This window comes from Tenrec ecaudatus, chromosome 14, assembly GCF_050624435.1.
Source record: "Tenrec ecaudatus isolate mTenEca1 chromosome 14, mTenEca1.hap1, whole genome shotgun sequence".
Taxonomy (NCBI): Eukaryota; Metazoa; Chordata; class Mammalia; order Afrosoricida; family Tenrecidae; genus Tenrec; species Tenrec ecaudatus.
Window position 1 is genome coordinate 71,009,455 of NC_134543.1, and position 60,948 is coordinate 71,070,402.

At 44.7% G+C, this 60,948-nt stretch overlaps 1 protein-coding gene, 1 long non-coding RNA gene and 2 other non-coding genes across 5 annotated transcripts; 3 read left to right on the top strand and 1 right to left on the bottom strand.

Moving 5' to 3' along the window:
* Positions 1 to 1,841: 1,841 nt before the first annotated feature.
* Positions 1,842 to 5,747, top strand: CFL2 (cofilin 2). 2 transcript variants are annotated; one of them, XM_075530496.1, is made up of 5 exons: positions 1,847 to 2,000; positions 2,648 to 2,894; positions 3,003 to 3,310; positions 3,428 to 3,504; positions 3,609 to 5,747. In XM_075530496.1, exons 2-5 carry the CDS (start codon positions 2,892 to 2,894, stop codon positions 3,719 to 3,721), a joined length of 501 nt encoding a protein of 166 aa, XP_075386611.1. In that variant the 5' UTR covers positions 1,847 to 2,000; positions 2,648 to 2,891; the 3' UTR covers positions 3,722 to 5,747. The 2 variants fall into 2 exon arrangements, with proteins under 2 accessions (XP_075386610.1, XP_075386611.1); XM_075530495.1 differs by lacking the exon at positions 2,648 to 2,894 and having other exon boundaries at positions 1,842 to 2,000.
* A 20,017-nt stretch (positions 5,748 to 25,764) lies between these two features.
* On the top strand, positions 25,765 to 36,573 carry LOC142426146 (uncharacterized). The gene is made up of 3 exons (XR_012779727.1): positions 25,765 to 26,016; positions 35,055 to 35,726; positions 35,909 to 36,573. It is a non-coding gene; the product is annotated as an uncharacterized LOC142426146 (long non-coding RNA).
* Positions 32,876 to 33,060, bottom strand: LOC142426940 (U2 spliceosomal RNA). Its single transcript, XR_012779805.1, has one exon. It is a non-coding gene; the product is annotated as a U2 spliceosomal RNA (small nuclear RNA).
* Positions 36,574 to 55,260: 18,687 nt separating the features above from the next.
* Positions 55,261 to 55,422, top strand: LOC142427213 (U1 spliceosomal RNA). The gene has a single exon (XR_012780024.1). It is a non-coding gene; the product is annotated as a U1 spliceosomal RNA (small nuclear RNA).
* Positions 55,423 to 60,948: the final 5,526 nt, after the last annotated feature.

The window sequence follows — 60,948 nt, forward strand, 5'->3', positions numbered from 1 at the left end:
AGTTTTATCAAACGTGCAAAACAGCGATTGGGTTTGCCTAAGGGTTGAGGGGAACTCATCAATTCCCACTACAGAAATCTGGGAAGGAAAAGTAGGGCCCGAGTGAGAGGGGATCACAGAATAGGTAGTCCCCGTATCCAGCAAGTAAGAGATGGACTCACCCGCTACCTGGAGCCGGACCCTGGGCTCAGCGAGGGTTACTGGAGTCGAGGAGCTAGGGCCTGTTCAGTCCATGAATCCCAGCAACACCATACCTTGTAGCTCTGTGTCTGGAACTTCCTGGATCTCGGCGCCCCGGCTTTGCGGAGCCAGGGGCAGAGCCAGGGTCGGGCCGTTTACGGGCTTAAATCAAACACACCTTGGGGTTGGGGAACCTCACCACTACCCAGTCAAGTCCCACTCATAGTGACCCTACAGAGCTGGGTAGAAGTCATCCTGTGAGTTCCTGAACTTTGTGGAGTAGAAAGCCTCATCTTTCTCCAGTGGAGCGGCTTGTGGTTTCGAACTTCTAGCCTAATGGTTACCGTATCAATGCAGGACCCACTACATCTGAAGGTGAGGTATTACGTGATGGGCTGCTAAATGCAAGGACAGCAGTTTGAATGTACCAGCTACTCCGAGGGAGAAAGGTGAGACTTCTACTCCCTTAAAGAGTGACAGTCTCAGAGACCCACGGGAGCAGTCCTACCCCTGTCCTATAGGGACACTCAGAATGAGTCTGAAGGGACTCAGTGGCAGCGAGGCACACCTTAAAAGATCTATTTGATGCCGGCTCTCATAGCTAGGACTTCATTTAGAGTCTACTAGCAGAGAGTATAATCAAATTTCCTGTAAGACCTAAAACATAAAGGGATACTAGCAAAGATTGTAACCACTCGCTTTTAAAACACGTTACAATAAGTCTCTGGGTTATGGGAGTCTGACTTATAAACACTTATGTGCCCCGTATTGTTACGTACATTTTAAAAGAATTGAACCAACCCCCTAAAAATATCCATGGTCGGGAAGTGGAATTTCCAACTCCGAAGCATAGTGAGCCTGGCGCTCGCCTCGTTGCCCTTCGCCGCATGATTCTATCCGGTAGAGAAGAACCGCCCGGGAGACGGACAAATCTGTATATCGTCAGCCTACTGCGACACCCTTCTCCCCAGGCCTGGCTGATGAGTTCTAGGGCTGACCTTTCGGTTAGCAGCTGCGGGCTTAACCCGTGCACCGCCGAGCCCCTTTTCCTCCACTAAAACCCGCTGCCCGGCAGTCGACTCCCATGAATAATCAAGGGAGTGTTTCGAGGGCGGCCGTCCACCGTGACGCCCTCCTGGAAGCTGAGAGCGCGACACCTGCTCCGGCCGTCGCGCCCGCGTTCCGCAGCCCGAAGCGGGAGCTCCTGCCCGCAGGGGCGGCTCCGCGCGTGCCAGGGTCAGGCCGAGGACGCGGGAGGGGGCGGGGCTGCGACGTGGAGGGGCGGGCGGGCGGCGCGCGGGGCGGGGCGGGGCGGGGCTGCGACATGAAGGGCGGGCGGGCGGTGCGCGGGGCGGGGAGGGGGCGGAGCTACGACGTGGAAGGGCGGGAGGGCGGGCGGTGCGCGGGGCGGGGCGGGGCGGGGCTGCGACATGAAGGGCGGGCGGGCGGCGCGCGGGGCGGGGAGGGGGCGGAGCTACGACGTGGAAGGGCGGGAGGGCGGGCGGTGCGCGGGGCGGGGCGGGGCGGGGCTGCGACATGAAGGGCGGGCGGGCGGCGCGCGGGGCGGGGCGGAGGCGGAGCTACAACGTGGAGGGGCGGGCGGCGCGCGGGGCGGGGCGGGGCCGGCGCCGGCGGGACGTGCCCACGTGACTGCCCGGCCCGCAGTCTTCAGCTGGCCGAGCCGCCGCCGCTCTCTCTGGCCGCAGCGCCCGGCGTGCCCCGCACTCGCTGCTGCCTACGCCCCTCCTCCTCCCGCTCCTCGCCAGTGTCCCGGAGCCGCGGCCCGAACCGCCGTCGCAGCCACAGCGCCCGGCACTATGGTAAGGCGGGCGCCCGGGCCAGAGACCGGGGGCTCGGCGAGCAAAGCCCCCCGTGTGGCCCTGAGAGGCTCGGGAAGCGAGGCGGCCATTTTAACCTGGCTTTGGCCTGCGGGGTGGGCGCCCCTGCGCCGCGGCCCCGCTCTCGGCCGGCGGCTGGACGGCCGGCTGCTCGGGGGCCGCCGGGGGCCGCAGGGTCCCGGGGCGGGCGGGGCGCGGCGGGGGCCGGGGCCGGGGCCGAGAGGCTGCGGCGGGAGGGGCCGGGGTCGCTGAGGGGCCGCCGAGCGCAGCCTGGCTCTCGCCTGGCTGCCCTTCGCTGCCCGCTCCCATGTCACAGGCGCCCCCCGGATTGCGAGGCGCCCTGAGCCCCTTGCTGAAGGCCCTCGGCGGGAGGTGATGGTCTGTAGTAGGTCCTGTACGGAGAGACTGAAGAGGGGAAAACCGCGCTACAACGTGCTTTCTCGAGGGAGACCGGACGCGTCCAGCGGCCCGTGCGGTCTCAAGTGTCTGGGCTTCAGCCGGTAGCCGGGGGCGGTTCGGAGCTGACGCCCGATTCTCTTTCCTTATGAGGAAACAGCACTGCCGAGCCTGACTTTAAGGGAGAAAAAATCCCAGACGCATTAACTGAAATCCAAAAGTGTTTTTTTAAGGCCCGCAGGGTTGACACAATACAGAAGGTATTTTTGCCGCTGCTCCTGAAGCACTGACATCACGCAGTGAAATAGGAAACACTTCAGGGATGAGGCAGCTCGCGTTTGTCCCATTCACTCGACTTTCCATTTCCTTCAACCCCCTTTAAGAAGAATGAATGGGGCAGGATGACTTAGAATCCTTCCAGGTGGCTCATGTACTGGTGCTTACAGTGGGATTCGTCTGGTGGGACGCCTTGGATGGATGGTATGATGGAGTTTTTTGGGTGCCTAAAGAGAACTCCTGGGCAAACAGTAATTTCGGCGACAAGCAAAAATACTGTCGCTGAATGGCTGCTCTTGGTTTTGTTTTCAGGCCTCTGGCGTGACAGTGAATGACGAAGTCATCAAAGTTTTTAATGATATGAAAGTAAGAAAATCTTCTACACACGAGGAAATCAAAAAAAGAAAGAAAGCCGTCCTCTTCTGTTTAAGCGATGACAAAAGACAAATAATTGTAGAGGAAGCAAAGCAGATCTTGGTGGGTGACATTGGTGATACTGTAGAAGACCCCTACACATCTTTTGTGAAGTTGCTACCTCTGAATGATTGCCGATATGCTTTGTACGATGCCACATACGAAACAAAAGAGTCTAAGAAAGAAGACCTAGTATTTATATTCTGGTGTGTAAAAACAAAAGAAACGAGAACTTTTAAAATGCAAGGATTACTATTACACAGTCAGTTTTGCCTCTGTTTTACTTGTAATTAGGATTCAACATTTTTTCTTCCTCCCTCTAGGGCTCCTGAAAGTGCACCTTTAAAAAGCAAGATGATTTATGCTAGCTCTAAAGATGCCATTAAAAAGAAGTTTACAGGTACAAGCATTGAATATTTTGTGAGATGACGTGTTCTTTTCTTATTTTTAAAAAAAAAAAAAGGTAATGAGATAAATTCTCTCTCTCTTTCTTTGTGTTTTTAGGCATTAAACATGAGTGGCAAGTTAATGGCTTGGATGATATTAAGGACCGCTCAACCCTTGGAGAGAAGTTGGGAGGCAATGTAGTAGTTTCACTTGAAGGAAAACCCTTATAAAATGACAGTCACGTGCCATATGGATCTTAAGGAGCTTTCATTTCTCCAGTCCAGGCCATTGGAATAGTATTAGGGTTCTTTGGGTTTTTTCTCCCCTTCCCCCCTGGTCCTTTCAACACATGAATGAAGGAGAGATCATTCATTTAAGCAGCCTATCAGTGATTGCCATTAGACTGTTACAACGGTTACTTTTATGTAGAACTCAAGGAATGCCTTTCTTTCGCCAAATAACGGTTACATGCCTCCCCTGCAGCAAGTACCACAGCTAATGTGATTGTCAATGTGAATAGCTTAGAGTACTGTAAAGAGTAAGCTAATTGAATGCCTTGAAAAGTGTGATCCACTAGTCAGATGGTAGACTTTATTCATTATTTTTAATAGTTGCACTTGGTTGCAGTTCTGTGAAACTCAAGCATTCATACACCTCACCTGCCTTGGCAAGCCTATTTTTGCAGAATGGCAGCACAGATAAAACACTATGCATTGAACACACTTTTTTTTGTAATGCCTTTAATCCTCCACTCCAAAAGGAATGCCAATTAAGTTGCAGATACTGTGTCATCAACTTGTCCTAGTACCTCAGTGTTCATTCCTGTCCCCTGCATTGCATATCTTTGTAAAAGAAATAGCTGTGAATGCCTTTTGGTTTTCTATTCAGTGTACACTACTGAGTAAGTTTAGAAGTTTTATGTTTACCATGTGATGTTACAACACTAAAGAATATTTTGAATATCAGTCATGATGGCAATTTCTGTATAAAAGAGCCTTAAATGGAACGTTGTTTTTGAGTTCAACTCCTCACCTCACAAAAATGGCCACGTTGCAATAAAAATTGTGGCATATTACAGAACGTCGCCTTGTTTTCCTTGGGATTTTTGAAAAATGTTATGCAAAACAACTTCTAGGGTAAACAGCTATTAATCTCTGCATTGGTCATTAGAGACTTTTTGTACAATATTCATGCATGATATTTTCCTAATTTGATTTATTTTGTTTAAAATTACTCATTCTAAAGCCAAGTAATTTAAAAATACCATTGTTATGGAGTAGTACTTTTATAATCAATTTATTTCATTATATTTTAATATGGAGAACAACTTATTTTTTGCATTTTGACATTAAGTATTCTTCAGTACCTCGTTTGTTCTCTGGATAAATTAGGGTAGTTGTTTTTTTATTACCTGTTCACATTTCTAAGTGGTTGAGTTGTAGAAGCTGGAAGCTCTTAGTGGGATATAATGAAAATAATTTGGAAAATGTCCTTCAAAAGAATATTTCTGAGGTTTGAGAACTTTATTTTCTGCTATTACCCCTTAAGACACAGGGGCTTCAAAAAGTGACGGGGGGAGAGGGAGATGAGTGTTTCCACAAACTTTTTGAAGTCCTTTCATATATTTTGCACATTTAATTGAGAACAGAGAATTGATCATCTTAAACATTAAAAGTAGGATTTGGCTGTGTTCCAAAGACTGCTCTCCTTATAGAGAATTTGATCTGCTCAGTGTGAGAAGTTTGCTGTTAGCCAGAGCTATTTATGGCAAACACATGCTTTTGTATCTCGTCATAGTTATCCACAAATGGCAAAACTGGATTTGATTCTACTGGTATGCAAAACCAGCATGCTAGTAAGTAGTCAATCATGGCTCAATTTAACCCATAGCTCTGAAGAATGTTTTATCAGAACATAAAACAGATAAAAAAAAAAATCGTGTGGAAGTACGTTTGAGTATAATTAGGTTTTTTTTTTCCCGAATTGAATTATCTTCCACCTGGAAGATAGGGGTTAAGTGTCTTAAGTTTCCCTTTTAAATTATATGAATGACTTGGGATCTTTTGCGCTGAACAGTTTTATTTCTGGCTTTCAGCTGTCCCTGTGAGCTATCCTGGAAGTTTCTATGGCTTTTCAGTTAGACCAAGCTCTAGTAAGCAAAGCAGAATACTGACATGTACTAAACTATATGTGTAACTGATCTTGCATGGTAGAAATTTTCATTGACACATCTCATTTTTCTAAAAAAAAAAATAAGGGATTATAAATTAGCTCTGAAGTATCTTTTGTTTTTATAGCAGATTCTTTAATTTTACATATATGCCTTTTTAATTGCTAATTTCTGAGATTATGGCTTTATACTAGAATACTTTGATTTGTTACATTGACATACACTTAATTGGTAGTTAAATTCTTTATTGAAATCTTTGTGCATAAAGCCAAAAATAATGGTAAAAATTAATGGTTCATGTGTTGTTTATAAGCCTAAGTTGGCATTTGAATTGATCATTTTATTTTACAATCATTTATAATGAAACAGTGTTCCAGTTAGCTTTAAAAAGTACATGGTGCTAATAAATAAACTATTAAGGACAATATTTTACTGCTAGCTTGCAAAATTATTAAGTGTTTAAAAAATAAAATATATGAAAATACATAAAGCTTGTTGAGATGTGTTTACTTAAGCTTTGGAACATTAAAATTCTACAAGCTAATATTGCAGACTAAAAGAATACTATTTACTCCGAGTCTTAAGACATTAGTTGACATATTTTCTTTATTTAGAGATAAGTTCTCTTTGAAAACAATGTTATTGCAATTTTAGTGTTTCAGACAAATGGAAACTTTCGGCATCTGTCCCAAGTTGGCTGTCAGCTGTTGTTTTCCATCATTATCTGAGTGTGGCCAGCATTGTGTATGCGAAATAAAAACTTCTTGTTAGGTTTGAGTTTCTCTGCTACTGATCTTTTAAGCAACTAATTTATGGAGTCTATCAGATGAACTTTGGGAGAAAATTATTTGAAATATTTCTTGTTAAAAAATAACCCTGGTGATGATACATCAGAGAAAGATTAGGAACTGAGCCCTTTTCACTAAGTTTGCCCCTCTGAAAATCCTAAGTCTTGTTCTGCTACACATAGGTAATTATTTTTGTTTGCAAATTTAATAGTTTGTGACCCAAAAAAATAGGTATTTCTTTTTCTGTAAATAAGAAAGCCAACTAGACTCCATTGAGTCTTGCTTTTACAACAGCACGAGTTAATAGATGTTCTATGACTTGGCTAGTGAAATAAGAGGTTTCTCCTTTGCTCTGGACATCCAAATAATTTTTGTGTTGGGCAAGTTAATCTCCCTTAGCTTCGGGTGGGAATGATATTATTTACCTACCATACCTAGGATAAATTTTGCTTTTGACAACCGGAAAATGCTACATAAATTAATGATTTGTTTAAATCATTCAATCTGAGTAAGTGGTTGCGCAAAGAACCATATAAAAGGTTTATTATAACTAATGTAATTCATAAATTTGTTTTGAGGACTAATTGACATGTAGGATCTGTTTTCTAGAAGTATAAAAAATATACCAATACTGTAGCCTTCTTGGTTGCTGTTCATGACTGCTTTTCATTTTAATGGAATAGTTTTTGTTTTCATGTCAAACACTGGACCCTTCATCCCCAGATAATTTTGAGGTTAAAAAAATGAGGAAATAGACTATTAAAGCTTTAACATATTTAAAGGTATTTTTATTGTAAATATGTATAGCATCTGCCAATTCAATTTTTTCATGTGTACTGTTTATGATAACAATTACATTAATAATTTTATGTAACCCTCACCAACAATCATTTCATTAGATTTTTCCATTATAATAGTAACTCTCCTTGTTTCCTCCCACCCTGCTAACCACTTATAAACTTGTCTCCATATATTTGTCTATTCTAAATATTTCACATAAGTGAGGCCATATACTATTTGTCCTTTTGTGATTGACTTAGCTTCACTCAGCATCATGGTCTCAAGGTTTAAGTTGTAGTATGTATTAGGATTTATTTTCTTTTGTAACTGAATAATTATATATAATTATATATATAGTATATATACACGCACGCACCACATTTTGTTTATCCATTCATGTCTTGATGGACATTGAGTTTATTTGCACCTTTCGTTGGCTGTTGTGAATAATGCTGCAGTGAACACTGGTGTCTTTGCTTTGATGCAAGTCTTGGATACATTCCCGGGAGTAGAATGCTGGTAGTTAGTTCTAGGAGGCTTGGGGCGTCGTGGTTTATGCGTTGAGCTGCTAATGGCAAGATCAGCAGTTTGAACCCACCAGCTACTCTAAGAGAAAGATGAGGTTTTCTGATCCCAGAAAGATTTATGGGAACCCTTCGAGGTGGTTCTACTCTGTCCTATATGGTCGCTGTGAGTCAGAATCAACTTGTTAGGCTTAATCAAGTTGTTATGTTTAACTTTCTGAGGAATTGCCAAACTTCCAAAAGAGCTGTGCCATTTTTCCTTCCCATCTGCAGTGGTCGCAGAAGCACTAAATTCCATCTGATCACCTTTGATTCTTTTACTAACTTTTTCTCTGCTACACTTAAGAAACCAAGTTGGGTGAGTTTAAGGAACCACTCCAAATAATTGAGCAGCAAAACAAAGCTCAGCCCCATACCCTTCACCACCTTCCATTTACATTATAATGTATAATGAGTCACTTTAGTTTTGAAAGACAAAAACTGGTATTTTGAGCAGTTATTAGTAATTAGTATATTTTTAAGGTAGCAACTTTTAAGCATCTTTGAACAATATAGTCTTGGAATTTTGTTTTCTAAAAGCCTTAGATTCATAAAATTCTCAAATTTAGGTATTGAGGACATTGTTAGATGTTCCAGTATTATAAATTTGTGGAATGTTAGTTGTTAGTAAACATAAGACTTATATAGACATTTTTCCAGAAAGCTTGTATTTCTTAATCTTTTTCCAAAAATTTTATATGGAATAACCATTTTTTCCCCTTTTCTCGCCTGTCTTAAGAAGTACTATTCCACAGTAAGTCAAAAAGTATTGCCACAAAACCATAGAAGTCTTTGTGAAACAACAATATCAACACATGAAGCTATTGTTCTTTGACATATCTCGCATCTATATCTATATACTCATGAAGGTGGTATTTCCAGCAGTTAAAGTATCCATGAGAGACGCCAGTGATGCTTCTTTTAAGTGTTCTCTGAACAAAAGGAACTTTGGCAAAATAGGGCCTGTAAGGTGGGTAAGATAAGTTACACAATAAGTTTTTTATAGGACAGTCCTTGTTCACCTTGAAGAACAAACAAGTGGATGCAGTGATGGGGAAAACATACTTCCTCATTGCAACTTCCCTGGTCTTTTTTCACCAAGGCAGTTTTCCTTTATCTTAAAACTCAGAGCCTTCCCTGTTCTTTGAGAGAATCTATCAAGATTGTCCCTTTGGAATCTCAAAGAACAATTGCCATAACCACCTGTGCAAACCTCTCTGCCTTGAACTGAACTGGCCCAGCAGTTCCTCCTGGATACCTCTTTCTTTGATTGAACCTTTTGGGGAAGGTACCCTAGTGAGACTAAGACAAGTCTATATCGAGAGAAGCTGTCTGTAGTCCCCTTATTGCAGAGAATGTTAAACACGTGCAGTACAAACCTGTGCACGTATGAACTGGAACCCTAGTAGCAGTAGTTTTGTATGACTGTAATGTGCTTGCATGAAAACTTAAATCTTCAGTAGTGTTATTTCTAAATCATCAACCACAGAAGGGTCAACTGACTTTAAAAATACACTTACCTTCACTTTCCTACTCGTATGATGTCATTTTATCAGTATGTTTTGCTAAAAGAATTCATAATGATTGCTTCTCGTTTGTGGATCTGGACGGCCAGGCTTCTTAGAAATTGTATATAAGAAACGGTAATCAGGATAGCCGAGCAGTAGGTAAAGGAAGCGCTACCCTTTCTTACGCATGTAAATGCTAAGCTTTAGAATCATGTCTGTCTTTGCACTTATATTATTAAAGGCGTATTTGAATATTCCCGTTGTTGAGAGAAAACTTTAGTCAACCTTTTTAGGTAATTGAAACAAGTATGAAAGCTTCAAAAGTCTATGGAAAATGGAATTAAAGGATAATGGAATTTCCCACAAACTTTTGAAGCTCCTTTGCACCTACGAGGCTGTGGCAACAAGTTTTGGACGCCAACTGATTCACTGAACATTTTACATGTTACCTGTGGTAATGGCTTTGTATACGCATCACCTACATACGTAGTACCATTCATCTACTCTGGTCCCAGGTAGCTTGATTATGCATATATATTTATAACATTTTAGTAGCTTATTTCGTATAAAGATTTGGAACAGATTTTTGTTCACTTGAATAATCATTTTTCCATAGAGATGGTAATTACTTTTTGAAGTACTTTTTCCTAGTCTAATTTTTCTTTTTATACAAGGAGGCTTCAAAAAGTTCATGAAAAAAATTCCATTCTCTCAATAACATTTTTCCACAATTTTTTTAAGTCCCCTCACATTCTTAATTAGTGGAATTTCAAGTATTTTAAGTTGGGTGGTTAATAGTTACTGGATGAATCACAAAATTCCTGGGCATATGGCTTAAAGCCTACTTAATGTATTCCTGTGAGCTGATGGGACCTTTTGATGAACTAAATCACCAGATAACAAACCACCAGTTCCATAATTGACATCATTAGATTTATAAAGGTAAAGATGGAAACCTTTTTTTGTTCTAGAAATCATAAAAACTTAAGAAACATAAAAGAGAGAGATTTTCTGGAATAAAAGGTTTTCTGTGAGGATGTTTACATAAAACTTATTGTGGCAAACAGATCAAACCTGCTCAGTGACATCCAGTTAGGTTGCTGTCCTGAATCTTGGGTGTGCCCATATTGTCATGTGTGTACCCCAAGCCCTCCCCTTCCCATTGCGTGTATACCCTTACATCGTCCCCTCTCATTACTGTATTTCCTATAGTGCAAACCCTCCTGTGATGTACGTCTTTACTTGTGATCAGGGGCTTGCACACCCCCAAAAGATACATAAGGCTTGGTTAGAAATAAATTGCTTGCTCTCCTGATTTCCCATTTTCCACATCCCCACGTGCTGCCTGTCTATAAGGAAAAAATATAGGACTGGTTGAAGTGTCAATGTCATTGCTGCTGCAACAAAGAAGTTTCCTTCTCAGAGCTGGGTGTTTTATTTCAGCCAGATTTTTCTCTTTGCAAATTAAGTGAACTTTACGTTAAAAGAAAAACATCTAATGACATTCTCATTGGAAAACTCCCCCAAAATGAGCTATGCTAGTATGGCTGAGGGTATTATGAGTAACTCAAAAAGTCACATATTTCAAAAAATACATGTGGAATGTGAAGCTCTGGAAAGTACAAAAGATTTAATTGTGGAATAAGAAATTTTATAGACAGGTTACTCAAGGCTAATAGAGAAATTCCATAAGTAAAACACAGCCTGTGTGCTGATAGGATGTGAGAGGAGGCATTATCCTTGTAAGAGGGGCTTCAATAAATGTGGGAAAACGGAATTTTAAAACAAAAAATTTCCATGAACTTTTAAAAGCCTTCCTGTATTATTTGTGCAGGCTTATTATTTTTCCTCTAAGAAGGAGAACCTTGTTATGACAATAGATTTTGATCTTTAAAAATTTCCGTTGTACCTGGATGTATTATGCTACATGTCTTAGTGCCGTCTACCTACCATAAATACTTGAAGCCACAAAGTTTTTCTGTATTTCTTTTGCCACGTAAGTGTGTTCCTTTGGAATTTGGGAAAAGGTATTACTTCACAAAACAAGTAGTTTCCAATATACTGGGACTCTGCTTTTCTCTTGGTTTTAGTTTAATAGATGCTGGTGCACAGTGTAAATAATCTATCCTAATTTGTGCACTGTTAAAAGACAGAGTCAAGTATAACATGTTTTGTACTAACAACTGTTTCTGTTTGATGAAAAAGTGATGTCGTCTCATTGAACTCAAACTCTGCAGAGCAAATTTTACTGCCTCCTAGATAGTTCATCTAATTTTAGAGTTTTTAGGTTTTGTGCTATTCATAGAAGTTCTGCTAATCGTCATGATTAAAGAAACAAGATTAATTTTTGTTTTGTAGAAACATGATCATCCTGGCCACTATGAGTCATTCTGGAAACATCCCATCTGTTTCCCAATTACTCATTTCATTAGAGCAAATCCAGTTCAGTTCAACAAACAGGCAGTATCCTCCTTGTATAGATAATATGTGTGCATATATATGTGAAATAAAAATTTTGTGATAACAATATACATTTAAAAAATTAAATCACTATTGGGGACTCTTACAACTCATCACAATCCATACATAATTGTATCAAGCATATTTGTACATATGCTCCCATCATCATTTAAAAAATATTTTCTGTTTTGAGCCCTTGGTATCAGCGCCGCCTTTTTAACCCTCTCTACCCCACCCTCCCACTCTCATGAACTCCTGACAGATTATAAATTATTATTTTCATATTTTATACTGCTTGATGTCTCTTCATCCACGTTATTGTTGCTAGTCCCCTGGAAATGGGGGAGGGGTGGAATTGTGCATCATTGTAGTCAGTCCCCTTCTCCCCCCACCTTCCTCCTACCCTCGTGGTTTCGCTATTCCCATAGCTGTTCCTGAGGGGGTTAATCTGCCCTGGATTTGAGAGCTCTTAATCTGTACCAGTGGACATGTTCCTGTGTAGCTGGATTTGTAAGGTGGAACTGGGGTCATGATAGTGCTGCACTGCACCCTGGTTGTCTTGTTTTTTCCTTATGACCCTTCTGTGAGGGGATGTCCAATTATCTACAGATGGGCTTTGGGTCTCTACTCTGATCCCCAATCATTTGCATTGATATATTTGTTTGGGGTCTTCTGATGCCTAATACCTTAGACTGCTGACACCTCATGATCACACAGGCTGGTGTGCTTCTTCCATGTGGGCTTTTTTGCTTCCCTGCTAGATGGCTGCTTGTTTAGCTTCAATCCTTTATGATCCCAGATGCTATATTTTTTATTATCTGGGCACCATCGGCTTAATTCACGTTTGCTTATGCACACATTTTGTCTTCAGTGATCATGTTGGGAAGGTGAGCATCACAGAATGCCAGGATATTAAAACAAAGTGTTTTTGCATTGAGGGAGTACTGGAATACAAACCCAATATCAGTCTGCTACCTAAATGTTTAACATTTAAATATTTGTACATAGACCTATATCCCTATCGTTATAAATGGATTTACATATTGCATACCTAAATTTATGCCACTATAAATGTCTTTGGCCTCCTAGTTCTGTCCTCTATTTTTTACTTTCCTCCCCCCTCCCCCACGATCATGTTCGATTTTTATTCAACTCAGTACTTTCACTCGGCTGCATTGCACTTGATCACACCAATCAGGCATTCGACGCCCTCCTTGCCATCAATTTTAGATCTTTATTGTTCCCTTGTTCCTGGGTCTGTTGACTCCCCTCCGTTTCTCCTGCCTCCTCTTTCCTGGGCCCCCAACTTGTTGACCCCATTGTCTTCTCCTTGGGATCGATTATGCTACCTATCCTATATGGATAGACATGAGAAAAAGGAAGAAAAAAAAAACAAAAAACAACCCACCAAAAAACCCAATCCTATAAATATTTACAGGTCTGTCTTCTGACCCTTCTGAATGTTCTCCAATCCAGTCTGGTGAAGTGTCACGCCTGCCCACGGATTCCGAGGTCTATTTTCGGGATTCCTCAGGTACTTAGCTGTTTTGCTCCCCTTGTTCTGCTGCTGCGCTCTCTTCGTGTTGTGAAGGGGAGCGGTGTTAGACTGGTAACAATTCCCACTCTGTCTCCAGTGCTGTCCCCTGTATCCCTGTGGATCAGTGAGGAGGCGTCATGTCTCCTGGTGGGGCCAGCCCCACAGTCCTTTCTGCGCATTGGCTGCTCCACGCAGGAATGTTGTCCTTGAGGCTTGGTGGGCCAGGTTGCCGTTCCCTGTCTCTCTCTCTCTCTCTCTCTCTCTCTCTCTCTCTCTCTCTCTCTCTCTCTCTCTCTCTCTCTCTTAATTTGCTCTTTTGTGGTTTGGGCAGACCCAACATTCTCCCCAGGCTGTCTTCAGTGCTGTCCAATATGTATTTCCTACTGTGATATAGTAAAGCAGGCATATAATTAATTATAACTGATGGTGTATATTACAACATTTTAAAGAAGTGCTTAGCTTTGAAATTCAAATGGGCTTTGAGAAGGCCATGTCGAGGAGGAGAGTTGATCTGGGTCATGGAGGATAATTATGCTTACCAAAAAGCTATCTCAAAGGATCGTCGTGGAGAAAGTTTGCAGAGGTCCGTCCCATCAATAGTTTATCACAGCAGATCAGTCAAAAGTATAACTGATGAGAGAGGTGGTACATGAAACGAGCCAATGCAGATTTCAGCAGAGGAGTGGCATGATCTTTTTGAAACATCTCATCATTTTATGACCCTAGAGGCTGTGCAGAAAGATGAGTAGTTTGGTAATTAAAAACGAAAAACCAAACCTATTGCCATCGAGGCTGTTAGGAAGCCAAAGTAAGGCAAAGTCAAGTGCATGTTGTATTTGAGCGAGAACAGGAGCCCTGGTAGGACCTAATTGATTTGTTAATTAAAGGGTATAAGGGTTTTAATCATTTGGAATGATTAAATGATTATTTTAGAATGGTTGACATTTAAGATTGATTAAGCAGAAAAATAATAGGAAATATTCAAAGGCTTTATAGAAAGATATTAAAGACTTTTTTAAATGAAGGTATTACTCAGCATAAAATAAGTCACTGGCTAAAAAGATACAGCCCCAGTGTTTATAATCTAGACTTCTAAGCTTCAATGGTAGCAATTTTAATATAATATTTCAAACTACCATAGCTATAAAAAAATCTCACTGCCATCAAATTGGTGCCCACTCATAGTGGTCCTCTGACAGGATCGAGCTGCTGTGAGTTTCTGAGACTGTAACTTCACTGGAAGAGAAAGCCTGGCCTTTCTCCTTTCCTCCCTTTGGGATCGCGGCCCAAGGTGTAACCACTATGCCGCCATAGCTATGACATCTTTGAAGTGGAATATTCTGTGGATTTAAGATATTAGCATTCTATTTTGTAAACTCGTCTCAGAAAACAGATACCGCTTGGTCATGTTGAGTGCTTGTTCACAGATGTCAGAAATGATTTAATTTAGCATTATTTTTATCACATAACAGGAACTCTGGTGGCACAGTAGTTATGTGTTACACTGTTGACTGTGAGGTTAGCAGTTCAAAACCACCAGCCAGCTTGGCCGGAGAAAAACAGAGCTTTGTGTTTCCATAAAGCGTTCTGACCTCAGACTCACAGCGGTGCTTCTGCCCTGTCTTTGAGTCAGTGTCATCTCGATGGCAGCGAGGTGTGCGAGGTGTGTGCGTGATACAATCTCGTTAGAGAACGTCTGGCCACTAACTCTGCTATTGACAGAAAATCGAATGTGCAGTTCATCTGAAAAACTGCTTTCTATTCACATTGTAAACCCTTCGTAATAAATAAAAGCTATTTACAAATACACGGTCTCAAATTTGTCTCATAAATACTGTCCAAAATCAAAAGTTACTCTTCTGTCATTGGTTTTTAGTTTTGCGTTTATAGTCAATAAATTCATTGTGCTGAAAGGCCTTATGCCAGTCGTTTATTAAATGTCTATTTGTAGAACACTATTCTGGTCATGTTGTTTAATAAATTTCTCAAGTGCTTTTATAATCCACTTGGAGAGACAAAATAGATCTGTGAGCTAATAACTTCACTAAGCATTGAGGGGATGCAGAAATAAAAGGGATTAAACCAAACAAACAAACATCTTTCCTAGAAGTGAATTTTAAACACCATTTAGAAAGAAGATAAACACATAAAAATCTTGGGATTTTCCCATTAAATATAGAATTATTTACAATTAAGTTCCAACTAAATATTTTATCATTGAGGGTATTTCCTTAAAACAAAAGAACAAGAATGGGATTTTCTGTCGTCACTTCAATTAAATCATTTTGGAGAGGTACTATGCCACAGCTCTTCCTTTGGGAGTTCTGTGTCCCACGTGGGTAGTTTACATGAAACCCTGAGTTTCCACAGATGTTTGTAAACCTTTTTTTGTGACCATGGAACTCTTTGGAAGTGTGTTTAAACCTATCCTTTGAATAAGATTTTCAAGTTAATATATTAAGGAATGTATATATATAAAAAAATTTTACACATCACTTAGCAAAGGTCTGGCATGGCAAGAAATTGTTTCTGTTATGGGTTTTGATCTGATAAAATGTTTTTGTTTTTAATCAATTTTGGGGGGCTCTTAAAAATCTTATAACAATCCATCATTCAATTGTACACTTGTACATATGTTGCCATGATCATTTCCAAAACATTTCCTTTCTACTTGAGCCCTGGTATCAGTGTCTTTTTTTCCCCTCCCTCCCCTCCCGTCCCACCTTTGTGAATCCTTGATCAATTATATATTATAGTTGTTATTTCGTGTCTTACACTGCCCTTTGTCTCCCTTCATCCACATTTCTGTTATTTGTCCCCCTGGGGGGTGGGCTATATATTCAACCTTGTGATTGGTTCCCCTCTCACCCCTCCTCCCACTCCCACAATTCTCCTACCCTCAAAAGATTGCTATTCCCACTATTCCTGAGGGGATTATCTGTCCTGAATTCCATGTGTGGAGAGCTCTTATCTGTATCAGTGTGTGTAGTCCGGTGTAGGTCTAGACAGATTTGAAAGGTAGAACTGGGTAGTAGTTAGGGGGTTGGGTTGGGGTGTCGGAGAAAGCATTCAGGAACTAGAGTAAAAGTTGTTTCTTAAGCCCTGCGCTACCACCTTGGGGGGAAAAGAAAACAAAGTCCATGTTGGGTTTCTATTATATTTTCAAAACAAAGATAAAATTAATTTAAAGTCATACTTAGATTGATGAAAAAGTGCAGGCCTAATGAATCTAGAGGATCATCAAGGTAATTTAAGGAAACGATACTTTAAATTCAAGAAATTAATTCCTGAGTCATTGTCTTAGTTATTTAATGTTGCTATAACAGAAACATATGCCTATCTAGTACTATAATAAGTAGAAATGTATTCTCTCATAATTTAAGGAGCTAGAAGTCCCAATTCAGGACGTTAGCTGTGCAGAAATGCTTTCTTTACCAGTTCTGAGGAAGGTCCTTGCCGCCCTCGTTTGTGGCCTAGGTGTCCCTTGGCGACTCGTGTGTCTTGACATCAGGCTGCCCTGGGTCTGAAAGTTGTCGGCACCACATCTGACCACCTCCAACTGGCTGCACAGGCAGAAGGAGAACCCAACTCCACCTCTGTTCAGAAATTCCCATGGGGCAGAAATCCAACTTGCCTCCACTCTTCAACCTGTTTTTTTTTTTTTTAACATTTTATTAGGGGCTCAGACAACTCTTATCACAATCCTTACATACATCAATTGTGTAAAGCCCATCTGTACATTCTTTGCCCTCATCATTTTCAGAGCATTTGCTCTCCCCTTAAGCCCTTTGCATCAGGTCCTCTTTTTTTCCCCTTCCTCCCCGCTCTCCGCTCCCTCATGAGCCCTTGATAATTTATAGATGGTTATTTTGTTCTTCAACCTTCTTTGCCCTGTTCTACGACCAACTACCCCTCCCACGGTATTCTGCTTCTCTGCTGGCTCCAATAATTCATTGCAGTGGCTACACACAACTTGCAGACAATATGAAACTCATAATTACGGGCTTTACTAAGATAGCTAATATATGACATGTCAAAAATCAGACATGGCAAGGATACAGTTCTTTGGTTCTCAACACCTTTTCGCAGCCAGGCTGGCAGGCTTGTCTCTCACTGGTGCTTGGACTCCGCTCCTTGGCCTCTGCCCTGTGCAGCAAGCTTTGCAAAGCTTCCAAAGGGCACCCCACTTGGCAGGCGGCCCCTGTCCGAAGGCACTCAGGTTTACTCATTTCATGGCTTGGAAGCCCACCACCCCATTTGGTGGTCTTTACTGCTGCTGCCCCCTCTTCTCCGCATAGGGATCTAGAATTCACTCCTCTCCATAAATTTTCTTTCTTGGTGGGCATGGAATTCTCTGTTCCTGCTTCTAAGAAGGTTTGCTGTTAACCAGTGGTACGACCAAACTGACCAATACCATGGAGTCCCATATGCCTCACTACATGCTCCCACCCAGCCATGTAGTGGGAGTTACAGCCTGGGAGTAGATTCGCCATAGACCCAGCCATCCAATGCACCGCTCCAACCTCGCATCCCCAGGGGGCAGGGGGCTGGGTGGAGGTGGGGAAATAGAACAAGACACTTTGATCTATGAGAGTTACTTTAAAAAGTTTAAAAAGGTGAAAAAGCAAACATTAAATTGATCTAATTGATTCCTATTCCCTCAGAAGTGCAGCTGCTTCAGGAGTGCCCCTCAGTAGCTTTTAGTGCAGTGAGGGGGAGCAGGGAATAATTTAATCAAACAGTCTAACTTGTGTCAAAAAACACAGTAGAATCCCAGATAACCAACCCTCTGCTCCATAGACACAGACCCAGAGCATCTCAACCTCTCTACAATGCATTGACAAATTTGACAATTTGCAAATTATCCTAGATTTTCATTTCACACTCTAGAAGGGCAGTAAGGAGTCGGTAACTTTGTTAATGATTAGATTTTTCTCTAATGGAAAGCACTGACGAATTTAACCACTCTCAAGTGTCATGTTATCATCCATACATGGGGATGAGAATTTCTACCTCCTCAGGAAGTTGTGCTCATGGGGTGAGATGATGGACGTGAAAGCCTAGAACAGAGACTGACAGCTGGCCGGACCAGTGTGTTTCTTGCCCTCTCCCAGGTGGGTGTACATGCTTGTATCTGAGCATGACCAAGCAGTTACTTGAGTGAGAGCTGCCAGCCCATTTCCTTCATGAGACTTATGCCCAGTAAGTGGGGCCCCATGCCAGGAGGTGGAGGTGTTCAGAGAGAAGGCTGACACCCTCCTGCCTCCAGGAAGCAGCATTACTAAGCAGCCCTCCGCACTTTGTGACAATCCCAAGTGTTCATGGAGGTTTTAAATAGACAATGATCATATCTGCTTTCTTGAATGACTATACCTCTGGAGTTTCTAAATATAAACGTCCACCATCATTCTTCCTGCACACATCTACACAAACACTGCCCTTTCAGCAGAAGAGGCTCTCCACCTGCCACAGCCTTTTCTGTTTGAAAAAAAAAATTCAAACAGAAACGTCGCAAGTAGTACAACCTATATCCATAAACTATTCACTTCCAAAGGGGGGGGGGGACTCATTGTTATCAGATCAATTCTGACTTATAGTGACTCTATGGGAGGGAATGGACCTACCTCTAGGGGTCTCCAAGGTTGTACCTCTTTATGGGAACAGAAAGCCTCCTCTTTGTCCCATTGAGCAGCTGGGGGTTCAAACTGCTGACCTTGTGGTGAGCAGCATAGCTCCTAACCCACAATGCCACCAGGGCTCCTTTTAGATTAATTTCACTACATTCACTTTCTCTCGCTTTTTCATTTCTGGCAGAACTGTTTAAGAACTATATATATATATATATATACTTTTAAAGAGCTAATTATAGACATTATAACACTTCAACCCTGAGTAGTTTGGCATGACTCTTCTAAGAACAAGGTCATTCCTTCTATGTAGCTGTAAAATAACTATCTCACTCAGGAAATTTATCGCTAGTAGTATAGTATTATCTAATAAACAGTTCGTATTAAAAATGTCCTGGGTGTCCAAATATAGTTGTGGTGTTTTTAAAAATCCAAGAGACAAAAAGGGGGGAAATTGCAAATTACCTTTAACTGTCACCTCTCTCACACTCACTTCTGAAATCCAACCCGACCCCCTTCGAACTAGAGGTTTCATTTCCCTATTGATTTTTATTTTCCTAAGCAGATCTCATAACTAAATATAGATCCCTAGCAAATTTTCACCATTTGTGGTAGTCACCTAATCTGGTGTCAATTTAAGGATGAAGAGTGGAGGGGTGGAGTCTAGGCTGTCCATCTGGAGATAGCCAATGAGACTTCTGTGGCCATGGCCTTCTGAGAATTCTGGGAAATCTGGTGCTTCCTCCTTGGAGGGGGAAGACACTTTTCTCTCTCTCTGCTACTCCCTGGGAGACATTGCAGAAGACAAGCCACATGGGCGCAACCAGACCTCGGAAGCCAAAGAAGCCACAGAGAGACCCCTGCCAGTGCTGAGATGTTTTCAATGACACTGGATCCAAAGACTTTCTACCACTGGCCTACGATCTTCTGCATTTGGCCTCATTGCATGTGTTTCGTGAGTCTGAAGAGGACTTTACAGATTGATATCGGAATTAAGGGCTAATATCAGACTTACGGACTTGATCTGGACTGGGCTAGGATGTTTTCTCAATGTTCAATTGCTCTTGTATATAAATATCTTTCTTACACACATATGTGTGTCCACAGATTTGTTTCTCTAGTCTACCCAGACTAACACACTATTTCTTTTTTTTTTTTTAAACATTTTACTAGGGGCTCATACAACTCTTATCACAATCCATACATATACATACATCAATTGTATAAAGCACATCTGTACATTCTTTGCCCTAATCACTCTCAAAGCATTTGCTTTCCACTTAAGCCCTCTGCATCAGGTCCTCTTTTCTTTTCTTCCCCTCCCTCCCCGCTCCCCCTCCCTCATGAGCCCTTGATAATTTATAGATTGTTATTTTGTCATATCTTGCCCTGTCCGGAGTCTCCCTTTCCCCCCTTCTCTGCCATCCCTCTCCCAGGGAGGAGGTCACATGTAGATCCTTGTAATCAGTTCCCCCTTTCCAACCCACTCACCCTCCACTCTCCCTCCACTCTCCCAGACACTATTTCTTTTTTTAAAGAATAAAAAGAGTGGATTGCACTGGTATAATTCCTCTCTTTTCAGTTTTTAGCTATACTCCATATTTAAATAGATTTATTGATGTTAATATCACATACACAATTATGAATCTGGGCAGTAAAAAAGAGAGGATTCATCTTGGGACACATTGAACTCAAAATAATGGCAGACTTCCCAAGTGACAAGACCAATAGGTCATAGCTGAAGATTGAATCTCCTACAGAGTCAGTCTGTACATCAGAGCAACAGCTCACAAAGGCACTCTCGCACATGGTTCTGATTTTGAGGTTGTGTCTTCTAGCACATGGCTGGTTGCTGTGTGGCCGGCAGCTTTTACTATAGAAACACACTCCTATTGGCTTTATTTCTGCCCGCCATGGCATCCAATCCCTCTCCTACCTTCCCCGATAGCAGATGGGCATAGGTGGACTTTATCCCCATGCCTGGATTCGAGCTTGGCTATATTAATTTGGTCATTAAATCTGCCTTGGCAGCTTTCAATGTATAGAAAATTACCATGTAGCCACTGTGCTCTTTTGAATTCTATATATAAAACAAAAGGGAGAATTGTGGGAAACAGAAAGATTTCTCCTATGTTGTCTCCTCCAAATAGATGCCAAAATTAGCTGCTTGCTGCATGTGGCAGATGACCGTACACTTGGAGGTCAACAGAAGTAGGTCGGGTTATTTTCTCTAAGGGTTCTCAGCCATCTAGAACACGCAGTAAACATTGGTTATCCCGCAACAAGTAGGACCCACTCCCTTCTGATAAGGACAGTAGTTGACTCTTTTCCTTGTAGGAGACCCCAGAGAGTTCAAGCTCACACAAGGGTGACCCCGGCTAGGCCGCCATCATGAATCTAGGGTCCGCCCTTCTTGTCACATGCATGCCTCTAGTCCCTCCGATTCCTATGTGTACATCCCCTTCCTTTCACACGTATGTTTATTGTACAGCCCCTTCCTGTGATGTGTGGTTACCTTTGATCACATCCCCCCTAAATAGATGTAAGCCTTGGTTAGCAATACCCGGGGTCTGTGGCCCACCTCACCTCACTCTCCTGCCCTCAGCCCACACTGTGCGCAGTCTCGGCTGGTAAGATCATGGCCATCCAGTAGGTGAGCATGCTACCATGAAATGTGTCTGACTTCATTATTTCAACTTCTCTTCTATTTCTCATGCGCTGTATGACTTTACTATAATCTTTATGTATCTTAACCATACAATTGTGCTTACTGATCCCATGATTAGTTGTGGGGGGCTGGCCTCTTACTCTCACAGAATGGAATTTTCCCATGGAATGTACTATGAGAAAGGCCAAGTCTGAACCTTGGGAGACTCCCAGGACCGTGGAGAAACAGCAGCGCATTCTTGAGACCTAGCAGAATCAGGTGAGGGGTGTGTGCCAGGAGACAACATAGGAGCACGTGCACACTGAGAAAGGAACAGTGACTGAGCTGCTTACAGTTTTAACTCAAGATGCAAATTAGTTCTCAAAGACAGAGGCCAGGAGAGGGGCCCTGGGACTCTGAGCTGTGACAGCTGGAGTCAGATCAGATAACCTTCCGGAGGGGCAGGCAGGAGGCCAGGCTGGAGGTGCAAAGCAGCAGGCCCTAGATCTCCTGAAGCAAGACTCCTTTAGGGAAAGAAACCCAAGCAGGCTGTCTTACGTGTGTGTGTGTGTGTGTGTGTGTATGTAAAAGGGTGGGACAGGGAGGATAGAAATTCAAGAGTAATTATCAGGAAGAGAAGTTGCTGAGGAACCCATAAAGGGACAAATGGAGGGACAAAAGCCAATTCAGTTGTGACTGGGGAACTAGTGGAAAGAATCTGTGTCCTTGACAACACCAAGCAATTAAAGAACCACTGAAGGAAGGACTCTAAAGCCCCCGCCTCTGGACTTCTCCTTAGGGAAATAATGCATTTCCTTCCTACTGGAAACAAAAAGGCAACCTGAAGCGATGATTAAGAAACTCCTCAAAAGGGAAATAAAAATGTACCCAGGTGCTTCAGAATCAAGAGAATGAAATGAAACTCTTAACCGGGTGAATGCACCATGCTCACGGCGATGGCAACAAATCCACTCGGCCTGTTAACTAGATCTGAGAGGTCCCCTGACAGTTAAAAGTTTGTGAAGAACAAATACATCAACCAGAAACCCAGCGATTGAAAGGATCAGAGAGAAAAACAGGAGGCTGGGAAGAGTGTATGCAGATGAATTTTTTATTCTGACATTTTAAGAACCTGGCAGGCCCGGATTCTGGGGTAGGACAGCCTTCATACTTGTGAGTTAGAGATGAGTCCCAATAACATTCCCATATCTAAAAGTAATCCCCACAATATCCTCCCATAATAGTGCTACCTTAAAGTTGCCTCTTACACACACTTGGTTGATTGCTATTGGCCGACAGCTTTATCTATAGGAGCAGACAGACTCTCCCTGCCCAGAGACTGTCATTTCCCCTTCCCTGTCCCCAGCACTAGTGTTAGGTTGCTCCTCCAATGAACTTAGGGACCTCTAGAACAGTGGTTCTCAACCTGTGGGTCGTGACCCCTCGGGGCTGGGTGTCAAACAACCCTTTCACAAGGGTCGCCTGATTCATAACAGTAGCAAAATTACAATTATGAAGTAGCAATGAAAATAATTTTATGGTTGGGGGGTCACCACAATATGAGGAACTGTATTAAAGGGTCACGGCATTAAGAAGGTTGAGAACCAATGCTCTAGGGTTCAGTGTAAGCCCACTTTGTATGTGGTTACCTGTCATTAGGGGGGCTTGCAAGCCCCGAGGGTAGCAAGGTGATGTTGGGAATACATGCTCTCTCTCTGCTCGGACCTGGTTCCTGAAGCCATGGTGGAGGTGAGCACCCCACAACTTTTGTGTATCTCTTAATTTCTTCCCTTCCATTATACAACGTCCCTTAGAACCCATCCAGGTGTGAGGTTGGATCTCACAGGAGGGTGGGCAAAGGGAACATCTGTGTACATCTTTGGCATCTATGTCAAGACAAGACACGTGCTAGATTCAAGTAGAGGTGTGTCCCTATTTGTACAGGTAAGTTGTTGTTGTGATGTGCCGTCAAGTCATTTCTGACTCAGCAACCCTCTGTGACTGAGTAGAACTGTTCCTTGGGGTTTGCTCGGCTGGATCACCTGGTCTTTCTCCTGTGGAACTGCTGGGTGGGTTTGCATAGTCAGCTTTACAGAGAGCAGCCAAGCACTTAACCTTGTGTCACCAGGTTTCCTGTGTACACACACACACACACACACGCACCTATACACATATATGCATATATCTCAGGCATCAAACAATTTGCTCCACTGAAGAAAACATGGCCACGGGTGTTTCTGATGGCTCAGGTGGCGTGAGCAATATAGGGTACCAATTGCTAAAGGTTCAAAAGAGGTTTGAGGCACTTTTGATGTTTTAGGGTACAGGAGACCCCATCTCAAATGTAACTTAAGGAGAACCTTGGTTAAGTCTTAAAAGACACAAAGATAGCACAAAGATCCTCCGAATGAAGGAGGCCATTAGCATGAGGTAAAAATGGAGTCCAAGGGTTTGTTGAGATACAAAGCTTTAAAAAGGGAATTCGTGTCAGAGACTAATCAAAGCCAATGTCTTTATGCCCTGCGGGGATGATTGATAAGACTCTCTACAATAAATTAACAAGGAGGTTTCAAAAGGGAGACAAAGCAGATTAAAACAAACAAACAAACAAACAAATATAGATCCAGGAATGGGTTTTGACCTCACAGTAACTCAGCCTCAATTTAAGAACAATCTGTTCTTCCACCATGGCCCTACACGATACCCTCAAGAAGGGAACACAGAAGATATGGGTGCTATAGGAAAGTGTGATGAAGAAATTAGATGATGTCTGGCTATCAGATAAAAGAATGTCTGGGGTCTTAAAGGCTTGTTCCCAAAGCAGTCATCTGACTGAGATGTCAACTGAGTTCATCAGTCACCAAAGGACTGTAAGTCATATCATCTGAAGTTGAAGGGGGGACTAGTATCAGAGCCTAAATTGTGGGAATCCGGTGTCAGAAGGCTGTGGATGACGGTGGGAGCCCAGGACACATTTGTGGGTGCTAATAAGAACTAAGCCTCCGGTGATTTCCCGCTGTCCATAACAGAGGGATGGGAGGAAAGCGATTAGCAAATAGAGTGCACTGGAGAGATGCCTCTGGTAGATCAAAACGATCAACCTGACTGGAATGGTGAAAACCATGCAGTTGATCCCCCTCCCTCTCGTGCACATTAGGCCTGATCTAGTTTACAACATTTTCTGTATTTTTTTGTTTGTTCATCTTGGGGTTGATCTCAGCTGCATTATGTCATTGGGGTTCACCCTCTTGAATTTTTGTTTTGTGTGTTTCTGTTTTGCAGTGTATGAAACCCAGGATTGATGAACCTATAGGCTATAGCAAATAGGATAAGAGTTTGGGGGGGGGGCAGTGGGGGCGGAGTGGGGGAGCTGATGTTGAGGAGTTCAAGAAGGAAAAAAAGGTTTGAAACTGACCGTGGTAGCACTTGCGCAATGCTGCTTGCTGTATTGAACTATGGAAGTGTTAGGTAGCTAGCACAGGGACTGGGGTGTCTCTTGTGCATGCTCAGAGGTTGGAGCTTCCAGTCTGGAAAAGGTGGTACACCTAAGTGGGTGTTACACTTGGATTGGCCCATCTGGACCAGGTGACTTCAATTCAGCCATTGGGGTCCACCAGGATTGTCGACCACGCCTCCGGCGGAGGAACTGAGAAGTCAGGATCCAGAGGCCTGGTGCATCTTTTTAGGTCTCTTGAGCAGCTTCTCGGCTGGCTGTGCGGGGGTGAGGCGCCCTGAGGGTGCCTGTGTAAACTTCTATCTTTCGTAAAACTCACTTGGATCACAACCCAGGCTTTAGAGTGAATTCTTTCTCACGCGAAGCCAAGGACCGAGGTATTTCTCCCATGAGAGAGATCTAACTGAAGTACATGACATCTGTATTAACTCCCAGTAAAATGGTTTTGGAAAACAAACGGGGAGGGGAACAGGAGGACAAAGGAAACTGTCACAAGAACATGACTGGTGGCAGATCAAGACATCAGTTATGGGTGGGACTGCAGAAGCAGGAAGGGGACCACCATTAGGACACCTACATTATTCAATACAAGGGCTTACGAGATTGGTCCAGGGCCTTTGGGCCAGGCAGTCAGGGAGAGGCAGCTGGGGCATGACTCGTGACTGTGCAGTGACTTCTCTCAAGGACGTGCCTTGGCAAGCACCTAAGAGGCAGACTGCGTCTCCCTGGGCTGGCTTGAGCGGGTTGGAGGTAATCTACTTTCCAAGCCACTCTACCCTACCTGCGGGCAAGATTAGCTACACTTTTGGTAATAATCAGAAGGATTCAGTGGAAGCTTAATCTGTGTGAGGCCTCTGCAAATAGACGTGGACCATGGCTGCCATCCATCCATAGCCTTCTGCACACGGGGGCCCAGAATGTAAGCTTGAATACAACAAGAAGAGGGGGCGTCTGCAATACGCCAGTTTTCTTAGGATTTCCTGTCAGCCACGTAAGTATGAGGACACTGCTCCCATTGCGGGACTTCTCTGAGATTCGCTCCTCACCATCTGGATCCTCAGGGGGGATTATTAAACACTCAGCCATGTCTAAGAAAGTAACCCCACAGCACTTCAGGTCAACACCACAAATCTTATTTTGGAGCTGTTCACAGGACCAGAAATATATTTAACAGGCTCTTGCAAGTTAAAAAGGAGCCCTGGTGGTGGTGGTGTAGTGGTGGTGGTGGTGGTGGTGAAGGTGGTGGTGGTGGTGGAGGTGGTGGTGGTGGTGGTGGTGAAGGTGGAGGTGGTGGTGGTGGTGGTGATGGTGGTGGTGGAGGTGGTGGTGGTGGTGGAGGTGGTGGTGGTGGTGGTGGTGGTGATGGTGGTGGTGGTGTAGTGGTGGTGGTGGTGGTGGTGTAGGTGGTGGTGGTGGTGGAGGTGGTGGTGGTGGTGGTGGTGAAGGTGGTGGTGGTGGTGGTGGTGGTGGTGGTGATGGTGGTGGTGGAGATGGTGGTGGTGGAGGTGGTGGTGGTGTAGTGGTGGTGGTGGTGGTGTAGTGGTGGTGGTGGTGGTGATGGTCGTGGTGGAGGTGGTGGTGGTGGTGGTGTAGTAGTGGTGGTGGTGGTGTAGTGGTGGTGGTGGTGTAGTGGTTACTCGTTGAGGTGCCAATTGCAAGGTTGGCAGTTCAAAACCACCAGACGCTCTGTGAGAGAAAGATGGGGCTTTCTACTCCCATAAAGGGATGGTCTCAAGAATTCACAAGGGCAGTCTGATAGGGTCACTTTGAGGGTCAGCATGGATTTGATGGTAGTTAGTTTGATTTTGAGATTTGATGGGGCAGGGGTCCTCAAACTTTTTAAACAGTGGGTCAGTTCACTGTCCCTCAGACCCTTTGGAAGGCCGGACTATGGTTTAAAAAAATATGAACAAATTCCTATGCACATTGCACATATCTTATTTTGAAGTAAAAACCCAAACGGGGCAAAAACACCCGGTGGGCCAGATAAATTCTCGGGCCGTAGTTTGAAGATGCCTGGTATAGTGGTTTATCAGTGGGACTGCCAACCATAAGGTCAGCAGTTCAAAGCCTCCAGTGGCCCATAAAGATTCACAATTTGAAAACCCACAGGGACAGTTCTCTCTGCCCCATAGGGTCACGATGAGCCAGAATAGACTGGATGGGGGTCAGTTCTGAATATTAGCAGGAACCCTAGTGGTGCTGTTAGGTAAGAGTAAAGGACAGACGGAAAGGTCGCCAGTTCAAACCTACCAGCTGCTCCTCCAGAGAAAGGCGAGGCTGTCAGCTTCTGTCAAGTCTCACCCACCCAAGGGGCAGTGCTACTCTCTGGCTTGCAGAGTTGCTCTGAGTTGAAATTGTGTAATGGCAATGGATTTCATTTTGCAAACTGAGCCCTAAACTTCTCATCTTTTCATTTTGAATTTATTATAAAAACTGTCTGGACCAGAGTTATGGAGGAAGAAAGGGAAGCATATTTTCACCCGTAATAAATGGAGAAATGTCTAACTGAAGCCTAGAGTGTAAAATTGATGACAACCCCTTTCCTGTTCAGAGCTTCACATTGTTAATGGGTTGGGTGGAGGATGAGATTCCAACAGCTGCAAATTTCCAACATAGTATTCCCTAAATGGTGTCAAATGACTGGGAATGAGGTTTCAGGGGCTCTCGATGATTTATTCAGTCACTTAGTCATCGTCCGTTCCTTCCCGGGGAACAATAGGAGACTTCTGTAAGTGTGCGCAGAAGGGGCATGAGGGACAAAGAAAAGGAACTCGCCATGTAATCAAACCTTTGCCCCCTTGTCCCTCTCTCCAAAGAGTCATTTCCAAGTTATGAAAACTATATCACAACAGACTAGAAGATATATTGTGTTGCGCCTCTTCCTGGGTTGTTTCTTCATCTTGGTTTCCCCCTCCTCTATGAAAATAATGAGTAGTGCATGAGTACATTCTAATCATAAACTTCAAGGATCACAGAAATATGTAGAGTAAAAACCAGTCGCCTTTCTCTGTCCTTGCCGAAGCAGCCATTCCCTTTCCAGACCTTCCAGAACAGTTCTGTTTTTCTTTGAAACTTGTGCTACCTGGGTTGAAGGAATGCTGGTGGTGTAGCAGTTACCTGACGGGCTGTGATCCTTGTGGTTGGCAGTTTGAAACCGCCAGCAGCTCCCTGTGAGTCAGCATTGACTTGATGGCAGTGAGCTTGTCTTTTGTTACCTGGGTTTGGGAACCCTCGTGTCTTAGTTGGTTACCCATTGAACGACAGCATTTCTAACCCACCAGCTGCTCCACGGGAGAAGGCCGAGGCTCTATGTACTCATAAAGATTTACACTACCGCTCCAGAAATGCTAGGAAGCAGCTCCCCTGTCTATATGATCGCTCTGAGTCAGAGTGGACTTGATGGCAGTGGTCTACGTGGGTTAAAGGCAGTGTCATAACTGAAGTTGGGTACCATTGATTCAGTTCCGACTCATATGGACCCCTACATACAATAGAACAAAGCAAGACCCAAAGCCCATCTGTAGACAATTGGACATTCCCTTACAGAAAGGTCACAGGAAGAGACGAGCCAGTCAGGGTGCAGTAATATAGCACCAATGAGACATGCAACTTTCCTCTAGTTCTTTAATGCTTTCTCCCCACCCCACCCCCACTATCATCATCCCAATTCTACCTTAGAAATCCAGCTAGACCAGAGAATGTACATGGGTACAGATCAGAGCTGGAAACACATGGAATCCAGGACAGAAAATCCCCTGAGGACCAATAAGGAGACAAGCAATACCAGGAGGGTAAGGGTAAGGTGGGGGAAGAAAGGAGGAACTGATCACAATGATATACATATAAATCCCTCCCAGGGGGATGGACAACAGAAAAGTGGGTGAAGGGAGACATCGTTCAGTGTAAGACAGGAAACAATTATAATTTATAAATTATTAAGGGTTCATGAGAGAGAGAGGGGGAAAATGAGGAGCTGATACCAAGGGCTCAAGTAGAAAGAAAATGTTTTGAGAATGATGATGGCAACAAATATACAAATGTGCTCGACACAATGGATGCATGGATGGATGGATGGATGGATTGAGATAAGAGCTGTATAAGCCATCAATAAAATGATCAAAAACAAACAAACAAACAAACAAATAGAACCAAACACTGACTGTTCTGGTGCCATCCTCACATGGTTCTTAGGTTTGAGACCATTGTTTCAGAACTCCAGAAGGCATGTTGCCAGCAACAGGCAATTCCAACGTCTAGAAAATTCAAAAGCAGGAATTGCTGAAAATGAGCCTGACAGTGTAATGCAGTTTCAGGAAGTGCCAAAGCAAATGATGGCAGGGAACCAAGCCCAATGCCGTCGGGCTGCTTCCAGGCTCCCGCACGGGAGCAGACAGCTTCATGGTTCTCCCATAGGCCAGCGCAACTCCGACCCCACCGAGCCCCCAGCGCTCCTTACAGATCACAACACTGAAACACACACACATACACACACACACACACACACACACACACACACACTGAATTCATTTATTTATTTAGACGCATAGCAACCCAAAGGACAGAACAGCACTGCCCCTTTGGGTTTCCGAGATTTCGAGTCTGTGGTAGCAGACCTTGAGGCGAGCAGCTCAGAGTCTAGTCACAATGCCAGGATAGCTCCCCCAAAATAAAGGCCACAGAGCCAGAAATACCTGGGTTTGCTCTGCCTTTCGCTATCTGGGTGACCTTGGGCACCTTCAGTTTTGCCGGGGACAACAGATGCATATGATGGCGTTGTTGTCGTGTGCTGTCTAGTGGGCTCTGACTCATCTCTACCCTGTGTACAGCAGAACGACCCGCTGCTTGGTCCTGGGCCATCCTCACAGTTGTTAGGCTGAGCCCACAGTTGCGGTCGGTCACGGTGTCAATCCATCTCCTTGAGAGCCTTCATCTTTGGGGCTGAACCCCTCCCATGCATGATGTCCTTTTTCTCCTGCCATGCCCAAGGCATGGTAATCACAGCATGAAACGAGATCATATTATGCACAGCACCTAGCAAGTGCATGCTGGGAAGTGTGACTCTTCAACCAACGTCCATTTTCTTCCCACCTCTAGAGGCAACGCGCTGCATCGAAAGCACAGACTGGCTTATTTCTGGTGCAATTCTAGTCATCTCTGAGGAATAGGTGTATTTGGTACCCTGTTTATAAAAGAAGAACAGGAGCATGCTTGCTCTGTGCCAGGCTGTCCAGAGCAGGACAGGGCTGGTCAGTAAGGGCTGATTCATAGCCATTGCTTCTGGACCCAGACAAGAGTGGTCAAGATGAGAAATCCTGGCAAGTAGACTTCTCACCTCCCAGAATCCTGCATCACTCAGCGACTGAACCAAAGAACAAGCTGAGTACTTGGGAACACTGTAATAGGAACACTGGATTGTTTTTGAATTATGTATGCGGCATTAGTTAATATGACGACTTAGGAGCTCAAAAGAGTCATTCCACGGCACGTCCATTTTTGCCCCCCAGAAAGCCGTCCACAGTCATCCACCTGTCTAGCTCATAATAACGTGAGAGTATTGGTGGTACACCCTCCATCTTTCCGTTTGTCACCCTATGGTGACGTGGGCATGGTTAAACACCACATGAAACGGGTGTTTCCAGTTTCAGTAGGGTCCCCCTCTCCGGGCGGGCCACAGCAGAGCGTCCCCACAAAGGCACCCTAGGAAGGAAACCCAGGTGCTCTGCTTCGGAAACGAGGGCATATTGTGTGCGACTCTTCACTGTGCACTTCAGGAGAGGTCAAGGGCGAAAGCAAAGGCAACCATCACAATGGACTCAGAAATACCAGCCCTCATGGGGTTGGCCAGCAGCGGGTCACGCGTAACTCGCGTGACGCAGCGCCAACCCAATGGCAACTACCACCAACCACAAACCTTACTGCCAATTCCTCCAGATTCGTGCAGGCGAGGCGTCTGGAGAGCTCCGCTTGCTTTCTGCAGACTGAGAAGCCTGCGCGCCCTCTACTGACCGCTTCCAGAAGTGGTTTCACAGCCCCAGAAACAACACGCTGTCTCCTGTAATTAGTTAGATTCTGTCCAGGGGCCTTCTTCTGAAGGCGTGTCATCTAAAAATCAATAACTTTGTGCTTTTTTAGTTTTGGTGTGTGAGTATTTGTACAGCTTTATTAGTTAATCAAGAAGTCTGTCCAAGAAGCCGTTTTTAATACGATCCCGAAGGTTCTAAAGGAATCAGCACGTGAGATTAATTAAATGGAATAAGGCAGCCTCCTTAAGGATTTAACTGATTTTACATTTTATAACCCTATCCTGTTGAAGGGTACCCAGGACCTCTCTGTACTAGTCTTTTGTTTTTAATAATTTTATTGGGGGCTCGTACAACTCTTATCACAACCCATCCATCCATCCATCCATCCATCCATCCATCCATCCATCCATCGTGTCAAGCACATTTATGCATTTGTTGCCCTCATCATTCTCAAAATATTTGCTTTCTACTTGAGCCCTTGTTATCAGCTCCTCATTTTCCCCCTCCCTCCCCGCCCCTTAGTCTGGCAGCTTCTTGCAGATCTGTAATAATTTCAAAATAAAAGCCAAGAAAAAAATCCTCATGACTTAAATGCTTTAAAACAATTTTGTTTGTTTGTTTCAGCATTATTTGTGAGGGTCCGAGGTAGCTCGAGTGGATGGCAGGCAGTTTGGTTTGCAGACGTGGCTGAGGCTGCGTGAGCGCAGGGGTGTGGACAGAGGGAGAGAGAAGCGGGGAGCAGTGGTGTCTGTGAATGTCCTCTTCCTGGTGCTGTGTGTAGGCTGCTGGCGGGCAGTGAGCTCCCTCCCTCCCTGCTGTGGTCAAGCGTCAAGTGCTGTTAGCAGTCCCTGAGCCTTTGGGAATGGATGTCATGTATTCAGGTGTGAGGCAGGCAGCGTGACAGAAGATGACGGGAAAACCCAGAAATAAAAAGGAAGCGTGGCGGTGGAGCACCTTGGCCTTGGTTGAGAAGCACAAAAGAATCTGTAGTCCTGGCAAGAAAGGGGCCCAAGTCGGGCTGCTCACCCAAAAGGTCAACAGTTCGAATCCACTGACTGCTCCTCAGGAGAAAGGTCAGGCTTCTCAAGTAAAGAGTTAAAGTCTCAAAGAGCTACAGGGGCAGTTCTTGTCCTGCATCGGCATGAGTCAGAATAGACCTAATAGCAGCCCGTGCACGGGAAGGAGAAAGAACTCACATAGAATGGTCTACCCACTCCCTCTCCACTCTCCCACCTCCCCCCAAAAATCACTGTCCATAGTGTTGATTCAGACTCATAGTAACCTGCAGGACAGGGAGAGTGGGGCCTTCCAACACTGTAGCTCCTTCCGGGGGTGGGGGGGTAAGGGGGGGAGCCTTGTGCCTGCAGTTAGTGGTTTCCAGCCGCTGACCTGGCAGCTAGCAAATTGTTCCTAAACCCGAAGAGGAAGCTGCGCCAAAGGAAAAGATCTCCCAGAAGAAAGTGAAGAAGCACAAACTTACGGCTCGGGAGTAAATTCAGCTTAAAATAAAAGTTAAAAAAATAACACCCCCCCCCCAAAGATGGAGCACACAGTCAATGTGTGACACAGAGTGTATTTCTGGGGTACCACTGTCCGTAGCCCCACTTTCCCTCTCAGCACTAGCCCAGTCATCGGCCTCGGCAGTGTCCCTAGGAACCAGGGAGACCGCAACGGTTCCTGAGCGGGACCAGGCACTTGAGGAGGCCTGTTAGCACCCGCTTGGAGGAGAGGGAAGGCGGGTATATGGGGTGCGAGCAGCCAAATGGTAACCACTAGGCATCCGTCCAACCATTCCAACTTTTTGGACCAGCCATGACTTCCCCTGAGAGGGGCAGTGTTGCTGGCCCACACCAGGTCCTTGCGTGTAGTGGAAGGAGCGAGCTCCCGTTTCACCTCCCTGCTCCCAAAATCCATTTAATACACTGTCCTCTGACAGAGGTCGTAGCATATAGTAAATGGATAAGAACAGACACTACACTTGATCGTAGCCAAAAGGTCAAGAGGGTTATGAGTTAATGCTTTAACTCACTTAAAGCTTTCTCTGAGCTCCTTGAACCGCATAGAAGAAAATGACACAGACAAGCAGGAAAGTATGCATTTGGGAACCAGATAAGTTTCCAAAATGTGTCACATCCCTTTTAACATTACAATGAAACAATTCTGGACACCCGGTGTCCCCATCCAGTGACATATCTCTTTTCTCTACCCAGAATTCCTCTCTGTAATAAATCCGTGAACCCTGAGACACAGGCTGGGTCTCAGTCCTCCTCTTGACTTGTCTAATGGCCTCTGATGTAAATGCAGGAAATCAGGTTTGGTCCGGCTGGACCCATTCCTCTCCCACTGCCCGCCCCACACTCCCTCCCCTCGTCCTGGAGTGTACTACCATCACCACCACTCTCACCACACAGAGACTCTTGGTTTTGATGGCTGCTTGTTTGAGTACAAGCCGTTAAGACCCCAGACACTCTTCCGATTGATAGTCGGACACCATCTACTTTCTTCCCCACATTTGCGGTAGCACCTTATCTTCAGTGATCATTTTGTGAAGGTGACTATCGAGCAGGACCATATGGTCAGACCTAACTGTTCTTGGATTGGGGCTAGAGTTAAGTGGAGGCTGTGTCAGTCTGGGTAGACTAGAGAAACAAATTCATAAACACACACATGTATATAAGGGAGAGGTTTATATACAAGAGAAATTGAACATTGAGAAAACATCCCAACCCAGTCCAGTCCAAGGTCATAAGTCTGAGATCAGCCCATATGTCTGATACCAATCTATAAAGTCCTGTATGCCAGCAAAGTGCCACCGTGAGCCGCCACCTATGAGCTGTTGCTGCACACAGCGTGATCTCTCATTCGACTGAGCTCTGCTTGCCATGAGCATGGGGGTGTGGGGAGGGGAGAGGTATGAAATATACAGCGATTCCAGGTCCCCTTCCGTTGAATACCCACCTAACTAGGGGCTCCCCCCAAGGTCCAAATGACCACCACTTCCACAGGCCCCGGGCGGCACCTTTGAGGCAGGGCTCAGTTCATTCTGCCGGGCCTCTGTGGTGAGTCCTTCTGGCGTAGTCCTGGGTTCTGCCATGTTGCCTTCCAGGTCAGAGCCCAAGGTCACCGTGGTGCTTAGCTCACAGCATGGTTCACCGAGGGTTGGGTAGAAAGGCATTCACAGAGTCCACCCAGGAGCATAAATGTGGTCCACTGACCCCCTCGGTTAAGGTGACCAGACGTCCCACTTTTGTTGGGACAGTCCTGATTTTTAACAATTTGTCCCATGTCCCGCGGCATTTTTTAAAAAGTCCCGATTTTTGGAAAGAATGCACAACAAGCTCGAGTACACGGTTTTCGGCTGCCATGTGGCTATTTTGCCAGGATATGAGTTTTATCAATGGGGTCCTGCTGGTGTCCCGCTTTACCACTGTTAAAATCTGGTCACCTTACCCTAGGTTCCCCACAATCATTGTGCAACATCCCTTCCTGGTATGAGGTTCCTTCCCCCCAGTCACCCACCATCCTGACCAACGGCACTGTCAGTGTCTGCTCCGAAGTGTGGATGCTCCCTCCCCTGGTCTTGGCTTGATTTTCCCGCAGGGTTCTCCTTCCAGTCTCGTGAGGGTCTTTGGATTTGTCCCAGCCTTGTTGTATAGCCTCTCTTAAAGGAGTGACCCAGACAACATGAGGTCTCTCCTTCAAGGTGGCTCGTGTGAGGTGCATAAAAGGAAGGTGCTGTATGGTTCATGACCAGTAGGTAGCTTTCTCCCCTGTTGTTCAGGAATTGGTCTCTAAGATTTGCTAAATCGGCGTTTCTCCGTATAGTAGCGGACCCATACCATACGTGTCCTTTTGTGACTGACTGACTGACTCTGTCCTTTTTCTGCACCTCTCCCCTCCCAGGTTGGAGGACACTGAAACACCTGGGTGGAACGGGGGGGGGGGGTGTTGGTGGAAGACCATCTGACAGCCACTGACCTACTTAAAACTCCTCCTTTCACAGGTGAGAACAGTGAGGCCTGGCGCTTTCAACAGCTGGTCTGGAACTCAGTCGGAGGTTGCCTGGTTTCAAGCCCCTTGTTCGGTGTGTTGGTTGTGAGCCTCTTCTATCTCTATGAAGATTGGCTCGTATTGTCCTCCACCCCAGTCTCTGAGCCCACCCTTAGGTAGTTATACCTTGAAAAGCAATCTCACTTATAATTGGATGATTATGACTAATAATAGCTTGGTACATTTTTTCCCCACCGCAGAGTACCAGGAAGAAAGAGATGGCACACTCAAATTAGGGTACTACAAGGAGGGTTTGGTAAAGGGACTACCTACCCAAGTAGATGCGGTACGTAAGGAGACCACAAGGAATAGCTTGATCGGGGCGATGAGCACTCCTGGGCCTGCCTGAGCAGATGCAGGGTCACGGAGAGAGGCTGACCTTCAGAGCACCCATGCGCTTCCGTCAAAAAAACCCAAAAAGCCCAGCCAGCCCAAGGGAACCAAACTCACTGCCCTCTCTTCCTCTGTTCTCTGCCAACCGGAAGCCAAGTGTGTGCCTGCACAAAGACCAGTCCCTTGGATGCAGAGTGTGGAGGCGGGAGACGTATCCGAAGGGCCCGTGGAAGGCGTTCATCTCACACGGTTATGCATCTACAGTTTCGTAAGGGACTCCTGGAATCAGAAGGTACAGCTAACACGAGCCAGCTAATGATGGTATATCACATTCTGTGCCAAATCAGAGGGCAAGCTGCCTTTGGGAGGGAACTTCCCCAAGTGACCTCACCTCACACCACACAGGCTACCAAGGGTGAGCGGCTATGTTCTGGTGACCTGTGCTTTAAAAATGTACGCGATTTCTTTTCCCAGGTCCACACAGTCGGCTGGGAAATCCTTCAAGCACCGCCCACACCAAGAGGAAGAGCCACAGCAGGGGCGCTGAGGCACCTTCACTTCCAAACCAAGAGTCTGGGGGCCCAGATGTGGTGACACTGCGTATATGCGAAAGGAAAACGGAGTAGAAGTTTGCTGGGAATTGGGGAGAGGGGGTGGGGGGATGGACACTGCCATCGCACTGATTCGGACCCCCTCTGACGGGGTTTCCGAGGCTGTAAATCTATATGGAAGCCGAGCCTGTTGCAGCCCACCTCCCTAAAATGCCGTGGAAGTCAAGTGCCCCTTCTAATGGCAGTTCACCCTCATACCTTTGGTTCCAGTTTCCTATTTGGCCAAATTGCTCCCCATCTGTAAATGTCTAGCCTATTCCCAACCCTCAGGCTCTTTCTCCCATGTTTCTGATGACGTTTTGTCAGCCCATAAAGTACAGCCAGGGCAACTCCATAGGTTGATATTTCACTTATCTTTACAGAAATGAACGCAGCTTTGCCATCCAAACCGCTTTTTCGGTCCTCCCTAAGATACCTTCAAGGACACCCAAAACCCCAAACTCCCTGCCTTCGAGTTGAGTCCGACTCAGGGCAAATCAGAGCAGGCTGTAAATCATATGGAAGCACATATAACTGGCTCAGCCTTCTCCTGTGGACCATGGGGGGGGGGGGGCTCCAGCCTTTTGGTTAGCAGATGAGCTCTTTAATCATGGCGCCAGCAGAGCTCCTTGCCCTTCAAGGAAAGCTGAAGGAAATAGAACTTACAAATCTGCAGCTACAGGGAATTGTGGGGCCGGAGTGTGGCACCCCATCAGACTCCACCAGAAACACTTGTAAAGAACAACAAATAGACCTTGAACTATTTATAGGCTTTTCTTTTGTTGTTGTTGGAGCTATTGTTTTATTGTTGCTTGCTTTGTTTTGCTCTGTCTTGTGTTTGTGCATATTATTATCTCTGCATGTCTATCGAGATAAGATAGGTGGCATAAACAAGCCGGAGGAGAAACAACAAGACGACGACAGTTCTGGGGGACATGGGAGAGGGGAAGGCAGAGGAAAGGAAGTGAGTGTTAGTCAACCCAGGGACAAGGGAACAACAAGTGACTGAAACTCAGTGGTGAGGAGGGTGTAGGAGGCTTGGTAGGGTGTGATCAAGGGCAATGTAACAGAGAGGAATTACTGAAACCGAAATGAAGACTGAACACGATAGTGGGACAAGAGGAAAACAAAAGAAAATAGAGTAAAGAACTAGGAGGCAAAGAGCATTTATAGAGGTCTAAATACAGGCATGTACATACGTAAATCTATATATGATATTAGGGATTAGATCTATGTGTATATATTTATAGGTTTAATATTAAGGTTGCAGATGGACATTGGGCCTCCACTCAAGTACTCCCTCAATGCAAGAACACTTTGTTCTATTAAACTGGCATTCCATGATGCTCACCTTCCCGACAGGATCGCAGAAGACAAAGCAGGTGAATAAGTAAATGTGGTGAAGAAATCTTCCAGTGTGACCCACACTTCCAAGGCATCCTATCTCACAGCTCCGCCCCTGCCTTACATAAACTGGCCCCCTATTTTGTTTCTTCCAGAGGTCGTCAGCTTACCAATGTCACTGAGCCAAGTGTGCCAACCCCAGAGTCACCAGTTCCTGCATTACCTCACCAGCCTCATCCACTGTGGGCCCCTAAGCAGACAACCCCTCCCAACAGAGTAGGAAGGGTGTGGACCCAAAAGCCCCACGCCTGTGTCCCTTTTGTCAGCAGGAAGCACCCAGAGATGTCGTTGCCCAATACCCCCAAAGATCTGGGTCCATGTGCCTTCAGTGGAGAAATGGTAGGTAGCTAGATTTAGGAATAGGGGTTGTCCCTCCCATGCCTGCAAAGCCCCCCATAAAGGAGGTTGGAAGTAAATCAGGCAACCATTAGATGCCTATGAACATCCCAAACTGAGCATGCTCCTACTGAAGTCCCTGAGCTAGGTGGGAGGTACACCTGGGCGGTCCAAACTAGGCCCAGGTTCATGACATCACCCAGGTGGGCTGGACCCAGCCAATAGGATCAACTAATCCCTTCAACCACGCCTTCCCCCAGCCAGGGGGTAGGCCAGAATAAAGGCAGGGATGGACAGCCATTCTTGTCTCTTACACCCTCTTACTAGCAGAGGAGGGGGAGGGTCTCCTGCCCTACGCTTGCGCACTGTGCCCACGCCCATTCGGGCCCATCGCCTCTCTTACTCTCTTTGACCTGGCTCCTGGTCAGTGGCAGGTGGGAGAGTGAGGGCACATATGCGCTACCTGGGGGCCCACATGCGTCCACTCCGGGCCTACTCAGGGCCCATAGCCTCTGGGCCCACATGCTCTTAGCCTCTAAGGTTCTTGGGCTTCTGGCCTCCTGAGATCCCCCACCCACCCACCCAAGTTCTGCACATGTGGGTCCTCGCTTCCACGTGGTTGTCTGGGACCTTTGAGGCTGTAAAACCCGGTAACAACAATTGTGAGGAGGGTGTGGGCCTGGGCAGTGTTTCATTCTGTTCCACAGAGTGATGCTGTAAGTCGGAACTGACTCGAGGCACCTGACAACAGTAACAAGGAATAGAACTAGAGGTGAGCGCACCACTTCAGTTAGTTCATGTACTCTACTTCCCTTGGGGGAACTAGTGACGCTAAAGACTAAAACATTCTTGTTGATTATTGCGACAATGGCAGTCAACAGCTGGTCCTCTCTGGGGGAGGAGGAGAACCAGCATCCTCAGAGCCATGAGGCAGAGGTCAGATGAGCCTTGATTCTCCAACCTTCCTCTCCCTAGTGTGACATCAACTGTCCTTCTGACAACACTCTTGCTTCTCTACTGGGCTCCATAATCTCACAGAACTCACAAATAATACTCACGATTGGGATGTTTTCTAGAAAAGTTAACACGATAGGGTGTATGTCTATTTTCCAACATTGCACAGTCAGATAAACACATAACCTCTTAAAAAATACTTGAATTCAATCTTCTCGTCACCACCCCTATGCAAGCCCTGTTCATAGGCATATGGGCTTGGGGCTCCAGTGAGGTGGCTTCAGTGGACCCAGATTCCTCACCGACCAAGTTATCTTGTTTAACCTGCCTGGCTTTTACTCCAGGCCACGGCAGAAGCTGTTTTTATCCATTTGGCTTCAGCTCTGTGTCTCTTACTATCCTTTCCGCCACTATGAACTCAAAACTCCCAACTCACAGCTATCGAGTGACATCCCAATCACAGTGACCCTATGGGAACCTGTGGTTTCCCAAGAGTGTAATAACTCTTGACAGGGGCACACAGCCTTATCTTTCTGCCGTAGAGCAGTTCATGGGTTCTAACTGCAGCCCGATGCATGACCCAGTACCCCGCCAGGGCTCCTTCAGCCTTTTACAGGTAACGACAAAAGAGATGATTCAATTAGCTTATACTTAATTTTTTTTATAGTTTTAAAACATTTAAAAAATCATTTTATTGGGGGCTCGAATAACTCTTATCACAATCCATCCATCCATTGTGTCAAGAACATTTGTACATTTGTTGCCATCACCATTCTCAAAACATTTGCTTTCCACTTGAGCCCTTGGTATCAACTCCTCACTTTCCCCCTCCCTTCCTGCCCCCACTCATGAACTCCTGATAATTTATAAATTATTATTATTTTGTCATGTCTTACACTGTCCGACATCTTCCTTCACCCACTTTTCTGTTCTCTGTCCCCCAGGGAGGAGGTTATACGAAGATCCTTGTAATCAGGTCCCCCTTTCTACGCTACCTTCCCTCCAGCCTACCTCTACTTAGTTTTACATCAACGGATCCTCTGGTTTACACAGGGAAGGTTATTGTGCCACAATTTAGCCGCAATATTATTGAAGTGACTTTTTCTTCATAGGACAGAGGAATGTGTTTCCTGCTTCTAAGATACACTTTTATTGTTTTCATTTTAAACTTTCGCAATTGGGCTGTAGTTTTTAGTTGGTGTGGCCCTCTAATGCACTGACTCGCTTCTTTCCCCCAACTGCTGTGGATGCATCTTAAAGTTACAAGAAGATGGAAGGTCAACGAGATGGCTCATGCCTCTTGCTTCCCCATGTGCTATTAGAAGATGTGATGACTCTGGCAATATATATCCTTCAAAGAGCTGGGCTGGCATCCTGTTGTCTTCCAAGAATGTGCTGACTCTCTGCCACACACATACGTCTACCCAGTGCATCTGCGGAGGTCAGCACTTCCATTTCAAGAGCTCAAGGCACTCTAGCAACTACCGTTTCTATTGGGTAGTGAGCCCAGGTTTAAGACACAATTGCTTACATGAGAAAGAGAGAAAGGAGGGGTGGGAGGAGAAGACCATTCAGTTCCCTGCAAAAGGCCATCATTCTCCTGCACATAACACACACGCATATTTACTTAAGGACTGATTGTTGGCGTCATCACCATGACCATCATTCTGGGGTGCAACAAAGCAGGGGAGGGGCGGATTAAAAGCTGACTGCATGGTTGTTCTTGAAACAGAACTGTTAAAGTTTAGAGGTACATTTTAAAATTAATTATTAAGATAAGGCCCCTTCAGAATACCGTGGATGTTCTGGAATCAGCAAAGAAAGAGTCCGGCTGCTTTTTTAAGAACTACAAGAGGATTGGCGGGATGGAGGGCACTGGGGCATAGATTGAGTCTAAGATCTGTATGTTGTGAGGCCTTTGAAGCAAAGCTGCCTATCTCCAAACATGCACAAAAGCATGGTTGGCCTGAAAGGGGTCTAGATCAAAGCCAAGAGGCTACAGCCTGGATGGGAGAGGTACCGGGTGGTTTCTTTTCAGTGGAAAGGATCAGGGATTTTCAAGCTCAAAGATGTTCAAGTCCAATGTTAGGTGTTTGGTCATGATACCACAGATTATTATTTCCTCCATGACCCTGTTCCTTTAATATCATCTGCACGCACACACACACAGACACACACACACACAGACACACGAAGTCTGGTGCTTTGGAGAGAGAACTCCTGAAGGAGGTTGTTGGAGAGTTGCTTAGATGCAAGACCTCAGAACCAGAGGACACCAAGAAAAACCAAAGCCCTAGGGTATACCCGAAACACTGTAAATGGGAATTCCAATGAAATAGGGTTTGAATTTAAGAGCACTTGGGGACATTGTGCAACTGAGATTTGTTCCATGCATACGTAAGTGCAATGTCAAATCATTTGAGTGCCCGAGACTTAAGAGGTCAAGTAACTTCTCAAGGGAATTGTTGTTATGTCCAGTTGGGTCCTTTCTGATTCATAGCTACCCTTACGTATGTGAGACGGGACAAAACACGACTCCGTCCTGCACGTCTCCACAGTCTTTGCCATGTTTGAGCTCATCGTTGAGTCATTGTGTTGTTCATCTCACCCTGGTCCTTCTCTATCACTGACCTGCTTTCCACGCATGCTGGCCTTCTCCAGACTCTGGCCCCTCTCGACAGTATGTCCTAAGTGTGTGAAATGAAGTCTTGCCATCTTCAATTCAAAGGAGTTTGCCTTCGGACTGTACTTTTCCAAGATAGATTTGTCCATTCTTCTAGAAGTCCATGGTATATTCGGTATTTTTGCTAAATCCACATATAATTCAAGTGAATCAATTCTTCTTTAGTCATCTTTATTCATTATCCAGCTTTCACAGGTATATGAGTCCATAGAAAATACCAAGGCTTGGGGCTTAATCAAGGGCGATGTAACAGCGAGGAATTACTAAACCCAATAGAAGACTGAATATGATGGTGGGACAAGAGGAAAGTAAAAGGAAATAAAGGAAAGAACCAGGAGGCAAAGGACATTTATAGAGGTCTAAATATAGGCATGTAGATATGTAAATATATTTTTATATAATGAGAGGGAAATATATCTATATACTTATATCTATATGTTAAGAATTATGGTAGCAGATGGACATTGGGCCTCGACTCAAGTACTCCCTCAACACAAGAACACTTTGTTCTAATAATCTGGCATTCTGTGATGCTCACCTTCCCGACAAGATTGCTGAAGACAAAATGGATGCATAAACAAATGTGGTAAAAAAAAAAAAAAAAGCTGATGGTGCCCAGCTATCAAAAGATATAGCATCTGGGGTCTTAAAGGCTTGAAGATAAACAAGCAGCCACCTAGCTGAGAAGCAACAAAGCCCACATGGAAGAAGCACACCAGCCTGTGTGATCATGAGGTGTCAGTAGGATAAAGTATCAGGCATCTAAGACCCAGAACAAAATCATACCAAGGTGAAAGGGGGTGGGAACGGTAGCAAGAAGTCGAGACCCAAAGCCCATCTGTAGACAATTGGACATCCCCTCAAAGAAGGGTCACAATGAAGAGATGAGCCAGTCAGGGTGCAGTGTAGCACTAATGAAACACACAACTCTCCTCTAGTTCTTTAATGCTTCCTCCTCACCACTATCATGACCTCAACTTTACCGTACAAATCGGATTAGACCAGAACATGCACACTGCTACAGATAAGAGCCTGAAACACAGGAAATCTAAGATAGATAAATCCCTCAATGAGAATAGGGATACCAGGAGGATAAGGGGAAGGTGGGGGGGGGGGAGAAAGGGGTATTTGATCACAAGGATCCATCTAGAACCCCCTCCCAGGAGAATGAACAACAGAAAAGTGGGTGAAAGGTGACAGAGGACAATGTAAGATATGAAAATGATAATCTATAACTTATCAAGGGTTCATAAGGGAGGAAGAGAGAAGGAGGGGGGGGGAGGGAATGGAGAGCTGATACCAGGGGCTCAAGTAGAAAGAAAATGCTTTAAAAATGATGATGGAAATATATGTACAGATGTGCTTGGCATAGTGGATGAATGTATAGATTGTGCTAAGAGATATGAGAGCCCCAATGAAAGCATTTAATAAAAGAAAGAAAGGAAATATCAAGGCTTGGGTCAGCTACAACTTGTCCTTTCTTTGCTCTTCAACACATTAAAGAGATATTTTGCAGCAGATTTATCCAGTGCCACTAGTAGTTTGAATGCTTGGCTGCTGCTTAGATGAGAGTTGATTGGGGATCCAAGTAATATTGTCCCAGTTTATCGTGATGTTAACTGGTGTCTGTTGTGAGGGTTGTTGTTTTCCTTCTGTTGAGGTATAATCTTTACTGAAGGCTGTACTTTTTTAAAATCTTCATCAGCTTCAAGTCTTCTTTGCTTTAAACAAGAAAGATGGCATCCTGTGCATACCACACATATGCTAAGCTTTCTCTAATCCCGTCGCCCCATTCTTCTTTGGCTCGTGCAGCTTCTTGGATTATTTGCTCAGCACATATATTGAGTACATATGGTGAAAGGACACACACACCTGTGAACTGCACGGAACCCCCTGGTTCGGTTTAAATGGCTCTTTTTGATCTGTGGAGAGTCTCCACACGAGTACAATGGAGTGTTCTGGAATTCCCATTCTTTGCAATGTTATCCGTAAAAATAGTGTGTCTGTCACTGGAATAGGACTGGAGACTTCTGCTTTCTGCTTTGCTGAAGTAATGGGAACTGTTAAACAGCTGAAAAACAGGTGCATGAACAGAAACAAAAAGTGTTTGACATTGCAAAATAAGCAGCACCGGACAGTGATTTCTGGAGGAAAAGGAAAGATCCGCACCACAACTGCTTCAGTATCACAGAGAAAGGAAACCCAGATGGCACTCTGGTCTCGCCTTGAGGCACACCAGACCACACTGAGAGTGCCAGAACACTAATGTGGCCAGTGAGCCCCGGCGGCTTCCTGGTTACATGTTGGGCTGCTAACCGCAGGTCTGCAGGTGAAACGCCCCAGCAACTCCTCAGGAGAAAGACAGGCTTTTTACTCCTGTAAAGAATGAATCTTGGAACCCCACAGGGCAGTTCTGCTTTGACCTATATAATCATTAAAGAACTCTGTGGGATAGTGGTTGTGTATGGAGTGCTACCTGGCCGTTAGCAGTTCAAAACCACGAGTTGCTCATTGGGAGAGAGACCAGGCTTTCTACTCCCATAAAGAGTTACAGTCTCAGAAACTCACAAAGGCCGTTCTCCCCTGTCCTACAGGGTCACTATGAGTCGACATTGACCAAATGGCAGTTACCATGTCGCGTTATGCGTCAGAATCAACTCTCAACTCTGTGGCGGTGAATTTGAGCTGTAGGTTTTTTGTTTGGGTTGTTTGTTGCTGTGGCTAGAATTGGCTGCACAGAGTAAGAGACAGAGCCTCAGAGGAGGGTTTCCCTCACGTCTTCCGCCGAGCACCAATCAGTGCACGTATGTGAGGAAACCACCAAAGTTGGGAAAAGAATTATAACAAAGAACTAGATAGACCAATGGCTGAAATTCACATATAAGGTTGACATTCTCAAAAACCAAGGCGGAGAAACTTCCTAATGCACAGTGCCTCCATCGAGTTGAGTCCTGAAAAGGGAATTGCCTCAGTAACGGATCAAGATAACTTAAAGTCTGCTCTGATTCTACCTTAAAAAGTAGCTGTTGGCTGATATTGGGTCAGCTTCCTATGCATAATGACCCTCTGCATAGTGGAGAGACTCTAGTCCTGAGTCATCCCCTTGTTTGGTTGTAGATTTGATGGACAGGCTTCCACTGATTTGGGGGAGTAGGTCAGGCCTCCCTTTCTAGTCTGTCTTAGTCTAGAAACTCTGCTATCGCCTGCCTGTCTCGGATTACATGAACATAGGAACACGTAGCCACCAATGAACAATGGGAGGTAACTGCACATGAGACGCACTGACTGAAAGTCAGACCCAGGTGTCCCGTATGGAAAGTGAGAGTTCTCCCGCTGAACATTGTGTCGACAGGAACCAAGATTAGATGACTGTCGATTTTCTTCAAGAACAATAATGAAAGAAAGAAGAGCGGGTCAAAACTAGAATCCTACCACCGGCAACATTATCTGTTAAAGACAAAGGCAACACAAAGACTTTCCCAGACACATAGAAATGCATTTCCTACTAGCGCCCATAGAAGGAAGCAACCTGCTGGTGCTTTGATTTTAACCGACATGGATTTCAGACTTGCAGCCACAAAGGAAGAACTTTTGTTAGATGCCATCAAACCGATTTTGACCCAATGTGACAGAGTAGAACTACCCTGTGCTAGTCCAGGTAGACTAGAAAAACAAATCCATAGAAACTCATATGTGTATAAGAGAGAGTTTTATATGAAGGGTAATTGTACATTAAGAAAGCATCCCAACCCAGTCCAGCCCAAGCCCATAAGTCTGATACTAGCCCATATGTCCAATAAAATCTATAAAGTCCTCTTCAGACTCATAAAACACAGGCAATGATGCCAAATGCAGGACCATCACAGGCCAGTGGGTAGAAAGTCTTTGGATCGAGTGGTGTTGTAAGCATCTCAGCACTGGCAGGGGTCTCTACGTGGCTTCTCCAGCTTCAGAGGTCTGGTTGCATCAGGCTAAATCCAGCTTGTCCAGCTCAGGGCACTAGTGTAGTTTCATATGTCTTGTCAGCTGCAATGTCTCCCAGGGAGTGAGGAGAGACAGAGAAAAAAATCAGGTTTCCCAGAATTCTCAGGAGAAGGCCATGCCCACACAGAAGTCTCATTGGCTGTCTCCAGACTGACAGCCCAGACTCCACCCCTACACTCTTAATCCTCAAACTGACACCAGATTGTGTAACTACTACATACCGGCACAGGATTGTCTAAACTGTCTTTGTGAGAACCCATCACCAAGGTCTTTGGCAGTATCGGGTGAGTTTGAACCACTTAACTATTGTGACAGCAGGAGTCCTTACCAGAGGTGTAAGAGGATGCATCTGAGTTCTTTTCAACCCAGAAGTTGACAGTAATTTGTTACAGAAGGAGTAGGAAACTAACACAGTCAGAAAAGAGGTAATTTCGGGGGCAGCCGTGTATGCTGGTCTATCGGTTTCATTTACATTCCATTGGATTGAGTCACACAGCCACTGTTGGGAGACTAGAACATAGTGTCCATGTGTGATCAGGGGGGAAAGGAATGCGGTGAGCATGACTATCTGAGGCAGTTAGTTTATTGTGCCAACCTGGCCGATACACACATGTGGGGATTAATTGAAGGGCGGAGAGATAAATGGCTTGGCAAGCCTCGCCTTTTTTTTGTCTCTTGCGCTTTGATCATCGGACCAGTGTGCGGCTGCCTTGCTTGTTCTGTGCCTCCATTTGCAAGCTACACTAGCTGTGGGACACCTAACCCGTGGACTGTGTCACTGTAATTTAAGGTTCCTTCAAGACCTGCTTTGCCACACCATTGGGATTTACTTCTCTCGAGCTGGGGACTGTCGGACCCTGTCATCTGGCTGACTGTTGGTGACCTGCCCTGCTGTTTGCTGCCTGTGTCTGGATAGCCTGAGTTGCTCTATGGAGGACTACCCGGCAGCCCTCAAGACTTGAAGGACTGCCAGTGTCTTCACTGGCCATTGCACGGAGCCATTTGTGCTGCTTTATAGATTAATGAACTGTTTATTTCTTCTGTTACACATCTATTTAAATATATATAAAATTATTAGCATTCTGGTTTTGTTTCTCTAGAGAACCCTGTCTGACACAGTATCTATCTATTCGGTCTCTTCCCAGCACCTCTTACAGAAGAGCGCAGCCCTCCTGCACACTCGACCCCACAGCAAAGCTTTGCAGTCTTTGCAGGCTCAGCCTCACCATGCACTGTCGCTGGGAAAGGCCATTTGCACCCATCTTCCTGAGACCCTCCGCACCAAGTTTATTCAAGGTCACCATGGAGTGCAATACAAGCGGAGGAAAAGAGCTATCTTTAGTAAAGTTTTGTGGGGGGTGCCAATAGGCTTTCAAAGTCAGGATACACATGTTCTGACTTTCCGTTTTAGAAAACTGCAAGACCAAGGAAATTGTGTAAATGGCAAGGTCAGGGAAGTAACCGCACAATGTGGTTGCAGAAGGGAAAAGTAAATCATTCTGTGTATTTTCTGAATCCAAAAGCAGAAGGAAACCTCAGAGTCCTTCGATCCACCGCTGTCTCAGGAGGTTTAGGCTGAAATCACCCCAGATAAGGTGAGGCTGGTGGGGGCGGGGGGAGGTAAGTTGGAGGGAGGTGAGGAGGAGTGGAGACAAGAAGAAAAGGGGTGATCTCTTTTAATACCTTTATGCATAAGGATGCAGGGATGAGGTTATAGAGGACCATTGCAAAGGCTCGTCTGAGTTCTCCAAATATTTCCAAAACTCACTCACCCACTGAGTGCCATCAAGTGGATTCCCCCTATAAAACAGGGTACAACTGCCCATGGGAGTTTCCAAGACCGTAACGTGTGTGTGTGTGTGTGTGTGTGTGTGTGTGTGTGTGTAAAAGAGAACTTTATATCAAAGAGCAATCATACATTAAGAAAACATCCCAGCCCAGTCCAGGTCAAGTCCATAAATCTGATATTAACCCAGATGTCCATTACCAGTCTATAAATTCTTCTTCAGACTCATGCAGCACATGCAATGATGCCGAATGCAGGAAGAAAGATCACAGGCCACGGGGTGGAAAGTCTTGTGGCTCCAGTGGTGGGGGAAGCTTGTGTGGGTCTCCACGTGGCTCCTCCAGCTCCAGGGCTCTAGTGTAGCTCTCTGTGTATCTGACCTCCAGTGAGATATTTGAGGTCATCCAACTGTGATCTGATTGACAAGCTAGACTCCACCTCTTTGCAAGTTGACAGATTATGTAACTACCACATTGAGGAAGAGGGTGGTGCTGGCACAGGAACTCCCAATTGTTTTCTTGCTAGAGTCTCTGGTGCTTTATTACCTCAGCTGCCGTCAGACCCCAAAATGATATTACTCACAATCTAAATCGAGCAGCTTGGTCTGAGAGCAAGACTATATATAACCTTTTACAGGAGTAGAAAATCCCGTCTTTCTTCTTTGGAGCAGCTGGTGGTTTCAAACTGCTGTCCTCATGGTTAGCAGCTCAATTTGTAACCACTATGCCACCAGGCTCTTCCACATAGCAGAAATACTCAGTGCAGGCATACCTTGGCGATACTGGGTGTTTGGTTCCAGACCACCACAACAAAGCAAAAAACACAATGAAGTGAATCACATGAAGTTTTGTTTTCCCTGTGCATAGTAAGGCTACGATTCCACTACTCTCGTCTGTGAAGTGTGCAATAGCACTATGAAAAATTTGAAAATAGTGTGAGAATCAACTAAATGAGATACAGAGACATGCCGTGAGCATACGCTGTTGGGGAAAAAACAGCCACCGATAGGCTTGCTGGTCACAGGAGTGCCACAAAGCTTCACATCATAAAAAGGCAGTATCTGCAGAGTAAAATGAGGCAAGCCTGCCCTGGTATTCAGGAGCCCCAGTGGCACTGTGAGCTGAGCGCTGACCTGCTAACTGTAAGGCTGGCCATTCAAACCCACAGTCACTCAGCAGGAGCTAGATGAGGCTGTTGGCTCACACAAGAATGAATAGTCTCAGACACCCTAAAGAGCAGCTCGGCTTTGTCCTGAAGGGCCCTGTGAGTAGAATCAACTTCACGGCAGTGGAGTGGAGTGGGGTTCCGGACCAGACTTGCTTTATAATATGAGCTTGTTCCCCACATTTAAATTCTCTTTCAAGGCAATTCAATTCAAACTCTTTGTTGAGGCCCCATCAAAGGCTCCTTACGATGCTACTGTGGACAGATAACTGCCCTCAAGGTGATTGCAATCCTTTGAGCTTTCAGCTAGTCCTGGGCTCCTGTCCTACTTCCAGCCTCAATTGCAAACTTTTTGATTTTGTAAATGAAGATCCTTGAATCATCTCGATTTGAGTGTGATATCCATTTTCTGTTAGCGTAATGGGCAGTTTTGTGTGGTCCAGTGCTGGCGTCCATGTGGCTGACAGCCGAGTCCTGCTGTCCTCCCGCAGTGTGGAGCAGCCCAGCCCAGGGGTTACATTTCCCAGACCCCCTGGCACCAGGAAATGCTGTGTGATTGCCTGTGGGTAGAAGAGGTGTGCCTGCTGTCAGACCCACAAAATCTCCCCACTGGATCCTCAGTGCTCTTTCGGCCCTTGCTCAGCAACAACGGAAGCTTTTGATTATTGGTGTGCCACGAACGTCAGACCCCTTTCTTAAAATAAGGATTTGCATACAAGGGTACTTCAAAAGTTCGTGGAAAGCCAAACGCTGCTATTCCAAACTCAAAAACACAAACCTCATGCCATCGAGTCGGTTCAGCACTTCCAAACCAGGGACTGTTCCTGGAGAGAAAGATGAGACTTCGTATTCGCAGAAGCAGATACAGTCTCAAAAATCCGCAGGGTCAGGCCTACCCTGTCACATAGCGTCACTGTCAAATAAGGCACTGTTGTTAGATGCGGTCGGATCAGTTCCAATTCACAGTGACCCTCCACACAACACAACTCAATACTGCCCGTCCTTCCCTCCTACATCACTGTTATGTTTGAGCCCATTGCCAGCCTGTGTTAGGGCGGCTGTGTTACTGCTATGGTACAGTCGCTGCGTCAGTCCTTCTGATTGAGAGTCAGTCTCTGTTTTCGCTAAACGTCTACTTTCGCCAACATGAGAGTCTTCTCCAAGGACTAGTCCCTCCTAATAACATGGCCAAAGTATATGAGATGACATCTCCCAAGTCTCACTTCTAAGGAACATTCTGGCTCTACAGACTTCTTCCACGACAGATCATGCCTCTGGAAGTCCATCAGTTCTTCAGAAAAGAACATTGCTTGACTCAAGGGCACCTCGGTTCTCAATATGGCATCTGGGCGTTTTAACATTTTTTAATTTTTTGCAGCAGATTTGGTCAATGGGTAATACATCACTTGATTTCTTGACTGCTGCTTCCATGGATGTTAGTTATGGATTGTCGGTAAAATGAAATCCTTGACCCTATCAGTCTTTTCTCCATTTATCACGGTGCTGCTGGCAGGTCTGCTTGGGAGGAGCTTTGTTTTCTTCATGCTAGGCTGTGATCCATATCGAAGACTGCAGTGGATTTTGCTTTTTGAGGAGGCACTGAGGCTGTAGTCAGTGATCTTTACCAGTAAGTGCTTCCAATCGTCCGTACGTTCGCGGGCTCCGCTGTGTTATCTGCATAGCACAGGCTGTCCACGTGCCTTCCTTCAGCCTTGACGTCGTGTTCTTCTTCACATAGTCTAGCTTCTTGGACTATTTGCTCAGCATACAGTTTGAGTGGAAATGGTGAAAAGATAGAACCCTGACAGACACCTTCCTGATTTTACACCATTCAGGATCCTTGTCCCATTTGAAGGGTTACCCTGTGGTCTACTGGCAGGTTCCACGCACACAATTATGAACTCCTGCTCTTCCCAAAGTCATCCGTACTTTTTTATGAACCACAAAGTCGAATGCCTATGCATAGTTAATAAAGCACAAGTAACCATCGTTCTGGTATTCTCTGTTTTCAGCCAAGTCACCTGGCATCACTAATGTTATGCCTCCATACCTTCTTGTGAATACGGCTTGAATTTCTGGCTATTCCTCTGGATGTCCTGAGGCGACTGTTTTTGAATGATTTGCAGCAAGGTTTTACTTGTCTGTGTTACTGATGCATGAGATAATGACCTTGTTGTAGTTAGATGCCTTTCGTCCATGATGATTAGCAGGGACCCCGTGTACCACGGAAACATGGCCCCTTCCTCACATTATGTTTGAACCAATTGTTGTCGCCATTGAGTCAGTCCATCTCTTTGAGGATCTTCCTATTTTCTAGGCATGATGTCCTTTTCCTAACACTGGTCTCTCCTGACAACATGTCCAAAGTATGTGAGATACGGTCTCATCATCCTTGTCTCCAAGGACCATTCTGGCTGCAGTTTTTCCAAGACAGATTCATTTGTTCTCCTGGCAGTTCATGGTGCTCTCAATATTCTTGAGCAACACCATAATTCAATGATGAATTCTCCTGTGCTCTTCCTTAGTCACAGTGCAGTTTGCACCTGCATATAAGGTGATTGGGAATGTAGGCATCCTGGTGGTCTACTGGGCTATGACTGCATTTGGGATATTTATCAGCTCAAACGCATCAGCGGCTCCCTGGGAGGAAGAGGAGGCTTTCTGCTCCCATAAAGATTTATAGCTGTGGAGACCCACAGAAGCAGTTCTACTCAGTCCTACAGGGTCTCTATGAATCGGAATTAACTCAGTGGCAGTGAGGTTTACCTCCTTTTGTTTGTTTGGCTTGGGTCAGGTGCACCTTAACCTTCAAAGTGACGTCCTCAATTTTGAGCACTTTAAAGAGATGTCATGCAGCAGATTTGCTCAATACAGTAGCACTGTAAAAACAACCACACTGCTAGAGGGGAGACCGGGGAGGGAGGGGGAAAAAAAAAGAGGACCTGATGCAAAGGGCTTAAGTGGAGAGCAAATGCTTTGAAAATGATTAGGGCAGAGAATGTACGGATGTGCTTTATACAATTGATGTATGTATATGTATGGATTGTGGTAAGAGTTGTATGAGCCCCTAATAAAATGTAAAAAAAAGGAAAAAAAAAGAAAATGATTAGGGCAAAGAATGTAAAAAACAAAAACAACCACGCTGCTATCAGCTTGATTCCAACTCAGAGCAAGCCACTATGGCAGGGGAAGCCTCATCTTTCCTCCTCATAGTGACTGGTAGGTTTGAACCACAGACCTTGTGGCTAGCAGCTTAATGGATAACCCACTATGCCCCAGAGTTCTTTGCAATAACACTAACACATGAGTAATTAAACTCTAGAATTTTTCCAATTTTATCAGTTTTCCCATCAATATCCTTTTGCTGTTCCAGGATCTAATCTAGGACTTAATGCCACCTTGCACTCAGGTGTTGTTTCCCTAGAAGACATGGGTCTGTGACAGTTCCCCCATCTTTTTATACATTTCCATGATTTTTACAATTTTAAGGAGATGATTCAGTATTGTGTATGCACAATTTCGCTAAGAAGGATCAACTCAAAGCCAGTCCTTATGTCCAACTGTGTCCTAATGATCCCAATTGTCCAACTTTTCCAAGCTAACCCTATGAGCTCCAACATGGACTACCCCCCATCTCAGCACTTTCTCTCCCATGCTACAGTTACATCATTTGCTGCAATCTCAAAGAATTCACGAACTGGCAAGAAAACGGTCCACATGGTTGTAGAGGCTAGTAAGTCCCATCTCTCCACAGATCAGATGTGAATCTGGAAGATCCTCTTCACTAAATGTGGTTGCAGAGAACTACGAACCTAAATCATAAGGTCACACAATGGGCTGTCGACTCACAGGGTACAGACATTGGTGAGTCAGATCAAATGACTGGCCACTGGCTCCACTCCCCCAAACCAGAGTTCAAATACCAGCTAGATGCAGAACCCAGAGCAACCCAGAAAACTTTGTCAAAGTCTTGCTATATACTGGGCACAATTCATACATCCAAGGAAATTAAAGGTGATGACTTGTCACGCCCTCTAGTAAAGTAGTAAGGAACCCTGGTGGCATAACGGCCTGTTAACTGCAATGTCAGCAGTTCAAATCCACTAGCCACTCCACGCAAGAGAGATGAGCCTTTCTTCTCCTGTAAAGATTTATAGTCTCTGAAGCCCATAGGGACAGTTCTTCTCTGTCCTATAGGGTTTGTATGAGTCAGAATCAACTGGATGCTAGTAAAAAAGAAGTAATTCAAGATACATCCAACTCCAACCCTGCTCCATTAACATAAGGGACAACTGACTCCAAAATGGGACGGTATCCAAGGACATAGAAGCTGAGATTTATCATTCAACACAAAACGGCGGACTGTGGTTAGAAGGGTCATATGCATCCCTTTCAGAAGGGTTACAAGGAAGAGACAGCCAATCGGGGTGCAGTATAGCACACATAACCTTCCTCTAGTTCTTTAATGCTTCCACCCCCACTATCATGACCCCAATTCTACTTTACAAATCTAGTTAGACCAGAGCATGTACACTGGTGCATTTAAGGGAATCTAGGACAGATAAAACCCTCAGGACCAATAATGAGAGTAGTGATGCCTGGAGGGGAAGGGGACGGTGGGGGAATAAGAGGGAACCAATCACAAGGATCAACATAGAATCCTGTGGTAGTTATATAATCTGTTGTCATTTTGAGAGGATTAAGAGTGAAGGGGTGAGGTTTACCTGATCAATCAGGTTACAGCTTGATGACTTCATTTGGAGGCACTAAGGAGAGAAATAGCTCGCTGGAGGCAGGAGGCAGGCTGACTCCCTGTGAAACATTTCCATTGACAAGACACATGGAGCTACGCTAGAGCTCTGGAGCCAGAGGCGCCATGTGGGGAACCCTGCCAGTGCTGAGATGCCTGTACTGCCACTGGACCCACAAGACCTTCCACCCACTGGCCTGTGATCTCCCGGCTTTCAGCATCATGTTTCATGAGTCTAAAGAGGAATTTATGGACTAGGATTGGACAGATGGGCTAATATTGGATTTACGGACTTGATCTGGACTGGGCTGGGATGTTTTCTCAATATTCAATTGCTCTTGTATAGAAACCTGTTTCTTATACACATATGAATGTCTATGAATTTGTTTCTCTAGTCTACCCAGACTGACATAAACTCCCTCCCAGGGGGATGGAAAACAGAAAAATGGGCGAAGGAAGACAGCATTCAGTGTAAGACATGAACATTCTTTTAAATAAATTATCAAGGGTTTATGAGGGAAGGAGGGTGGGGAGAGGGAAAAATAAGAGCTGATACCAAGGGCTCAAATAGAAAGAGAATCAAAATTTCTTTATTAATTCCTCTATTGATGAGCTTTTAGGTTGATTCCATCTTCTTTTCTCCATGATCTTACCTATTGGTCTATTTCTGAAGATTTTGGTCTTCTTTACCTTGAGTCATAATCCATAGTGAGGGCTGCAATCCTTGATCTTCATCAGCAAGGGCTTCAAGTCCTCACTTTCAGCCAGCAAGGTTGTATCATCTCCCTGTTTCAAGTTGTTAGTAACTCTTCCTCCAATCCTGATCCACCAGTTGTCTGTTAATTTGTTGTACTGCGGTGGCTTGTGAGTTTCTGTGATGTTGGAAACTGTCACTGGTATTCCAGGTGCCAGCAGGGTCATCCAAAGGCAACAGGTTTTAGCGGACCTTCCAGACTAGGAAGAAACAGTGCAGGACTTGACTCCACACTTTGTTTTATTTTTTATTTATTTGGTTCCTCACTTTGGAGAAAGTGCTGAAAAGCAATCCTGATGCTGCATTCCCCCTGCCCCCTCCGCCCCATATAATCCAGCTTCTCTGATGATTTGCTCAGCATACAGATGGAATAAATATGATGAGAGACTACAACCATGACACACACCTTTCCTGATTCTAAACCATGCAGTATTCCCTTACACAACAACATTGCTAACAGGAAACCCTGAGTGATGCAAAAGAGTAACAGGTTCGACTGCTAAGCAAAAGGGGGTTTGAATTTGTCCTAAGGTGCCTTGAAAGAAAGGCATGGTTATCTGACTTATGGAGGACAGCTCCACTCTGACATATATGGGACGCCCTGAATGGAAATTGACTTGAGCAATTGTTCTCTCTTTCTTTCTCTCTCTCTCTCTCTCTCTCTCTCTCTCTCTCTCTCTCTCTCTCTCTCTCTCTCTCTCTCTCTGTGTGTGTGTGTGTGTGTGTGTGTGTGTGTTTGGAGACTACTAGGTGGTTGGGGAATCTTGAATTTAAGTCCTCATATTACTTTTACTGGAAGCCCTGGTGATGTAGTGGTTTTGTGTCTTGCTCTGATTCTCAAGATTGTCAGTTCAAAACCACCAACCACACCTCAGGAGTAAGTCCGGGCTTTCTACTCCCATAAAGAGTTACAGTCTCAGAAACTCACAGGGGCTGTTCTACACTGTCTTGTAGGGTTGCTATGAATAGATATCGACTCGATGGGGGGATGTTTGGTGTATGTTTTTTGGTGTGTATATTTTTCTCTATGTGAAATCCAAGGTAGGTAAATTTAGAGAGACAGTAACTGGATTAATGGTTTCTTTGGCATATGGCTGGGGAGCCTGGGGGTGATATGAGGAGCTAATAAGAATGAGGAAAAGTGAGAAGAAAAGGTTCTAAAATTGATTGTGGTAATGATTTCACAACCCTTTTTGATATAATTGAATTATTAAATTGTATGATATGTAAATTATGTGTCAATAAAACTTGTTTTAAAGGGAGGAATTGGGATAAGTGATGCTAATTGGGATAACTAATCTGCTATGTAAATAGTCAATAATTTGCAATAAAATATTGTTAAAAATAAAAAATTTTAAAGGGTGGCGTCACCGTAAGAAGTCCTGGGTAGAGTGGGAAAAATGTGTTACAAACTAAAACAAACACTTACCTGGCAGGGAGACGCCATGAGCAGGAAGGTGGTTTCCCAGGGCGAGGCTCACCCATTGCACTGCGGGTGTGCTGGCCCCTGCGATTTCCCCAAATGCGGGAAACTCGACTGCATAATTTGTGGTAGTGGGGGACTGCGTTCACACTCTCCCCTGTATTAAAAAAAAACTAAAAGAAAAAACTAAAAACAAAACAAAAAACAGACTCACCAGTCTGATAGAGACCTCTCCGCCATCCCCGCCCCCCTTAGACATCCCTCAGGCTTGGAACTAAATGGCTCCATGACTCAACATTCGGCCAAACAATAAGCCTACAAGGTGACAGCCACACCAGGGAGATACCACTCCTTAAGCAATGGATCCTATGTGCTCAAAGGGGCAGCATTTGCCTAAGAATAAAGCTCAGAAGCCAGGAAGGGCTAGGTAAGAACAACAAGGGAAATGGTGAGCTCAAGGAGGAAGTGGGGAGAATATTCTCATATTGTTGGACGATAGTCAATATCAGCAATTAAAATGTTTACAATTATTGAATAGAAAGTCAGTTTGTTGCTTCTGAGCTAGATGGCCGCTTGTTTGCCTTCAAGCTTTTAAGACCCCAGACGCTACATCTTTTGATAGCCAGGCACCATCAGCTTTCTTCACCACTTTGCTTATGCACACACGTGTCTTCAGCAATTGTGTTGTGAAGGTGAGCATCATGGAATGCCAATCTAATAGAACAGCATGTTCTTGCATTGAGGGCACAAGCACACCAGCCTGTGAGATCACGAGGTTCAAAGGGATCAGGTATCAGGCATCAAAGAACAAACAATCATATCATTGTGTGCTCACGTCCCTGATACGAAGGGTGGCGGGGAGGAGAAGGGCCAGTTAGGGTACAGTGTGGCAACGATGAAACATACAACTTTCCTCTAGTTCTTAAATGCTTCCTCCCCACCCCCCCACTATCATGAGCCCAATTCTACCTCACAAATCCAGCTAGACCAGAGGATGCACACTGGTTCAGATGGGAACTCAAAACACAGAGAATCCAGGACAGATGATCCATTCAGGACCAGAGGTGAGAGTGGTGATAATGGGAGGGTGGAGGGAGGGTTGGACAGAAAAGGGGAACCGATTACAAGGATCTACATATAACCTCCTCCCTGGGGGACGGACAACAGAAAAATGGGTGAAGGCCCAGGGAGACATTGGAAAGTGTAAGATATGACAAAATAATATAATTTATAAATTATCAAGGGTTCATGAGGGAGGGGGGAGGGAGGGGGAAAATGAGGAGCTGATACCAAGGGCTTAAGTAGAAAGCAAATATTTTGAGAATGATGATGGCAACAAATGTACAAATGTGCTTGACCCACAATGGATGTATGTGTGGATTGTGATAAGAGTTGTATTAGCCCCCAATAAAATGATTAAAAAAAAGAAAGAAAGTCAATTTGTAAACTTTCATCCAAATCACACTAAAAAGTTAAATAAATAAGTAGGAAAACATCAAGTTTCAGTGTGAGATTAGCATTTACAGAGTGATTTCTAGGGAGTGTCCAAACCATTCTTTTTGTGACTACTTGTACTCAAAAAGTAGTACAGTTAGCCTATCACACAGGACCTAACCTTGTTTGAGTAATACTGTTCACATATTCTAATGTATTTGTTTTTAAAGCATACTATTGGGAAACTACCTGCAGTTATGGGATTTCATGGTCATTTAGCTTAGACTGTGATTCAACACGATTTATCTGTGGACTTTGTATACAAGTAGATACAAGATAGGGAAATCGATAAAAATAAAATGAAAACTTGGATATTTGGTCAAAAGTATCTGAGGAGTGGTTCAGCTTTATGATTTTCTTGATTTGTTTTATAAATAGTGTAAAATAATTCTGCTATGTAAGCTTACCTTCATTTCTTTCTTTTGAAATTCCTTAATTCCTCAGACTTTTTAATAGTTGTTATCTATTATTGATCATTTATTTATATTATTCACAAAATATAGCTTGAAACCTTTGCTCAGAAAGGAAAGGTGGCATATCAGAGAACAATTTTATTATTTCAAGCTTGGGTTTTCGTGTGCCTTTTCAGCCACTGCTTCCTGTTCTAGTAATTACTGCATGTTTTTGCTGATCGTTTACATTGTGCGAAACATAGTCACTTAATACAGCCCTCTAGCCATCACCTGTTTTGCAGTGCATTGTGCAGTCTAACCTCCATGCCAGTGGCTGCAATCCCAACGTGGAGGGAGTTCTGTTTGTCATTGAACAGGATTAAAGTGGGATATATTCTGTCTCCACTTTACCAAAGGCACAAAGGAAGCCACTTTCCTTTGTCTCCTACACTGGATCTTAGCCAAAAGGCCGAGAAGCCATTATTCTTTGTTTCCTTAGAAGTATGACACATTGCTTTTCAGCACTCTAAAGAGATCTTATGCAGCAGATTTACCCAATGCAACACATTTTTTAAAATCTATTGACTGCCGCTTCCAGAAACATTGATTGTGCATCCAATAAGACAAAATCCTTGACAACTTCAATCTTTTCTCTATTTATCATGTTGCTACCTATTGGTCCAATTGTGAGAATTTTAGTCTTCTTGTCATTGAGTTGTAACCTATACTGAAAACTGCAATTCTTGTTTTTTTTTGTTTTGTTTTTAAGAAAAGCTTGTAGTTACTTCAAGGACTGTTTGTTGGCCTTTAGGAGTGTTTCTTAGTCAAGTCTGATGGGGTGCCAAACCTTGGCCCCAAAGTCTATTTTGGGTATTCCCTGGGTACTTCGTTGCTCTGTTCCCCTTGCTGTTCTGTTGCATCCCTTAGTGTTTTGCCTTGGTGTGGTGGGATCAGATCGGGTGCAATTCCCACACTGTGTCTCCAGTGTTATCCCCTGTAGGGCTATGGGTCAGTGAGGGACATCATATCTCATAGTGGGGCTGGTCATATGATCGTCTCTGTGGTTTGGCTGCTCTGAGAGGGAATATCGTCCTCAAGGCTTGGTGAGCCAGGATGTGCTCCACTCTCTCTTCTTCCCCCTTCATTTGCTCCCGAGTGCCCTGATCAGACATGTCCCTCTTCCTGAGCTGCAGCTTCAGTGCTGTCCTCTGAAATACATTCTTCTGGGGAGGGGGGAGCTGTACATGTAGCTGGGATTGGGGCCGGCCCTCAAATGTTTCAAGGATGTTGAAAAGCCAGGATGTTGCTTTAAGGACTGAGGTGCACCTGACCTAAGGCATGAAAGTTTCAGTTGCTTCACATGCATGTGAAAGTTTAACATTGAATAAGGAAGGCAAAGGGAAGAATCCATGCATTTAGATTGTGGTGCTGGAGAAGAATATTGAAAGTACCATGGACCGCCACAAGGACATGCAAGTCTATCTTGGAAGAAGTATGGTCAGAGTACTCCTTAGAAACAGAGATGGTGAGATTCTGTCTTACATATTTTGGACATTTTGTTAGACCAGGTTGTCTAGGGAAACAAATTCAGTAACACTCGTATGTGTAAGAAAGAGCTTTATATTGAGAAGTAATTTATATCAAGAAAACATCCCAGCCAAGATCAATTCAAGTCTGATTCGAGTCCATAAGCCCCTCTTCAGGCTCATGCAGTCACAGTGAGGGACTCAGAATGCAGGACCATCTCAGGTTGGTGGGTGCTGTGGGGCCGATGGCGGTGGAGTAACCAGAGGGCTCTGGTAGGTCTCAGATTGTGTTGCCAGCAGGAAGGTGATGGCCGAGAGACAAGGGGAAGTCCCCCGAGAAGGATATGCCCACAAGGAGGCACCCCGGGCGGAGACCTGGTTGACAGACTGAATACCACTCCTATCGTTTTATATCTTCAAGTTGACATGAAATGATGTAACTACCAGGAGAGACCAGTCCCCGGAGAAGGACATCATGCTTGGTAAAGTAGAGGGGCAGAGAACAAGAGGAAAGAGACGCATCAACACAGTGCCTCAAGGAGCTCAAGCATAGGAACAATTGTGAGGATGGTGCAGGACCGGGCACTGGTTCATGCTGTGGTGCGTAAGGTTGCTATGGGTGGAAATCGATTCAGTGGCACCTAAAAACAACACAATCTCAAGTATAATTTAAGGAGAGTGTTATGTGCCAAAAGCAGTGTTACCGGGCTTTTCTCCCTAAGAGAAAAGCTAGCAAGTTTCTCCAGAGTGATTTGCTGACAAAACTTAGGGAGCAACACACATAAGACATCGAGACAAGACAGTAAACAGAGCAAAGATTTAATCAACAAATTATTTTTCAGTGACGAAGTGGGTCACCTCACGATTTGAGGAAGACGCATCTAGGAGCATGACACTGGATTTTATAGGAGTTGGATGATGGGGACCTCATTGACTCACCTCAGTGCCTAGCCTGCTTTCCCGTTGGTCCTTATTCTTTCATCCTGAGTGGTGCTTATCCCAGCACAATTAGTGGCTCATAATCCACAGCTTGTACCCCTCATTCTCATGTCAGGTGGTGTTGGTATGAGTCATCTAGACCTCCAGTGAAACAGCTCATGTGAGGTAGTTTGGGATAGGTCACCTAGACCTCTAACTAACCCTGCCAGAGAACATTTATTAAGTCTTAATTAGGACAAAGACAAGAAGACTTCCTCTGGATGAGGGCGATCATCAACATCAGGTCATATTGGCATCCTCGGGTTTGCAGAGATTTGGAGACTCACAGAGGACACGGAGGGCAAAGGAAACGGTCACAAAAGTATGAATGATGGCAGATCAATACACCACAGTTAGGTACAAGTGGGATTATAAACCTGAAAACAGGACCATGATGGGGACCCACACATTACATTAGACAGAAGAGCTTATAGATTGGTCCACAGCCTTTACACCAATGCATGGCCCATGACTTCTAGATCCAGTCTGGCAGTCTCTGTCAAGGAAACACCCAGCCAAGCCCCCAGAGGACACTGTTCCACTCTGAGCTGCCTAGGGAGGTGAAGGTAATCCACTTTCTAATGTGCTCTGCCTGAGGCCAATGCAATTCACTTCCCTTGTTCAGAAGAAGTACATGGGAGGCTTAATTCATTGGGAACTATGCAAATGAATTTTTGGTTTTCACTGCTCCTATAGCCTTCTGCAAACCTAGAGCTAACAAGTGAAGCCCTAATATACCATTCAATGTTTCTAGGCTTGGTCTAAATGTTCCAGTTTAAAACCCTGGCTAATGAGCAAAGGCATCCGACATGACCTTAGAGGTGGCATTTCTCAATCCTTGTCCACCAGGACCCACCTGACTGCTATCAGTTGTAGACACATCCTGGCCACTCCCTTCGCTCTCTCCACCTGTCGAGGGGAGCTTCACAGTCATTATCTTCCACTCAAAACAAGTCATTAAGAAACACTGACACTTTTTTATCATCTGCAAACTATAAGAACATTCCTGCTGACCTGTCATTACACTACACTGATAGCATGTGTATCAGTGAATCCCAGTGGAAAAAAATATAATTTGGTAATGACTGCAATGTACTAGAAAGAGGAAACAAATACATTGAGTGTCCCCACCCTCCCCACCACAAGTCCATGGGAAAATATTCTTTGTTGGGGCAGTAACAACTTTTTAATGTCTCAGTTGTCCTTATAACATGAAAGCTTTATGTTCTCCTGAAAATATTAGTATGCTTAGCATTATGGGTCTGAGAGCTTTATTCAATAAGATGGGATGAAAAA

Excerpts from the sequence above, each read along its gene's own strand:
- CFL2 (XM_075530495.1), top strand. Across the intron at positions 3,311-3,427 it reads GACCTAGTATTTATATTCTG|GGCTCCTGAAAGTGCACCTT; the intron begins GTGTGTAAAAAC and ends TCCTCCCTCTAG. Across the intron at positions 3,505-3,608 it reads CATTAAAAAGAAGTTTACAG|GCATTAAACATGAGTGGCAA; the intron begins GTACAAGCATTG and ends TTGTGTTTTTAG.